This window comes from Amblyomma mixtum, chromosome 9 (assembly GCF_055824585.1).
Source record: "Amblyomma mixtum isolate Tamu chromosome 9, ASM5582458v1, whole genome shotgun sequence".
Lineage (NCBI taxonomy): Eukaryota > Metazoa > Arthropoda > Arachnida > Ixodida > Ixodidae > Amblyomma > Amblyomma mixtum.
Window position 1 is genome coordinate 30,445,304 of NC_143020.1, and position 72,089 is coordinate 30,517,392.

Consider the following 72,089-nt stretch of genomic DNA (forward strand, 5'->3'; position numbering starts at 1 on the left):
TAACCAAGAGCGAATAGTATGCTTTTCAAACTAAACTCCCTTCCGCCTTTTTTTTAATATTTCCACCGTCTGGATTAACACTGAAATATGGTGCGACATTTTGAGACAATGATGCGTGCAGGACGTAAACTTGAGCGCTCCCCTTCAGGTTTTTTGCAGAAAAGGCTACTGCGGAGTTTTTTTTAACGGTCTCGTTGAGAGATGGCATTTCACGTTTGTGTATAGCAAAGCTAGGAAGGAAACGCAATGAACTGATTTACAGCAATCACAATACAACAAGCTTTTGAACTCGTAGCTTCTATTTGTGATCGTCTGGTATAAGTGGCTAAGCTGAAACTGAAATGTTATCACTAAGTACTCTAAGTTTTTTTTATCCCCATTACGTTGCAGACCTCAGGTGGTCGGGAAAGAGTACCTTATTTTCCGCGTAAAGTCAAATGCGCATTTGAAAATTTTACAACCTAGACCAAGAGGGCATGCCATATTTTCACCCTTGCTTAGATATCTATACTCTGTGGGCTTACGCGCTGCTGAGAACTATGTGGTACATTTTTGCTTATTACGAGCTGTGCTAATATCCGTGGACGAGGCCCTACTAATCCTTCCTTATAAAAATGGTCTATAGCCTTTCTATAGACTTTTTAGACTCTATAGCCATTCTTTAGACTTTTACTTTTGTCTATAGACAGCCTATAAAAAATCTATAGACTGACGTCTATAGCTGCCTCAATTTCCTTTTGTCTATAGACGGCCTATAGTCACTCTATAGACTAAGGTCTACAGCTGTCTCAATTTCCTTTCGTCTATAGACAGTCGACGGACTCTGTACAGACTAAGGTCTATGGCTGCCTCAATTTCCTTTCGTCTTAGGCTGTGTATAGACTCTCTATAGACTAAAGTCTATAACTACCTCAATTTCGTTTTTTTCTATAGACGGTCTATAGACTCGCTATAGACTAAGGTTTATAGCTGCCTCAATATTCTTTTGTCCATAGACTCGCTATAGACTAAGGTCTATAGCTGCCTCAATTTCTTTTTGACCATAGACTCTCTATAGACTAAAGTCTATAGCAGCTTCAATTTCCTTTCGTCTATAGGTGGTCTAGACTCCTTATAGCTGCCACAATTTCCTTTCGTCTAAAGACGGTCTGTAGACTCTCTATAAACCAAGGTCTATAGCTGCCTCAATTTCGTTTCGTCTATAGACGTTCTAGAGACTAAAGTCTATAGCTGGCTCAATTTTCTTTCGTCTATAGATGGCCTATAGACTGTCTATTGACTACAGTCTACAACTACCTCAATTTCCTTTCTTCTCTAGAGTGTACACTATAGATAGTCTACGGTCAACAGACCAGACTATAACAATCCTAATTATATCTAACAATGTTCTATACACTGACTTTCGACTAAGTCCAGAACAATGTCAATTTCTTTGTGCACTGCATGCTGAGGGGACCTGCATCTGGTGACCGCAACTATGTCGGGAGTCCTCCACCTCCTTCGCTATTACGGAAATTTAAAAGTATTGCGTGAGGACATTACAACATCCTCCTGTATATTGTTTTCAGGAGCCTTGATAAGCTCCTTTTCGTTATACCGTGACGTATATTGTCAATACAATTAAATATTTAATTCTAGCAAGTAAGCCGAGGAAAGGCAGCCGTTCTTGAAGTAAGGGCGCCCGCAAACTGTACTACATCGAGCGAATACGCTCTCCCTTAAAGGAATCGCTCGAGACAATTCCGTTCCAACGTTCGATCGTTACTGTCCAACAAGCTGAAATCAGAAGTATTTCATCAACGGTTCTACGTTTCTCTTTAAAACGTCCTGAAAGTAAAGGGGGAAAGACGGGTGTGAGAATTCAAGGAAGCGCCTATCCCTTAGAAACACCTTAGAATAGTCTCAAAGAGCCTGGTCCTCTGTGTGAATAACATCTGCCATTTATACATTTGCTGTTTGCATTCACGTGAATAAGTGCTGCGACGCAACAATCACAAAGCCAGTATTTAATCGTTCCTACCCTTGCACCTGTTGCTTCGGAGCCGATGACACGCTGATGTCCCGCATATCAGTTTTCTAAACACGAACACACGCAAAAAAGGCATTATGCTATGCAACATTATAATTATTATTTGAGGATTGTATCACATACTATTTGGTGGCAGATGCAGCGCGTATACGGAGAAGCAGTTAGATTTCGGTTCTGTTTTCACGAAAACAATAAGGTTTTAAGAGGGTAAGCGAAGAATTTAAGCTTATAAACCAATTGCCTTCTGTGGTCTTGGATATCAGATCTAGCTGCACACGGCAAGAGTGCGAGCGATAAAGGTACGACCGTGAAATGGGTTTCTGTTTCACGTTTTACCCGTTTTACCGCAAGACGGCGGAAAATCATTCGGGCTGTAAACAACCCTGTGCGTGGATGCATTGGTGGCGTTGGCGTGTTTTCTCGAGGATTACGTTTTCTTCAAAATCCAACTTGATCTTCCGCTTACGGTAAGTGTACACGTTTATATTTTATTCATTTGGTCTCCTAAACCACTCTAAGCAGAGCTGTGTGTGCAGAACAGGTTATGTGCGCAGCGAAAAACGCCCTATCTTCGTTTCTAAGGCGGAAGCCATCGGGTTCTCGACTAATGCCGCTTATCTTTGTGCCGCTGTCTGTACTAACGCACGGACAGGCAGTCTGTGCGATGTCCTTGATGATAAGCCGCTCCTCGCGAGCTGTCTACTAGATTTTTTGTGTGTCAAGGTAGATGCGCGGAAAGAAATGTCGTTTAGCCTGTGAATGACGGCCGAAATGGAACTGTGCGGTAGTTAGCGCCGTGTGAGCTCAATTTACTTTGCACCTCCGAAAACGTACTTACATACACTCTCGTTCTGTGGTGGATTATATTTGTTTTCTAATATTTGGGCTATCGCCTCTCTGGACCATGGAGTGCTGTTCTTTTTGAGGTGTGCATTTCTTGCTACGTGTGGACGCTCGCTCGGTGCGCGTCGTGGACGCCGACGATTCAGCAAAGGTGTCTTGTAACGCTGTAGAGTGGAGCGCGAGACGTTTCTTAAAGTTTTAGTGAAGTGGCGCTGGAGGAATGCTTATAGTGTGATGGGTGAATAAGATTCGTTGCCGGTGTGCTCAAACACCTCGAAGAACCCAGGAGCTGCATCCCGTCTCCCCTTCGTTGTACGCGTATGGATTCATCCATGTCTGTCATCAGAGCCGTTGGCCGCCGCCGCTGGCCGGCGGGCACTTCATTTTGAAAGCTGGGCAAAGGTCGCCTCGAAAAGAGGTGACTTACATTTCCTTCCGAGTTGTTCGTTTATGAATCCCGCTCACGCGTGCACAGATTTCTCGAATACTATTTGCCGAGAGGCAAAGTATGTGTTTCTGATTTCAGACTGCTACATTACGAAAGCACCGATGTAACTCGCCGCTTATTTGCGCCTAAAATGCAATCCAACTCGGGTTTTTGTAGGTGGGCCTGTTAAGGCGTTAATTGTTTCATTGAAATACTTCCTACTTTGAGCGCGTTCAATGCATTCGCTGATTTTTATTTTAGGCTACTTTAGACAATTTTAGAGCGTTATTTTAGGCTACCTCCATGCGAGAAACACACCATTTTACTGCGCTGTTGGGGCTGCACTTGAAGGAAAAACTAAGTGAATTTCAGGCGGTATTTCATCGCGACAGTAATATGTTGTCTCAACCTCGCGACTGCTTTTGAAACGGCGCAGCTGCAGTCTGTGTGCTGTATGAGTTTTCTGAATAATGAGCGCGGCATGGAAGCGCTGCAACCCGCTTTTTTCTGAGAGTGTGCGCTGTTGTATGAGTATGCTGTTCCGTCTTCGTGCTTTAAGTTATAGGCGCAGATCTGTGGTGAACTGGTTGCTTCTGCCTGCTGGTTTTGAATAGATTGTGCCCGTCTGAGTATCGGCTTACGTACTGTTAAGAAAGGGCCACAATCCCACCGCTGGAACCAGTGTTAAAGATGGGGCTTCTATCCCACCGCTGGAACCAGAGTTGAAGACGGAGGGGTCCTGGAGATGACTAACTCGTTCAGCCCCGCAGGTACCGGCTCCGAATGACGATGTCGGACTGCGTTACCGAGGAAACTGTACCGAAGGGTTTATTCTACATATTTACAGAAGAGAATCGAATCGAATCGAATGCTCCGATCACACAACAACATCCCGTTAAATACGGTTCGCGTTCCCCAGATCCATGACTGGGGAACTTAGTTCGAATAACGTTGTCCAATCGGATGGGCCATTGATGACGCTGGCGGTACCACCCACGGCACGGGGCGGTGCTGAAGCTCTCTTGCTCTCTCACAGCTCGGGGGATGAGAAGGGGAACACCAACAAACACTGAGGTGTCGCCTTGTCCACTGGGGCTAGTCTTCTGTGCGTTGCCGCCGCGGGAAAGGAGAATCCCGCAGTCTCCCCGCAGGTGAATGACCTCCTCGAACTCCCCCGCCGGATGGCCGAAGCACGAGACCTCTTCGAGTACACAGCATCTTTCAATTAGCAGCCTCGCTCGGCGTGACCTTGTGTAGCATCACCTCGTCCGGTGACCCGAAGACCGACTCGACCAACGTATACCGCTGCTGCCGCCGTGCTTCCTGTGCATTTCTGCTTCCACCGTTGCTACTGCTGTCGCAAGCTCTCACCGCATCTTTGCCTAACGACGACACTCGTCTGACAGTAATTTCTCCCAGGCCCGTGGGACACAGCGTCCTTCGATCGGTTCGGAGGTTCGGTGATTTGGAGTGCAACAACCCCGTCCGTCGTCGTCTATGCTTCTGCCGCCGGCGCCAGGCCTCGTCATATCCCTTGCTTTGCGATGAGTCACACCCGGCTCCCAGGACCACGTTGTCCACTCTTAACAGTACACACGGCCAAATCTTCAACTGGGTCTGGTGTTGCATTGCTAAATGCACTTTGTAAAAAGGTGCCTTTCGGCTACATTGCTGGCATATTCATGCTGTAATTTGACGCGTGAGATGGCATTTCATGGTTTACTTTTTGATAATATAATGTTTGAGTGGAGTACTTGCATGTTTAGATCAAACTTATCAGAAATATTCATCGTCTGCCGCTACGAAGAGCCGAAACAGGCGGAATATGCATCAATCGTTCTGGTGGCGCAATTACACTTACTCTGGGTAAATGACTTGTCCGCCATGAAAGGAGTGGTAGTTTACGCAGAGGATGAGTCCGTATGGACCAGATCCGTTGCTGCGTATGCCGCTTGTTTCAGCTGTTCGTAGTTGCAGACGAATAGTTCTGACAACGTTGATCTAAACATGCAAGTACTCCACTCAAACATTATATGAAGAAAAAGGAACCACGAAATGACATTTCACTCGTCAAATTAGAGCATGAATATACCAGCAGTGTTGCCGAAAGGCACCTTTTTTACTAGGTGCATTTAGCGATGCAACACCCGAGCCAGTTAAAAACTTGGCCGGGTGCACCAGGCTTCACGCAGGGTATTTTGAAGCGCTTCGTCTACAGCGGTTATAAGAATAAATGCTCCAATATTCTCCTTTTTGGATCCCTGAGTAAGGTGCGCTGAATCTGTATTTTATTGAGGTGACATTCTCAACAGCTCCTCGCGAGTCAAAGCAGATATGTTGCACAATTGTTCGAAGCCTTCGGTTACATGTCATGGAAAAGGATTGCCATACAGAGATTAGTATTGGCTGTAACAGTATTGCCATACAGAACTCAGTATCAGTACTGGATTCAGAGTAGAGTGCTCCAGTAGAGTGCTGTTTGTTACAATGTTTTATCTGTCGTGTATTTACTGAAACATATAATCTATAGATAATGGTCTACAAATAGTTTAGTAGACAGAGGTCTATAGACTGTCTATAGAGAAAGGTCTATAGCACTGTCAGGCCACACACCTATGGAATGTTTATAGACAGTCTATAGACATGTCTATTGAACCAGCAGGCTTGTCTGCAGACTGTCTATATACAGCAATCTACAGGAAGTCTATGGCCATAAGTCTATAGGTCGTCTATAGACTGTCTATAGACCTGTCTATAGACTTTCTATAGACCTATAGACTTTCTGTAGACAGTAGTTTGTAGACTGTCTAGAGACAAAAGTCTACTGGAAGTGTATGGCCATAAAGCTATAGACTGTCTATAGACCAGTCTAGAGGATTTGTCTATAGACAGTCTATAGACATCATAGAATAAACTCTATAGACAGTCTATGGACTGTCTATAGAAATTTTTATAAGGGTTTTTTCAGAGCTAAGGCAGTAATAAAATACTGCGCACAGCAGATGAACCAATAAGTCGGTTATTTCTGAATCAACACTGGTCCCCCCCAAAAAAGCTTTAAATTATGCCTGTGTCTCTTGTTATCAACTCTTGAAACTGTGTTTAGATCGTGAAAGCGCTCAGAAGGCAGGCACACAGAAAGATACGAACAGTGCGCTTTTTTCAGCTGATATGATTTCATACAAGAAGCGGAAATTCATACTCTTGGTTTTTCACCTGCACAAGCTTACAAGGCTTCAAGCACAGACTGATGAACTGTGACTTCTAACAAAAACCCCGGAACCGGGCGATCACCAACATCTTTTTTCCCTTCAGCACAACTGAGAGAGCACTTACGCATTCATCCTTCATCCCCAAATTGCGCTATTTCGAAAGCTTCATCAATTTCTGATGTGATTTTGCAATTGCCCTTTAAAAGAACTTCACATTTGTGAAATGCATTACGGCCACCGCTTTTACTTTTTAACTTGAGACAATGATTATTCATGCGGCCTCCTTTTCTCTTGCACCTATTTTAGCCATGTTCACCTATCCTTTCGTTTAAACATCTTCCTTTCATACCTATTAAAACTTACCAGAAGCCAAAGGCACTTTGTCGACAACCCCTTCTACGTATCTTAAAAAAGGTTTGTGGTCTATAATTGTGGAACCGACCTTCCTCGTAAGGCCAGAAGAGGTGGTAAACAATGTAATTACGTTCACCCTGTTGCCAATTTTTATCAGGTTCTGTGGAAGCGTGTGCCTAACTGAGACTTTACTTTTGTATTTTTGGGCTCTCGCTAAAACTTGGGGGCCCTTTTCATTTTTAACAACTCCCTCGGCTGCTGAAACCAACATGTGGAGCATACAACGAGGGTCCTGCAAACTTTTTCACTGAAAACTCAGACTTTCTTCGGTTACATTTGGGCATGCCTTTTTTGCAACCTTTAAGAACCCTAAAGAAGCTATGTTTAATTTCATGAGTTTTGAGCGCGCAGAACAAAAAGGTAAAGCAACTTTTTCTATCTCTGGAATTAATAGTGCTAGCACGTGTGGTCTACTGAACACTTTTACTTGGTGTCAAAAAACATATGCTGCTCTTTACAGGAAGCACATGTCAAAAAACATATGCTGCTCTTTACAGGAAGCACATGGGTGGTGGCAAATGGCGATCTCCTGTGAGAAAACTTATTTTAAACTCTTTCCGCAGCCTGATTAGGGTGACGAATGTGGTGTCTAAAAATATGTTTAAAGGAAAGATTACGTGAAGTGAAGTCTTTATTTCGTAGCAAAGTGTACAAAAAGAAGTACTAGTCAATCTAAGCACATAGTGCTTGATAGAAGACCAGGCAGCCAGTGTTGCATCCTTATACATTCACAATATTCACATAACGGGAAAAATAATAATAGAAGGTAAATACAAGTAATACAATCCTATGCGAACAAAATATAAAAACGAGAAAATATAAAAAAATGAAAAAAAGAAACCCGTCAAGTTTCCCACTTGGCAAAAAAAAAATCACACATTACAACACACAGTTAACACCATTTCCTTACTTCTCTCAGCATTACAGCTCGTGGTTTTAAATCGTACAGCATCTCACTTAGTTCATTGAATACCTGAGGTACATAATTTCTGGCTTTCTTTCCATAGGTTGTAAAGACTCGTGGTTTAACATATTTCTCAGTTTTTCGTTGTAATACATCTTTCTTTACTAATAGCTTAAAATTTTTAGAATAATAGTGGCGGGTTAACACAGAACACAGTATACTTAAATAGCTCATGCATGGAAATATTCCTAGTATGCGGAATTTCTCATGTGTCTCTATGTGTTCCCATTCCGTTCCATAGGCTATGCTATTGACAATTCTTTTAATTATTCGGTTAATATTTTGTTTCTTGTGGTCAGAACACGTACCATACAAGGTGATACCGTATGTGATAACTGTTTCGGCTAATGACTTATATACAGTTCTTCGAATATTGACAGGGCTTTTCCCTCGAAGGATACATCATGGCTGCGACAGGCCTCAGTTTTCTGCAAACGTAAAAGACATGGTCACTCCAGGATAGGTGCTGGTCAAAAAAAATTCCTAAATATTTGACCACTGGCTCGAACTGTAATGGTTGGCAGATGCATGAATTACAATTAGAAGAATGCAAATATATGTCCTTATTTATCGAAAGCGCCTTATGAGGATTTCTGAAGCACATTAATACTGCGGACATCCGAAGAGGGGGCATATGAGTGTTCTTTGTATCAAAGGCAAAAGTAAGAGTGGTTACCCGTCCTATTTTTCACAGTTGTACAGTTCTTTTTTCAGAGCAAATGCAAAATCACCCGACGCATTGTTGAAGCTTCGGAACTGGAGCAAACTGGGCATGACTGCGTAAGTGCTCCTCAAATTTTGTTGTCGGATAAAAGGATGTTTTTTCTTTCATCGGGTTCCGAGATTTTCGTTCAGAATTCGCCGTTCAACACTCTTTAGCGGAAGCCTTGTCAGCATGCGCAGGTGAGAAACCAACAGTATAAATTTCCGCTTCTCGGATGAAATAAAATCAATACGAAGTAAGCGCACTTCGTGCACGTCTCTCTATGTGTCCCTGTCATCTGAGCGCTTTCATGATTTGAACATGGCTAACCACCTAGCCCACGCTGCCGTTCTCAAAACTGTGTGATTCCTTCCTAAATGTTAATTTTCGTCACTTTCTCCTTAAGCTTACTTCTCTTCTGATGATTTCTTAAACTATCCTCTTAAGCTGAAGTTGAAAAAAATGACCACTCCAGGATAATTTACCGTGCCATCCTTTTATGTTCCCTCGATCTTAGTTCTTATTTATAATTTTAACGACTCATTTAACGAGAAAAATTTTTTCTGGTTGGAAGGGACGTATAGTCTTCGAGCTTTCGATGTGTGAGATTCCGGAGCTAAATTATGCTCATTACTCCCTTTTCCTTACCTTCCATCGAAATATTGACCCGTACGCTTCTATCGTGCTGCGCTACCAGCTGCACCTCCAAATACAGTCGAAGGCAGAAGTAGCTGGAAGTAATGAACGGCGTCCGTCAGCCATAAATCATTCGCACTGATCACTGTTCCAAAAGGCTCATAGGGAAAAGGCGCCTTCTAGAGCATTCTAACGTTGCTAGCTACTTGGAGTCGGAATCCCGCTAGAGACTCACGCTCAGGACTTCCTGAAGAGATTTAATTTTTTGAAGAAAGCAACACTCGGTGGAACGTCTCCATGGCTTACTTTCAGGCACCATTAATGAAGGCAACAGCCAAGCAGTTCGAAATAATTGTCGCCGCTAGAAATACTACAGGAGCCCACATCTTCTATTCGGTAAGGATTGGCACCAAGGGCTATTAACTGCCTTGGGATGTCTTTTAAAAAATTTACATTTAACACACGTAGGCGTGGTTGAATAGAAGTTTTTGCTGATTTAAATGTCGCATGTTTTAGACTATTGAATGTTTTGAATCTGACTCTCCTGACCCTTCGACGTTATAATAGGTTTCTAATGATGTATCTGTGACTGTTATGACGACAGTAAGAACTCATTGCTCGAGGTTATTTACGCTTTATAGTGGTATGGTGGCCTCATTGTTTCGGCCATGAACCATGTGTGTCAACCCCGAGGCGGTAACTATTCAAAGAGTGTACTTTTTACCACGCTTTTCTCTATTCAAGAGTGTTTTGGCCGGCACAAAACTGTCGCCTAGGCTCTCAAGGCGCTTGATTCTTAGTACTTTGTTGCGCGGCGACAAAGAGCAAGATGCTCCGTTGGAGGTTCCTTTCACTGAAGATCAGGTTCTGTCTGATCTCTTCGTCTTCCAGGTTCATCTTCTTCGCCTTGTAACTCTTAACTGCTCGAGCGCCTCGACTGAGACATCGAGCGCTAAAGCGTTCCATTTGCTGCACCGAAATTCGGAACACAATCTTCCCACATCGGATAAAGGCCAAAGTCGCAAGCACAGTTTTGTAGCGATATCTATTGTAACGATAGCTACACTACGCCAGTGGCTTCGCAAGGCCAGCTGGTTGCGCGCTGAGCCGTGGCACCACCGCTCCGCCAGCTGTGCGCATGCGGGGAGTGACGTCATAGCCCACAGCTGGTGTGCGCGCCGCGCACCTCGCCGCTGCGCCGACGGCAGATCAGACGCCGCCCGCCTCTTCAGTTGTGCGGATGCACGGAGTGACGTCATAACACGCAGCTGGTGTGTGCGCCGCGCACCTACATTATGCTAGCATATCGAGCCTTCAGCGTAATGGCACCGTGGCTGATCACGTGGGGGTCACGTGGTGCGGAGCAGCTGCCAGGGCACGGCGCGCCGGCGAAACCAAGTGAAGAAGGAGTGGAGAGCGGGAGAAGGTGAATCCACGTCCAGGTGGGACGAAGATGATGAAGGAACGCTCAGCGAAACAGAGCGGCAAAAGACTGACTTTGCAATTCGACTCAGCGAGTTACACTCGGCTAGCTGCAGCTATCGCGTCACTCCAGCTTTAACCACAGCTAAACCACCGCCAATCTTTTTTTCATATCTTACTTTTACACCTCTATTGAGAAAACACTTCGAGCTATTGATCAATTCGCTCTAGTCCTACCATAAGCTTGCCGTCCCGGTTAGTTAAATTGGTAGAGTGACTGCTTCGGTGAAGCGGTGATCCCGGGTTCGAACCCCGGACAAGGACGAGTTTTTCCTTAACTACGAAGTTTCTGAGAAAGCTGTATAGCTTTCCTTTGTAGCCGTATGGCTGCGCTCGGGTGGATGTCAATGAGTAATTACTCCCTTATTACAAATCTACTCCAACTTGTCGGGATTCCCCTAAACATTTGACCGAAACAAAAGAGGGGATAATTATAAAGTCCAGGCATGCGCAAAACTGAAGAAATCAGGGCTCAGGAGGCTGGAGCTGCTGCGGGGCCGCACCGCGACTCTGCTATCTCGAGCCGCGTGATTGTTACAACAGTTCCCCGCGTAACTATCAAATTCGCCCTAGCTCTCGCATCCCTACTTGCCAAGGTTGATAGATTTCTAGTGCGGGTTTCCGCTGCACTGCCTCGCAAAGAAGGGGAGCATGCATCACAATGTGTCCAGAAAATGGCGCTGTCACCCAGTTGCGGATCAAGCGGGCGGAAACGCGGCGTCAAACTGTTACGCTGCGGAACGGTAAAGTTTAATTCGGCTTATGGGATTTAACGTCCCAAAGTGACACAGGCTATGAGAGACGCCGTAGTGGAATGCTACGGAAATTTTGATCACCTGGGGTTCTTTGACGTGCACTGATATCTCACAATACACGGCCGTCTAGAATTTCTCCTCCAAAGAAATTCAACCGCCGCGGCCGGGATCCAACCCGCGTCTTTCCGGTCAGCAGCCGAGCACTCTAACCACTGAGCCACTGCGGCGAGGAGCAGTAAACGCTGGATCGATTTTAGTTGAATATACTTCTCTTATTTTCTGCACATTCAAGAAAGAGTTCCCTGCTGAAAAAAAGTTATATGATGCAATAACCTCATAGACCATTCATCATAGAATATCATACAATCTGTATGACATATCATACAATCTGTATGATATGTCATACAATTTGTATGATATAGCATAGAGATTCTATGATATGTCCTACAGATTTTATTATATTCTATGATGAATGATCTATGAGGTTATTGCATCATATAACTTTTTTTCACAGGGTTGTTTGCTTTTTCTTGTGTTGCGAACTCGTCTGTACAATTTTTTCTCCCTCTAATGCATCTACAGCGTATTCCAATGGGCGATCTGGAATAAGGTTGCTTGTTCCATGAACCGGAAAGCGCGCTTCGAAGGGGGATTTCGATTGACATCACCCATTCGGACTGGCTACCGCATAGTCACGACTTAATTTGTGATCCTTCGTTTTCGTTCCCTTCGTCGCAACCGCCTGCAGCAGAATAGCCAAACGCCACTCTAGAAACTTATAAAGCTTGATGAACACCCGCGCGAGTACGAGGGCGAAGTTTACTGACACTCGGGGAATTGCAGCTGGCGACCGACGTAGGTAGGATCCCCGCGGTGCTGCCCACGGCGGTCGCTACAGTTACAGGAACAGTGGTCAATACGCATTCGCTCACGCCTTAAACTGACCGAAGCCAACAATCACCGAATCCAAAGAACATAGGGAACGTTACTTTTATCTTCAGTAAAACGGCGAGTTGAGCGAGTTGGTACCTCTTCAGAAAAAAAGAGCGCAGGAACACGGACACAAGAAAAGAAGATGACGGGACAGGCGCTGTACAGGGTTCCCTTCACGTGCGGCAAGAGCTATATAGGCCAGACGGGAAGATGCCTAAATTCCCGCCTGCGTGAATATAAAACCTCTTTGAAAGGGGCCCCTTCCTCGAACCTAGCCTTGCACTACAAAGAATGTAATAGTAACACCTCCACGCCTGCTGCCCAACAATGTTTTCCACTTTTGAACGACACAAAGGTCTTGTACAATAACAAAGATAGATTAACTAGGGAAATTAGCGAAGCATTTCATATTCAGAAAAACCACGACAAATGCGTAAGCACTCCATCCGTCCTCGTTCATGACTTTGAGATATCGTTTCTTGAAGATCATGGCTGATTGTAAGATCTAATCAGTGTTGTTGGCGTCGATCATGCGTGCTCCTGGTTGTTTGTAGAGTATATTTTTTCGTGTTCCGTGCAATAAACCTTCAGGTGCTAGTACAGCGCCTGTCCCGTCGTCTTCTTTTCTTGTGTCCCTGTTCCTGCGATGTTTTTTTCTCAAGTTACTTTTATCATTTTTTTTAAATTGTGGTATTGATCAAGAGAAGATTAATAGCCTGTATAGGTTATCGTTTAATGATAGTTGTTTAGAAAGCAGAAGAAAAGCAACCATATGCCGCCAGTGGGATCCGAACCAGCCACCTCCGAGTTTTCCTTCCGGTGCACTACCAACTGAGAAATGAAGACAGCTGTTCTTCCCTCTTTTTGCGGGGTGTTTATGATTCGTGTAACCTAGCCTTAAGAGTGTTCACCAGCGCCACCCTTCTCCATAGCGGCGGACGTAGTAAGTTCTGTATTACGGAGAGTGCCACGTGAAATGTGATTGCTATGCACGTAGGTGGCGCACGTGAACACACTCGAGGTTACGTGATGCGCGTCATACATACCCCCGTAAGCAAAAGGTAGGACGGTCGTCACTGTAGCTCAATTAGCACCAGGCGGGAAATACGGAGGTCGGAGCATGTATACCGCAGGCATAATGTGGTTGTTTTTTCTTCTGCCTTCTAATCATTCATCATTATGCAATAAAATAATTATACTATTAATCTCCCATTGATCATAAAAAGAATAAAAAAGTATCATCGTCCTATGCTCTTTGGTTTCGGTGATTGTTTGCTTCATTGATCTCCGTCAGAACGAGCCCGTCTTTTCCCTTGCGAGCTTAATAGCTTAACTTGGCCCTCGGTTCTGGCGGTCGTGATGCCAGAGTTAGCATAAGAGAGTCTCCACATAGCTTCCGCTTTGACCCTTCGATTACGCCCCATGTTACACTCGCAGTAATGCTGGACCTACTACGACCGCCGCTATGGATGAGGGTTGCGCGTATTAATACTCATAAGGTTGTTACACGCATTATAAATACCCCACAAGCAGAAGATTAAGCAGCCGTCGCCGTTGCTCAGTTGTTCGACTACCGTACGCAAAATTTGCAAGTCGTGGTTTTGAATCCCCACCGCTGGCTGTGCTTATTTTTGTTCTTCTTTTTAATTAATCATCTTGAAGCCCCAAAATGACTGCTGTATCACTTTCCCACTGTTCAACACCACGACAATTCAAAAGGGGTAAAATTATCATATGCTTTTTGGTTTCGGTGAGTGTTGTCTGCATTCGTGCGTGACACTACTAAGTGGTTACACTTCCTCGCGCGTCATCATTAAAGTGTAACGCTGAAGACTGTTTTCTTAAGGCACTTTCTCATGGCTGCTTACAGGGTGGCTACCACACGGACAAAAAACAGCTTCAGTTAGAGCTGCCATCACCCCTGGGATATAGATTCAATTTCACAACTTTCTTTGAATACAAAGGAGACGCCAGTGGGTAAGATAATTTGTCCGCACAGGTGGGCAGAGTACCGCAGTGCTAATTGCGATAAATCAGGCACTCCTGATGCCATTTTATGCACAATAAATTTACCGATATGCTTAAGGGCGAAAATTACATGGAAGCAGAAGTTTTTCACTGAAACCGAAGTGGCTGTTTAGGCCGTAATATATAACAGAGATATTGATTTGTACCAAGTGAATGTTGCGAAGAAGACCACATGCATGATATTACTCCATCTCAAGTTCTTTCTCAGGACAAGGGAAGGCACATATTCCTTGTTCAATCAGAAACGCCCCAACACAGCAAATAACTCATCAAATATTTAAAGTTTGTAGAACTTTTTAAAACAAATATTTCAGCACATAGGAAGGTATTCTGTCTTTTTTCTAAAGTACAGCGAGCATTGCATTCAGTGGTGAAATTAACAGAAAAAAATCCTCATGAACGTAGCACTACAGAGGCATGCTACAAAGCTGTACTCTGGTAGTCTTTACTTCTGAGAGATAGAGCCACCGGTCGCGGAGTGAAGAGGAAGTAGGACATATTTGTGAATCGCACGCCATTCTCATAGGCTGAGGTCATCGTGGAATCCCCAGTGCTGCAAATTATTTTGTGAAATATGTATAGTTCCATATTTCTGGAGGTTCGCCTGAGCTCCTAGCTAAGCGCAGCCTTCTACGTGTTGTTATTAGACGACCATTGAGAGCAGCAGAGTGGTTCTGAATTCGGCATATGGAGTGGCAGTCTTCTAGCCAACTTGTTTTGACCAATCAGAGCTGTAAAGTTTGACACTTGGGCAATACAGAGATGTTCGCACCAGTTATGACTACGAGCACTGCCTCTAAACCCCGCAAAATTTCAGGGATATTTCAATAGAGAAAAAAGAGTAATTTACAGTGCATGAGCATGTGTAAGGTACAATATAAATAGGTAAGTGCCAATAATGAACAGATAAAAAAGCAGAAACGCGATTCAGAGGCTTCACCAAATTATGCTAGCGGCTGAATACAGAAAAGCGAATGTTAGAACGTTAAGACTACCGCGGCATGTTTTACACTGGCTATTTTCGTTCATTGCATGTCGCGAATGGTGCTCATAGGCCTGAAACTGAGTTCCAACTGCGCAATAGTTGCGCAGGAGGGTTACGAAGTTGATAGCTGTTCAAACAGCTGTGAATGAGAAGAACGGGAGCAAACAGGCACAGAAGCGCAAGTCTCAGGGAAACTAATGTGAAAAGCCTAGTCTGTTGATAAGCCGTCTCTTCCTTGCAGCCGAGGAATTTATGGTTATAGAGCACTTCATCTTTTTGTATATTTTTATTTTTATTTATTTTGAACATACTGCAGGCTGAGTGCCCAAGCAGGAGTGGTATACATTGACTTAAAATTCAAAAAAGCATGAAAGCACAAGTTGCAAAACACATCAGCATATGGACTAGACCAGTATTTGTATTGTATTTAAAGTCGCTGAACATCTACCGAGCCTAGACCGTACAGCCAGCTATGAAACGGTTTCAAACAACATTTGATAAACAGTGTTTCATATATTTTCCTTCTTTCAGTCTACTCATCCTATTGCAGCGTTTGCAAAAATTTGCTTCTCACTGTCTGATGCTCTTTAAATTATGTTTTGGTGCGCATTCCACCTCTGTGCCATCTTTAATTAAACTTCGCAGGCTGGCCCTGATAAGATGTTTTTCCTAGGTCTGATTTAATGGCTTAATCTAAACATACTATATCAGAATGCAGAACATACTACTAAGAGAGCCATCGTCACTCTGACACGAAAGCTTAAAGCAGTTTATAATTTTTATTAAAGATACGTTTCGTTTGGTGTGTAATAAAGGAAATATAACAGTACACGCTATGTTCTGCAATCAGATTGGATTAATAAATGTAAAAAAAAAACAGAAGCGCTTAGCAACCCCATCCGCTTACTCATCTGTACACTCAGGATGTAACACTTCATCGGATGTCATTTTCTCATATTCGCGTAAGGGTTGTTTGTATCTTCACAAACGCTTCATGGCGGTAAGTAAAGGCATCAGTAAAAATAAAGAAAATCTCTATCACCAAAATCTTAAAAACGACATAACCAGTGCGCGGAGAACAGAAAAATTTAATCCAAAACTCCTAAATTGTACTCCCACTGAAAAAAATTCTAAACATAATTAAGCCCACTCAGGACGTTCTACGTCCGCCGCTTATGAACTAGGGTGGCGCTGATGAACACTCTCAAGGTTAGGTTACTTGTAAACATAAATACCCCCGAAAGCAGATCTGACAGCCGTCGGCGTAGCTCAGAGGTAGAGCACCGGACGCGTAATTCGGAGGTCGTGGGTTCGGATCCCACCGGCGGCATGTGGTTGTTTTTTCTTCTGCTTTTCTAATCAATTAGCTTTAAGCGACAGCATATACAGTAATATTTTAGAGTGATCAACACCACAAAATAAATAAATAAACTAAAAATCCCCTGTGCCCCTTGGTTTCTGTGCCTGTTGGCTTCTGTCATAAGCCCACTATAGTACGTTTTTAGACTATTCGCAATACACTTTGAGAGCAATTATTTCGTTACTGAAAGGACATCAGCTTGTGTTAAATAAGAATTAGGCGAGAAAATGGAAACAGCAGAATGTTGTGCGTTGTAGTCGACTACATAACAGACCAATATTGCAAGCAGCGGTGCAGTCGTTCTCAGGCTGTTTGTAAGCATGACGCCGCAGCATAGGAAGCGTGTTGATGCTGTGAAAATGCAGAAGATAGGTCGTGTAAAACATAGTCACCTAAGATCGAATCTTTCTCAGACAATATTGACGAAAGTCAGAGGCAGAAGATCAAAAATTGTTGTTCCTCTTGGTAGTCTACTTAACTGCCTCCTCTCTACTTATCTCTCTAGTCTACTTATCTGCCCAGACGAAGACAAGTCCCCTTGTCGAAACGTTGGCTCTAGCAACCTGAGGTTTTCCCCTCCCTTGTTCATTTTGTGATCGCCAAGGACCATCTACCGCACCCTCTCTCTACCATATCCTCTCTCACCTGCCAGCCCTGGTAGACTTTTTCGACAGGCCTAAGGTTCAGCCTATGAAACCAATTCAACGCGACTGTGATCGTCAGCGGTGGTCAGTACGATTCCATGCGTACAGATATACATAGCATTCAAAACTACTAGCACTGAGGTTTTCTTTTTGTTTAACAAACGATGAACAGCGTGTGAAACTCGTTAAGCGTACAGTTTATGCGAGCAGGCGGACTCAGTCAGACGCTATTGCGACCAGTAAACTCTTAATTAACTGAAATAAACTATTTACTTTGCAGTCACTGTACGTAGTGTGTGTTTTGCATACGTAATGTTTGCGGAAAAAGTTAAAAAATTGCGAAGTACGGCATTCAAAATCGTACGCCACCCTTTCGCGATTATGCTGACGGCGTTCGTTGGCGTCAAAAAGCAGACTCAAGCTACTACTCAATAAGCTTACTAAAATTTGCTAGACATTTTAATCATAGCGATTAGTCATTTGGTTTCATTAAAGAGTAGTAAATTTTCTTGGTGCTACTTCGCTATAGTAGTATATAACTCAAGGTAGCAGCGGCAGATGCCCCTGAGGTGAGGTTCTGTACCTAACAGTGTATAACGATTTGTTTCGACGTCGAAATTGATCCCTCTGCACGTGCTAGTGTGGCATTGCAAGGCGCTTTAACGTGAAACGGAACTAAGCTCAACTTCACGACAATCGGTCTGCGTCATTGGCTTTAGAGAAAATCGGGTATCGAAGTAGTATATCGAATCGCATCCGACTATTGAAATTTGGGCTCTCTGTTCGTGATGCCGCTTGGTGACTTATGAAGGCCGCACAGCTACCCCCATGATTAGGCCTACTTAGGAGCCAATGCTTCACATCCTCTTTCACCACTGCCGTCCCGACCTTTACTTCCGGCTAAATCAGAGAGATGTGCCGCGCCGGAAAACTTGCATATAAAGAACACGGACGCAAAACTACAAGAGTTTTGCTGCTCTGTATTGTCTTTTCCCTGCACCTGAACAGCTGGACGTCGCAGCGACGACGACTCAAGGGCAATTACGTTTTTCTACAGGCAACTTTTCATATCGGTCACTGATAGACAGCCCGCTAGTGTTTCTTAAGAACGACTGAACGTTCAGCTAATACAAAGAATCACATGATTCTCAGTTTGCAGTTGTTGACTCCAAATATCACCTCATACGGCCTGTTTTTTGCAGTCCTCCTAGGCAAACACTATAGTCGTAAAGAAATATTTTATTTGATACAACTGATTTTTTTACACTTAGGTAGTCTTTTGGGGGACACCCTATTTTGATTACTTGACGTTCGTCGTAATTTATGATCACTGCATTGGTATAACTGTGTTTGCATGCGCAAGTAATGACTGCTGTGCGCTTGAGCAATGACCGAAACCAGCGGATTTACGTCATCAAGGTAAAGGAAATAGCCGCGAAACTCCTTCCCTGTGGATCGTAGCTGCTACTCATGTCGTTGCTTTCATTTCGTTAGTCAAAAGTTAAAGGGAAATTGTCCGCTTTAAAACTTGCTTTAGACGATTTTCAGACGAAACGCCGTGCCGGATAGCTTCGTCACGAAGGGACGTTTTCTGCAAAGATCATCACTACCATGCACGAGTAATCTTTCGGATATTGTCGAATACTTGGTGGACAATTTCACAGAAAACGCGTGTGCGAGGAAAGAAGGATTGGGCGAAATGAAGGAGCAGGGTGTCAAGATCGGTTGGTACAAACTAAGTAGAGCAGAAATGCATAGGCATTTAGGTTTCTAATGTTATTATCCAGGCCAACGGCAGTGTTAAAAGTTGAATTTATTTTAAGTAATTCGTGAGCTCATAACGACAATTATCTCTAAATTTGTCCTCGTGGTAGCATAACCCACATGCCAAAGCGGTTCGCTCGCCTTGTTAATCATTTCTGCCTAAAGAAAATAAAGTTTTTTTCTCTCTCTCTCTTCCTGAAAAGTTCCTAATTGTTTAATTTTTTTAAGCCTTGCCCAAACCAACCCCTTGAGCGAAGATTACAGAGAGCGAGGTGCCCACACCGCAGCCAATCCTATCAAAACAAATACTAAGCCCGACATCCCACAGATGCCGCCACTAAAAAGGAGCGCAGTACAGAGGATCCGTTTGCTGTGCCCAAATTCTTTTCATTTACCAGTGCATCTACTTTTACCGTTCCCCAACAAAACAGATGTAGGCGACGCTTCAAAGCAATCCATGTAATTCTAGTTGTCACGCGAACAAGATGCTCAACCAGAAATGATAACTTTACCAGTCTTGCAAAGTTCAAAATGACCTTTCTTGAAAAGCGGCGACTTGAAATTTCATGGAAATGGCAGCGCTCCCTACGCTCTCGAAGATGGAAAACGTGCCGCTGGAAAATCCGCCAAAGAGAGCAGCCTAAGGTTTCCAAGTTCGCTCCTCTGAACACAGGGGTGCTTGATCTTTTAATGTTTGATGCATGAATAAAACGCCGTCGAGAAAGAGGTTTCAACCACACTAAGAAATAAGGTAGCATCCAGACGCTGTCACATCTCAAAGGTTGTGTTCTTTTTGTGCCGCATCAGATTTGGTACCAAGTATCCTCATAAACACTTAAAAGAGAGCAGCTAACCATGCGCCGTCAGGCTGATTCCAATGAGCGGACATTAAAAAAAAAATCATGCGATCCAACTCTGCGTTTAGCGCCTTTTTGGCTGACGTATTGCGTCTGCCCAAAGAGAGTAAGCTATACCGTGGGACATAGTGCGAAGGCAATCACGATGGTGACATTTTGTAATCCAGTGGAGAGGATGAAAACCTTTGTGAACGCGAAGCACAGGTCAGAGGGAAGGAGAAATCGAATTATGGTGATCTAGGGAAGAGACCTGGCCGAGATGGCGGTGGGATATGAACATGCTGTTGCTTCAGGTTGCAGAACTTAAGGACGTGCGTTAGGGGACTCGAATGGACAACCACTCATGTTCACCTTGATGCCCAACCTTTTGAGTTTTTGGTAAATGAAGTTCCTAAAGGTTCTATAAATGTCAGTTCAAATCTCATTGGTACTTATATAGACAGTTTATTGTATTCATGTGTGATGAACTTTCATGTGGATTAAATCGCGCAAGATGACAGGTATGTCCACTGCACGAACTCTACCCTGGCGAGTTGAACGTATACTTAGGTACATACGCATTTGCCGAGGTAGCCTGCGATAGCTTAAGGCGCTGTAGTACATGTTCTTTAAAACGAATTAACTGGTGCCGCACTGCGGCCTGTACTATTTTCCCCGTGTTTAGAAGCGTTAGCACGTTATTTGATGATGTCTGGATGCCATTACTGATCAACGGATCATGATAATGAATTAACGCAAATTTCATTTTTTTTTTCAGTTTTTGAAGTTTCTTTCTTCCAAGGTACACGTAGCTTATAACTAACTCGCACGTTGGGTTTTGCAGCGGCCGAAGTCATATATTTTTCGCCAACAAAGTAAAGAAGTACGAGCATTATCTTCGATTCGAATTTGCTTCACAGTATGGCCTCTTGTACGTTTTGGATGGAAATTTGCAGCGTGTGAGACTGAAGAATGTCACGTCGCCTGTCAAAGGTCTCCATGTTCTCGAAATCAAGTCGGAAGTGGTAAGTATTTGCCTTCCAGTTCCACGTGAAAAAAAAAATTCAGCACATATTGAGGATCAAATTAAGCGAGTACCAAGAGATGTGGCTAAATCAGTTGCCCTGAACCTCCGACCTTTTTGCTGCACGGTCATCATTTGACTGCTACAATTAGCGTAGAATATCTAGAAAAAAATATACAACCTTAAATAGTGCGGTATCTTGTAGCGCCTCTTGTGAGTTTTAGAGACGTAGAGGTAAATTGACAAATTGCTGAAGTTTAACCGCAATCGAGGCTCTAAAATGAAAAACGCAGAATATATTTTTATTGCTAGTTCATGCTTTGATTAATAAGTGGTAAAAATTTCGCCTGACCATATTTTTTATATTGTAACCAGAAGAGGGCCATAAAAATACGACTCAGTTCTGCAGGCATAAATGGTCACAGCAACATGGGCCAAGTGGTCTGAGCATCCACCTAAGCATGACGGAGGTGCGGAATCCAATAACCTCAGCCGCCAGGTAATCACAGGGGCTACAACGGGTACTAGAGCTCTCCTATACTGGAGCTCGTCGTACCTTAGGCGAAACGCTAAGGAAATTGGCGCTTGGCCTCACCTTGTCTAAATAAATAATACCCCGTGCATTGGGCTCTTTGGCAGAAGGCTATCCTTGTGCCATAAAGCTCTTGACCGTCATCATCATCATCTACCACGATTGATATCTATGGCAATAGTTACGGGAGAGTGTCGTTCGTTACTTTATTATTTCTTGGATAGTTATTGCGCTAAAAAGATTAAACATTTCGGTTCTCTATATCCATACAACAGTCGTCTGCCCTCAATAAGAATGGTTAGCAGCACCGTATTAATCTATATCTCTTGATCAAGAATTCTCATCCTTTTCCACAAGCCTTAACTGATTTAAAATCAAGTCATTCTCTCTGAAAGAACGAGACATAGCGCTATAAGCCAATATAGCATGAGCACTAGTTCCCTGTGAATTGAGCTTTCAAAGTCACGCATTAATTTTGAAGACATTCTTCATTTGCAGCTCTTTGCACATCTCTGAATAATACGGAAATAGTTGCGCGGAGAAATCATCAACCCGATAGTCACCATGAGCCCGAGTACACCCCCAGCTGGGCAAAGGCATGTCACATATCCCTCAAATTAACCCTGCCCTGTGCCAGTTACGGCATCCGTTCCTACAAACTTCTAAATCACCTCCATTCAAAAAACTCTCTCCTGCCCCGTCATACGCTTAGTCTCTCTCGGAATCTAGTCTCTTACCGACCTGCGATGCGACGACGAGATAACGAAGATCGTTATCTTGTCTTCGCATAACATACGATGACAAAATTTCTTCCTCTTGATTTCAAATTTCGACTCGGGTGGCACTAACACTGGTCTCTTCTCTGACCCATTCTGCCCTCTTTGAGTATCCTAACGTAACAACTTTTTTCATTTGACATGACGGTACATTGTCCTTAACTTAAATTGAACCCTTTTAGTCAGCCTCCCCGTTTCTTCCCTATAGATGAGTACCAGTAAGATAGCGATGTTATATAGTTTGTTCCTCAGAAATATTCGCGAGCTGCCATTCATCACCTGAGCAAAAATTACCAAATGTGCTTCATGTATCCTTATAATTGTGGGTATTTCGCTCTCACGATCCGGAACTGCGGTCACTACCTGTCCTAAGTACGTGTATCCCGTTACCAATTCGAGCACCTCGCTAACAATTCTGAGCTGATGTTTATTGCTGACACTGCTGGACATTAGGTTTCTGTATATTAAGTTTAGACTCACAGCTCTGCTCTACCTGTCTAAGTCATTTACAATATTTGTAATTCCTCCTCTGAGTGACTCAGCAAGGCAATGTCATCAGCGAATTCCAGAATACTAAGTTATTGTTCCGTTGCCTCCTCGTCTCGTTTTGTGTCGTGAAAGTCATTTGTGCCTAGGTGAGTTTTTTCCCAAGTTTCAAGATGAATAACCAACTAGCCCGTCAACATGCCTTACTAAGTTATTGTTCATTATTTGCTATCCACAACTGTTCCCAGTCCAGGCCGCTGAATACCTCCTCTAAAAGGGCGCTGAAAGGTACCGGGTAGATCGTGTCTCTGTGCCTGACATCCTCCCTTATTGTAACTTGATTGATAACTTTGTACAACACTACGGTGGCTGTGCAGCTGTTAACGACATCCTTTTTATCTTTTTCCCTATATATCTTTAAGCCAAATGCCTTCTTATAATCCATGAAGGCTATGTAAATGTGTTGTTCATATTTTGTCCATTTCGCCTTCACATTATTGATAGTCCGAACATGGTCTGTTGACGAGAGTACTCTGCGAAAGCCTTACAGATGTCGGCCTCAGCGTTATGACCGAAATATCATGGGAATGGCTGTGGTAGGCAGTCGGCAGAGAGCAACTTAGGAGGCAGGTTGGCCCCCTAGTGATCTGACGTTGCGGTGTCATCATAAACTGCCCACTGGATAGTTTGCAAACTGGCAACCATGGATGGTGACACCAAAATTAAGGATTGGTCGTTCGCAAAGAGCGACCAGGGCTACACAAGGCCCACCACTGGGAGCATCTGCGATCGCATGGGCACTGGGGCATTGCTAGCCCCTGCGCCATTGCGCCAGGAGTGCTATGAGGACTACCAGAGATCTATGAATGTCAAGCAGGGAACGACATCTCGCATATATGGGAAGGAGGAGAAGGAGGAAAGGCGGAGAGGTTAACCGGTAGATGAAACCAGTTTGCTACCCTGCACTAGGGAAAGAGATGAGGGGATATAAAGGTGAGAGAAAAAGAAAGAGATTACAAAATCTATAAGGCGGAAAGGCTTAGGCAAGCTCAGAACCTGTCGTGCAGGCCTGAGACTCGCAAGAACCGCAGGAGGGCCTGTCGGGCCTCACCACCGATGATCTCAGCGGTCATTGTCCCAGAATCTCGAACTCCGTTAGCTGGCGTGAGGTGTTCGGTTCCAGCGCAAGGCGGAGAGAATGACTTGGAGAACTGTACGTTGGACATTCAAAAAGAACATGAGATATGGTGTCATCACTGCCGGAGATGTCACAGGCAGAGTTATCAGCTATGCTGATCACAATAGAGAACTTAGGAGGGTAGATGTGTAGGCCAGTTGGTGAGACATGAAGGAGCTAGACACCGCAGCGGACACGGGACAGAGAAAGAAGACGACACAGGCAGACCGCCCTGTGTCGTCTTCTTTCTCTGTCCCGTGTCCGCTGCGGCGTTTAGCTCCTTCACAGTAGAGAAGTGGTTTGTGAAAGTGACTTTAGGCCGCTGGCGACAGAGAAAAGTTGCCTCACGTCGTGGTATGCCGTATAGAAGCCGTAACTTCAGGTCAGAACCCAGGGATAATACACATTGATTCGAAAACTGGCCGGAAGACCACAAGGCAAGAGTGATCTCTCAGGCCAGTGTTCGAAGCTTACCCTCTGCGTCGGCTTTCGAGATTAGGATGGGCACAAAATCTTCCTCTTGGTGAGCAGTTTGCGCGGCTTCGTCCACCCGGTGGTTGCCGGCGATACCACTGTGTCCTGGCAGCCATTGGTAGATAATACCGTGCCATTTTTTGATGGCGGTGTGGTGTAGCTCTAGTATTTCCGCGACCAGTTTTTTCATGGTACCCATGACGAAGAGCAGATTGCAAGGTTTGAAGGGCTGCTTTTGAATCAGTGAAAACAGGCAATTGCTAGGGTATTTCTTCGATAATATGTTCAATGGCGACGCGAATAGCAGTAAGTTCCGCAGTAGTCGATGAAGTCTGGAGTGATGTTTTCTCTATCTTTACTATGATCCAGTTCCTCAAGCTCCCCCGAGGAACTTTTGAGTCACTAAGGGGAAGCTTTGGGCTGGTTGGTTTGACATGTTGGAGAGGAGGAATAACCGCGAACTTGGACGAGACTTAAGAACGGGAAGAAGACAGGACGAGCGGTCACTGAGCTGTTTTGAGTCACTGAGCAAACATATACGGGAAAAAAACCCAATATCCTACAGCGTCGTACCGTTAGAAAGGAGATAAAGAGGACATAAAAATTTTTAAAGTCCTTGACGTTTCCTTTCGTATGAATTAAGATGATATCAGCGTTCCACTAAGCTTCCTGAGGGCTCCATGTCATAAGCCATTGCGTATAGATGGCGGCTGGTTTTCCAAGCGCCGTCTCCTCACCGTGCTTCAAGAAGTGTGATTTTACCTTATCCTCGCCAGTTCCTTTACCCCTTTTCATTGATCCTAACGTTTTTTTTACATCCTTTTTGGTTCCTGCTGGGATGGACGTCCTTATGTTATGCGCTACTGTCTCCCTCATTTACATCGTAATTGCATAGGTTACTGTATTAATTTGTGCAAAACTCATTCGCTACTTTAACTATTTTATCTATAGTGCTAATTACATTGCTAATTACGCACACATCTCACTTTTTTCCATGCCTAGTATCTTTTTCACAGCGTTTAGGCTACTCGCTTCATTAGAGCATGTTCTATTCACTCTAATAATAAATTTTCCTATGTCGGTAACCTTGCGCTCATTGAGCAACTTTATAGCTCTGAAACTTGTATCCTTTCTTTGTGATTAGACGCTTTTATAATTTGAGTTTGTTAATAAGATCTTTCATCCTCTGAAATAGCTTTCCAGTATCTGATCTAGTCGTCCCAGCGCCTACTTCAGATAGTTAATTCCTCTACTTTCCCTCTTATCGCTGACACTTAATGGGCTTCGGTCAACTAGTTTCTTCCGTTCCCTCTTCGCGTCTAGGCTATTTCTACAGCTTACCATCCTATCGTCGCTATACGACACATTTCCCAGGACCATCGCATCCTGCACGATGCTAGAGTGAGCGCTCAGTAAGAAGTCTATTTGTTCTTTGTCCGCATCAGGCCGAATTGGCTGATGCTTCCGTGCGTTGCTGAAGCCGCATCGGACTCACATAGGCTGGCCACGGCAGGGACCACCTCAAGGCCCATTTCGCATTACATGGACGCGTGCCGTCGCACTGCATAAGTAAAATAATCTATAATGCACATCAGCGCTTGTTGCAGGCAGGGAACGAAATTGGAAATAGTAAGCCTTGCTCAGATGCTCAAAATGTACGCAGGCAGATTTGTGTGGATATCCGCAATAGTGTTTGACGGCACTGTGTTATCATCACTGAACTTCACTGCAGCTTTCAGCAGTGACATGTGATGGCCAGGACGTTTGACTTGCGGAAAATATCAGTTTCTGCACGCACTGGCAAGGAAAGAGCACTGAGAGGTATTTTTCATGAAAAAAGCCTCAAAATTATCACTGCTGCTTCAACTTTAGTACGAACGAAATGTGCTGACCTTTATGCCGATACGTTTATATTCCCAGTTTAGAATTAAATATTTGGTACGCGATGTGTCTTTTAAGGCTTCGGAAGTTCGTTCTCTAAAAACTATTCCCACTTTTACGCTACTATCCGGCGTTTCGGTTGCGCGTATGTTTTGTTAGAGCACGAAGAACCCGGAAACTGAGTTTAAATACCGCTTGAACAGTATTTGCAGGTTCGACTTGATGATGATTTCTTCTTCAATCCGGAGGACGTGAATGATAGACTAGACGAACTGCTTCTATTTTATTCGGCGCTCAAGAGCCCTGACAGTAATGCAGACTATATTTTGGGAGACCCACTTCACGCAGGACTACCCCACTGTCAAATTTCAGGTATTTATGCACTCTTCAGTTTAACGCATACACAGTACCATAATGTAAAATTGCCTTGTGAATCACGGCGACAAGTACATCTGAACCCACGTGCTTTCGTAGACTCACTGGTGGCCTTGGTTCTCTCAACATAAACATGTATAGTGGCATTAATTTCTTCGTTTCAGAAAAAGATAATTATAAACGTTCATATTCGATATATAAAGCAACAGATCAAACATTTAATGCACCGAATATATGTAACATAATAAATGAGATTCAAATTAAGAATGCATCTATGCGTCTTTTGAATTGATTAATTGATTGTTTTTTTATTTTGAGAGGAAGGCACAAAGCTACTTTGAGTGAAACGGGAATCCTGAATGGAACAATAAAATACAATGATTAATGTTCCGAATAAAGTATTTAATCTCGCAGATGCAACTTGTACCTTCGGTTTTATTTAGGGCATTTGAGGTTTAGGCACGTTTACTGTTTTGCCTATATTGATGTGCAGTTAGCATTTCTGCTCAGTCCAGATGATATTCCTGCTGTCAGTATTTTATTTAGCGGCCTTAACTTTAAAACTGGACACTAGCTGCTTATTCGCCGTTAGAGCTTCTCATCTTTCACGGATACAGGAGCCCTTTCGAACAATGCCAAAATGTGTTGATATATTTATTTATTGGGAATGTAAGACAGAATGTTACTTCCTCACTTCATTAAAACAAACAACGCGACAATTTTTTATGGTTTTCAGTGCACTGCGAATTACTTTTTCTTGGAATAAATCACTGCGTCAAACAGATTGTAGTTGTTGCCGAAATCAAGCAAATAATAATTTTTGGTCGCAATTGGTTGCTGCATTGTACCTTCCTTTAAACTCTTCTAACAGGACAAATTTACTTTCAAGCACGAGAGCCTGAGCATTAGAAATGGGGGATATGCCTTGTTCCACGGAGCATGGCGGCAGGGAATAGAGTAAGTTGGTTCCTGTTTAGCTTCAACTGTTTTTGTGACATTCCAAAACTTATTTCGGTTCTCACAATGCAAGGAAGATACAACTAGAAACATTTCATGCCGGAAATAATTCAACATTCAGAGCCTCATACTTTACGAAGCCGAACTTTTTCTCTACTATCTTTTCCTTCATATGTGTGATGATAATCATGTAACTCCAGAGTTACTACCGGAAGCCAGAGTGCTATACATATCTCTGGCAACCACGTAACGTAGCGTAAATTCGATCAAGTGATGCGTAAATGCATCACGTGTAAATGCAACCACGTCACGAAGCGGACTAGTAAAACGGTTAGAACCCAACGCAGCGTGCGCCATCTGGGGAAGTTTCCGCGAATCTGCGTCGGCACCACTCGTGCCTTCTTGCTGATTGTTCCTGGGTTGCTGCTGCAGTCAGTCCATTTTACTGCTTCAACAGTTAGAACACTGTTTCGCAAAATTTTGGCTTCGGCATCTGATCGTGCCCGAGGCCTCAGAAAAACAGTGTTAGAAGTAATGCATGCAGGTGAGCAGAAACCACGTCAACTCGATGCACTTCTCCATAACTGTTCTGCTGATCGCGCAACCTAATCACACGCGTGCTGTGACATTCCATCGCAGGCGAGCATTGGCGCGTTAGAGGGTCGTTAGCGAGTAGAACTTATAGTTAAAAAGCTGAGATGACGCATCAGAAGGCAACGAGAAATCCTGATGATTTAAGACGACAACAGTGGACTCTAGCGATTGTTGCTAAAATGTAATGGCCCGGCGGATATGTCTATCGGTACACCAAGCGCATAGCCCAGCGGCGAACGCTGACTTCTCTGCACTCGTGCTGCAAAAATACATCTCCAACCAACCAGCCCACATACCCCGAGTAAAGCAGTGTGTTCGGGCACCTTTACAGAGAAAATTAAAAGCGCAGCTCTGGCGTGCAATCCTTAGCACCTCCGGTACATCCGAGAAGCATCCGACAAAGAACGAATGCTGTAATCACAAACCACTGCTTCGATGCTATAGCCAGCTAACGCAGCGCTATTCGCGTTATAGTTTCTTATTATATTTCCTTTTGTTTTTTTTCTCAAACATTTTCAGAATTCCACCTGTAGAAGTTCTAGAAGTGCGCAGCCGTTATTGCATGAAGTGATAGGCGAACGCGCTTTTCTGATTTCAGAGACGGATTTAACTTAGCAAAACCTGAGTTCACGTTCTGTGTCCTACAGACACGATGACTTGTTTAGGGCGTAAATTCCTCTGGGTCCTAGTACAGTCGTAGCGGAAAAGAAACAAAGTTTTTTGGGGGGCTGCGACCACCAAACACTGACACATACCCCCTCCGTGGGTATGTGCCATCACTTCAGAGGCAACAACAAAAACTTGTTTCTGAAAGCAGCCTGCAGTTTTTATTTTTTTGCGCATGAACAGCGCTAGGAGTAAAAATTTTGAGAATGATTCTCACCGTGCTATAGACTGGTAGAACAGGCTTCATTGCTTCCTATGAATTTTGTGAGATTAGAATTTTTTTTTCTGCATGCTTACTCTTTCTTGTCGCATACTGTGCCGCGGTATGTTGCGCGTTTTGGCCATTACTCCGCGCGGTATACGTCGGGTATTTTAGATTTACAGCATGGCCGTGTAGTTTTAATGTCACAGATTAACCATCCAGTGCAACGCCCGCACACTGTTTTTCCAATGCCGCGTGAGACCACGACACAAGACAGAAATAAAATGTATTAGATTCCTAGCTTCCAAAGCGTCCTAATGTTTGCTAGTGGAGGAAGGTGACCACAGTGGAGATGCTAACGCTGGAAGCGGCGCCTGAACTTGAGACCACTTGCGGCACCTAGGACGAGAGGAGCGAAACTAAGGGAATCATTGGTCCGCCTCTCTATAGTTGCCACGAGGGAGTTCATAAGACTTCTGCTAGGCGGCAGCTTCATTTTTACATTTCAAACCGTTTCCTTGGACACATAGTGCAAAGCTCGCCTTCCTTAGCATTTAGTTAATGGTTTATTATTTATGGGGCTTCACCGTCCCAAAGCTACTCAGGCTATGAGGGACGCCTTAGTGAAGGGCTCCGGAAATTTCGACAACTTTGGGTTCTTTGCCGTGCACTGACATCACAGAGTACGAGGGCCTCTAGAATTTAGCCTCCATCGAAATTCGACCGCCGCGGCCGGGATTGAACTCGCGTGTTTCGACTGCCGAGCGCAATTACAACTGAGCCAAGGCAGCTGTTAAACGCTAGCGAAGATTCCAGGTTTATACGCGAGGCTTTGCCAGCAATCAATAAATGCAGTAATAAAGGCCGAATCTGTCCTTTTTTTTCGTTTCGGGCAGTTGAATTTTGCGGGATAGGTGTCCGCCGTTTTCGGCATGCGCTGGAGGGAAGAATTCCCTTCGTAGAATTTTAAGGTCATTTCACTTCTGAAATTTCATAGCCGCAGCATTGCTTTTATTATCTCTTTCACCAGTCTTGCATGCATCGCCCTGGAATGACCTTTCTCAAAAATTTTTGTTTATCGTGGTAAGGGCGGTTCCGGAATTCTCACTAGCCACTGTAAAGGCTCAGAACCAAATGCTTGCCATGAGAAGTACTATGAAGTAAGAAAACCCTCATTTTCGAAACCCGCACCATTATTACCTGATCATTTGCGAACGGCTTGTTCTACACGTTGATTACAGGCTGGAGCTGACTACAGGTACCGCTGCGAACCCAATAAAGCGGACGCTGCAGTCGACGGGAGAAACTGCATGCCTCCTTAAGGTCTACAGCGAAAGTTTCTCGTTCGCGTATGCCAACGAAAGGAGTGGGGTGACGCTGGAGGTCACCCGTGATGGCGCTCCTCTGGACGTGCTGTTCATGAAACCCATGCCGGACAGAATCATTGAACTAACAATTGTAAGTAATAGATCACAACTGTCCATACATTCAAGCAACCGCGTCTCTTGGTCTTGGCAAAGTGTGCGACAAGTAGCTCTGACCTCAGAGGGAAGGTTCCTTCGAAAGTCGGGTTGAAATAGTTGCTTGTGCACTTCGAGCGTTTCTTCAGTGAACTTTTAAACAACTTGGCGATTACAAGAAAAAAATTTTTGGAGAGTTTTCTTTTCCCATGTAAAAAACCAAATTTTATGCATTTCTCGACTAATATATTTTTACCATGCCTTTGAAGTAACATTTTGCACTTTTACCGATTTCTGAGCATAAAGAAATATTCTCACTTCAGTTTTATTTATTCAGTCACCCTTCAATATTCTGTGTTCTAGCAGCTGCAACTTTATTCTGGGGTATTATTTAAAATTTAAACTAAAAGTGAACGAAATAGCGCTGACGGCATATTTACAGCCTAAATAGTACCCGAAATTATTTCGTATGCTCGTTAGTTTTCAAGCTTTCTAGCCAGCAATGCACGGTCTAAAAGACACCGCAGAAAAGAACAGCCGCACTACTTCACCCTCCGCGGGTTTACGACAGTGTAGTGTTGGCATCAAAATAGTACTTTTGACAATAAAAAGGAAAACAAACTGCCAAAGGCTAAAGAGTGAGAGAGGAGGCACAGCCTGCCAGGCTAGTGAACTCAGACGCCCTCCCCCCTCATTCTGCAGCACCTCAAACCTTACAATTTTTTCATTAGATAGTGATGAAGCCCCTTGGGGCCAAATGCATAGAGGGGAGTGGGGTATCTAGATCTTAGCATTCCTTTTGGTGGGAAGGAAGCGGCATCACTGAAGAAAACATTTGCACTGACTGGAGGCAAGTGATTACACCAAACTGGAAGTGACATTCCTTCAGATCTGGTCACTTCCGGGCGTCACTTCCGGTATAGGCATCAGCGGCTTGTATTGCTATCGCATTGCCTACAGGCAAATAAATGTGTACCCGTGTGAACTTTTGTTGTGGGCTTCCATCATCTAGCTCTTTTTAACCTGTACCAATAAGGTGCGTTTTGAATTTGTCGAATAAAAAAGCCTTGTGAAATATTGCGACGCTCTGGTGTGAGCAGATTAATTGTTTGCTACGGCAAACAATGTGTCCCCAGGAGGATGTAGTTGTCACAATAATAGTTTATAATATTTCACTAAAACTTTTTATTTTTTGGCTTCAAGGCAAAATGCGTTATAGTGGAATCGGAAGGATTTGCCATTGTCCGTGCCATTGTCTGTTTTTTCAAATTTAAAAATCGGTATTGTGGTTGTAGATATCCAGCGTGGAATTATGCGTACTAAATCAGCCAAATACTGATGACGTTCGCTGAAGGTAGAATAGCGGCAATTCACGACAGGGACTACGAGTTTAAAGACAAAAAAGAAGGAACTGATGAAAAAATTGTTCCCTAGGGTTAAGGATGAATGTCATCTCTCCCCTCTCCCTTTGTGCTGCCAGAGAAACACTGTCAACCTAAGGATGGAGGTGTCTCTCCGAACTCGGAGTAACAATGCGAAATACACCCAGACGTTTTTTGTTTTAAACTGCGAGACACAAGCAGTCTTCAGCGTGGCAGTACAGCAGAGAACTCATCGGCGCAGCCCGTTCGGTGAAGCTGCGAGAGAGATTAGCAGCCGTTACTACATTCTGACATCGCCGTGACCGAAGCAGAAGCCCCGTGTAGCTTGCGTCTGCATGACTACGCGGTGTCAAGTAAGTGACTTAGGAGCACCTAACCAGGAATGACAACAGTCAGGTGTGCTGCGCCTCAAAGTTTAGAATGTGGACGTATTCACCTAGAGTCTCCCGGCATGAGGGTGTTGTAGCATTTCCGGAATATGTTGCGCATTCTTTTTCGGTATCGTGACGTTACACGCGGAACGTTCGCCGTTCGATATAGAAAACCACAAGGACGATTCCGAAACTCAGAAAACTTTGCCTAGATACGAAGATCTATTCGTTTCATTCCGCGATTTATTACTGTGCCCTATGAATACAAATAACACCGAATTATTTATAATACCTATTTGTTCATACCGTAACTACTACTACCGCGGACATCGTGTCCGCCGTGGGGTAGAATACACCTGCATATGCTGCATTTCCTTATATTTCACGGCTTCAAAAATGAGCTGTGTAAATCTTTAGAAGAAAACACTTCGTTTAGCATTACACGGAAATCTTTTACTCCCACCGCCGTATTAGGACTTAAAACATGAACCTTTGCTTAACACGAAAAAACACCACTACTCACCAAGAACAACTGAACTGAACGATTAGAGAAAATGTCAAAATTCCGAAACTTTTTCATTCAGTTCGCGTCTTCATTAATGCAAACGTACATGTTATGCGGTTTTGAATAAAACATTGAAGTGCTTATAAGAGAACGAAGCCCAAATTTACTCTGCTACTGCTGATAGCAGAAAAAACTGTGAGAGGAAACGTTTATTTCTTTTATTTATTTATTTCAATACCCTAAAGGCCAATGCCAGCATTACATAGGGGAGATTCAGCAAATAAAGTTGAACAAATATACAACACAAAGTGTAAAGAATTGAAAACAAAAATAATCAAGTTAAGAAGCCAGGTACAAATTATTAAGAAAAAGAGAAAACAAATGGCTATGAAAATGTGCCTGAAAAATTGCACATATAGCAAATCCCAGAAAACAAAACAACAAAAATCCCACCTTCTGAACTTACAAAGCATGGCATTAACATTTCGCGCACCGTAACTGCCGACACACTGAAACGCGAGCAAACTGAATAATAAAATAGTGAGCCACACAGCCATAAAAACGCACATCATCCTATGTTGAAATTTCCAAATATGACAAACAGCTGTTTGAAATGATGGTGTTTCAGCGATGGCCGCAATGCCAGCAGGCATTGCGGCTGTCACGTGGAAAAAGTATTTTCTTATAGAAGGTCCAAGAAAAGGTGCCCACTTCTTTCGTCATCTATTGACAGTGCCCCGACAACGTGTTGGAGCACTTGCCCTTTTCACAACTTTTTTTTTACTACTGTTTTACTTTTATCGCCGTATTATAAGCAGAACTCTAGAAATTCGTGCCGCGGTACGAGCAGTTTACTGCGCTTCCTTGAAACAACATCGCATCTAGAAAATTTTGTTACAACACTCACTGAATTGATTCTTCTAAGTAAGCAGATTTTTTGCAGGATCACTGTAGGACGTAGTATTCGCAACCACGCGCACGCTTAGGAGACAACATAGTAACCATTCAGACAAGTTAACCGCTACGAAACGAAAGAACAACAAAATCAAAGTTAACCGGTTTGAGATAGTACATTTTGTGGAGTAAATAGCAAGTAAATAGTAAATAGAAATAAACAAGTTTAGGCAGGTCAATGAGAGTGTTACGTCATAAAATATTTTTCCTTTGCTCCCTGCAGGTCAGTCACCTCTGAATTTATGTAAATTTAGCTCTGAAACTAAAGCGGAAGGAGCAAAGTATACTTACGAGCGAGACAATAAAAATCTTAAATTATATTACAGTCGAAACTGGCGGTCAGGAAACTGACATTGGATGCACATCAAGGTCGCACGCGACTTCGAGGTTTGTCATGAGGCAGTCTGCGAGGCCTCTGTTATTCTTAGAGGATTCCAAATCATGATGGAACAGCATGGCTAATACTTGTTTCAGAAGGGAGCATATGTTATCAAAAACTAAGCTATCAGTTCAAGTTAGGTTGTACTCATGGAGCCAGAGCAAAAAGTCGTCGTAGAATAGGAATAATTTTTTCGCTGATAAAGTGAAATTGGGAGGATGATAGGAGTGATCGAAATGCAGCTGCTAAGGACAACCATTGATAATCTGATCAAAATGTACATTCATTTTAAATAATGATTTTCATTCGGTGCTCCGAAATATGAGATCGATGGTGGAGTCGGCAGTTCTGGGGACGATTGAAAGGTGCGCTGAGGAGTAACATGGCCTGCGCCGATGCATTACCGCATTCGAGCGAAAAAAAAACTTTTCGGAGATTTCGTAGTTCTATTACGGTTGAAAAGGGAGAAGACAATAAGCTGACAAAGTGGGGTACGTAAACACAGTGTTTTGAGCCCAGGTCCAAGAATATAGGCTTCACCGCCATTCAGTTTGAAAAGACGACCATGGCAGTCGTTTTCGGTATGAATTTTACGCGATTGAACCGTGTAGAGGCAAAATTCTAAGTTTTGTGAGCAAATATTCCTTTGCTTTCTTCCAGGAAAACATCAGAATTCCCAGGAAGTGCCTTAGAATTATTTCTGCCCAGAACTAAACTTGTTGACCGCTTTCTTGAATTGCTCTCTAAATGAAACGAAGGGAGACTGGCTCGTATAACTTGGAATATAGCATCGGCACCTCTTAATAACGAACAAAGTTGAAGACATTTTGAATTTGACAGGCGACTTCTTTTTCAGACTGTTGGCTTTAACTTCTGATAGAATGTTTAATCGTTTACTTCTTTTTGCAGGTTACAGGAGAAATTCTGTGAAAAGAAAGCTAAGATCCACAACGCTCCACGCCTGAATAAATTCTCTGACGTCAAACCGAGTGTTGAATCTTACATACTCTGTTCAGCACATCAAATGCATTTAGTTCGTGTCTGTTTCAACCACTTAACCGACCATTTAACCACATTCTAACTGCTTTCCACTCTGCCTAGCCGTTCTCTGCTGTCACAAAATGTGGATTGCTGTAAATGAGGACGAGAGAAACTGAGACACGCACCTCTTGAATCTTTCGGCTCTTCGTCGTCAGCCAGATCTTTGGGCTTTTCGCCATAACGACGATACCATCCCCTTTTACTGCTGTTAATCGGGCTACCGCCTTTTCGTAACGCTGCGCAAAGCGACTTGGCTGGCACAGGCAGCCTGCTTGTTCTTACGCCCAGCGATCGACTTCTTTGGGTAGTGTTTCACGTCATGAAGCGCCACTCTCAAGTGTCTCATTCAACAGAAAACCTTTGTCTCGCTCTGAATCTGCATTATGATTCATATACAGACGACGCCTGCCACCCGTCTTACAGCGGCAGCTATTAATTAAGCATTCTTTTTTCACATACCCAGATATTCTGAAAATCTGCTTTTTTTCAGCGATAAGATTTTATGAACGTGATTTTTTCATGTATTTTAAGATTCTGCTACATCAATCAATATACTTGACAATCTCCCTCGAGCAGGCTTTCATCTTTGTATTAAGAATGGTATTGCTATTGGCAAAAACGATCCTCATTAGTTTTTCATGCCAGCCGTAACTACTACATGCGAGCGATGGTCAAAGTGTAACCTAAAAATTTTGCTACGCATCCTAAGGTGAGGCCATTACTCTATATATTTCTATAACAGCACCTTACAATACTACGCTGTTACTTCACTATTAAAATTTATTTTCAAGAATACCGGACTTCGCTTGGCGTCGGTGTAGTAGTAGTGGTAGTGGTGGTAGTGGTAGTAGTGGCAGCAGCTTTAGCATTAGCGTAACGGGAGGGTGGTTACCATGAAAGAAAGAAGGTATTATGCTAGCGGAGGGTTGTGTAACGAGAGGATGATCACTACCAGAATCACAAGGAGAGGGATTACAGTGAAAAGAGGATAGTATAAAGGGAGAGTAAACATAAACAGCAATTATGAAAAAAACCGTGAGTCGCCTTGGGGCATTAAACCTCATAAGCCTAGAAAAACCAAACAAATGGACCGCCCACGTGTCCGGCATGGCCACCGACCCCATCCCGGAGGCTTGCCTCCTCCTGGACACTAGATTGAACCTTTGGGGGTGATATATGGAAACCGGGCCCTGCCCACTGAAATCGCGCTCCGCTTCTTGCCTTCCCTGCCGCCCATCAACCACGATTCAACGTTTACTGCGACGAGCGAGAGAACTAGGGCGGGGGAGGGGGGGGGGATATTTATGGTGAGCGGGCGTGTCGGCAGAACGCTCGACACCTGAACCTAGCAATTTTTCACGTTAGATTACCTTTGGGTATTCTGCACTCCGACATGCGGGAATAACAATTTGTTTTTTTCACGATTCCCTAAAGGCTTCAACTTTGTGCTTGGGCAGTTGAATGGCCATCAAGATATGAAGAGCCATATTTGAACTCTTCAAAGTGTGAATGTTATTTGAAAAAGGATTCTTAAGCATGGCTCATCGAAGTTTCTTTTTTTTTGATAAAATTTTGAGCTTAGTGGGATAGGCAAAGTAAAACCGTCGATTGATAGGAACGGATTCTTAGACAGAAGACGTTGTTAAATACTGGTTCCTTGATGTGGCAGTCATGATAGTAACCGGAAAAATTGAATCCGCGTTTCGCGTTTTTTGTACCATCGTTGTCGTTTTTTGCACCATGTAGCCGGGCTTAAATAACAACAAAAATCTATTTTACCCAATACTTATTCCTGCACACGTGAATTCAGTGCAACAGATACTGTCCTGTCAGCTGCAGCCTGCAAACAGGTAAACATGTTTTCGCCTTGCTTGCCTTGCTGTTCGAAGGTCGCAGCTGGCACTGCGTTATATTGAAACGAAGAGATAAAGTGCTAAGTTTTTTACGCTCTGCAGCTCCGGACACAACTTTTTTTTTTTAAAGAACATGGAAAGGTGATGTTAAGCAACAATGAGACATGCGACTGTGCAATACGGAGTGACCGCAGTGCTACCTTGTCAGAAAAACAACCGGTGACGCCTTTTGTCTTCACGGGCAAACCAAGGGCGAAGTACGCGGGCGAGCGTTCGACAAATGTTCAGATGACCATATGAAGCGCCTGCGCTGAGTTTTGTGTGTGAACAATGGGGATATCTGTAAAGAGGTGGCACACAATGCACAACGGCTTTGAAATTCATACGCCGCTTTTGTACACCACAAGACGACTGTTTATATCTGTGAAAAGAATTTTGGTACTCTTTCTTTTGTGCACTATCACGTGGATGAAACTTTCTTGTTCTCACTTAACGGCTATAAATACCACTTTTCACCTCACAACATTTCGCAAGCCGGAGCATGATCATGTGGAAAGTACTTTTCTTCGTTGGGCTGTTTTTGATATGTACGGCGTCCTATCCACAGAAATATGGTAAGCCACTTAATTCTTTCGCAGTAAGCCACTTAATTTTTTCGCAGTCAATCTCTAATTGCTTTTTTCCTTACACCATCTTCATTCCTAGCAGCAACATACATATTCTAGATGAGATTCGTCGGCTTTTCACTTACTTTATATGCTAAAAATGTGAGGTTCTTGATGACAGAAACTGTGGCAGGGGCCTTTTCGAATTTCAATTTAAAATTTCCGCGCAGGTGAGCGGCGCGATGCATGTTTCGGCTGCAGAAATGTACCTTGATAGAGCTAGAGCAATTGTTTACCGGCAGCTGCAGCCGATTAGGCTTTCAGAACTGCAGCTTCATCCAACCAGCTCGCTGTTACTTTGTGCAAATTATGAGCTATTCTTCTCAAAATTCACAAGTGAAATGATTAGCTTGTGAAAGATCAATAATTAGGGCATAGAGTACACAGGACTACACTCATATTGGTAACACTGATCAGTTACTTTCTTACCCCGCTGCTTTTTCAACCGGTTGAGATAACCTCAGGGTTCCAACTAACCAAGGAGCTCATGTGCCTGAAACCCAAAAATCTTGAAATCAAGCTTACACATTACCTCCATTGCTAGAAGCAGTTTTGACCTCATGATGCAAAAAAACTGCTCTAAGACTTCGTGACTAGATGTTTGGGCCTTCTCCAAAAGACGGAAGCTTAGTGGCAGGCTGAACTAGACAGAAGTTGGTAAGATCATTTCTCGACACCTGCAGCGCTGGACCTGCACTTGAAGCAGCGCTTCAGTTAATTACGATTGTGTCGGACTACTCAAAATAAGAGCGTGATAAACAGCACCTTAATATCAGAAATGATAATTCACGGATGAATTTTTGTCTTGCTGCTATTTTTTTTTTGAATGAGTGCTGTGCACCTCATGTTTATTTCCTGATATGAATCTTTTCTGTTTTCAAAGAGGTATATCAACAACTTTTAGGTCGCCTAGGTTGCTAGAGGGGAGCCCAGAAATTGCCAAAAAATAAAAATTTTAGTTGCTATGCAGAGTTTTGAAATACTGCTCGCATTTTCACCGACTTTGTTTTCATTAACTTGGATTAAAGATGCTGAGAAGAGACTGCTAACTGGGTTAACTTTTTGTTGCGACCGCCCTTTTTTCACACCATGTAAAACCTTTAAAAACGAAAGGAAGAAGCACGCAGTGTGAGTTGAAAGCAGTAATAAGATATTTTAAAGCATCCATCCGAAAGAAATTTCCCTGACTCTATTCTAGAAAGTGACGTAAGTTTGGGTCGCGACACCATGGTTTAGCCTGCCCAGACCGAGATTGCAGCAACATGAAAGATGAAGATTTGTTGTTTTCAAAGGCATAAAAACTGTTCGTGTAGCACGGAAATATCGGCGCACAACGAATGATTGAAGTTGGTTTTCGTCCGGTGTAAGCAGCATTCAAGATTGCAAAGTTTAAGTTTTCTGTGAGAGAGTGTAATTTAGAAATTAAGCCTGTTCCTTCTTTCATTCTTGATTTTTCTCTCCGAAAAGTGCTCTTTGACGAACAAGTAAACACGCCGTGTTCGTACACATTCAGATGTAAAAGGAGTACTTACGCTTTCATCCTTTGCTTAAACTTATAGCAGACAAGAAGCGTCATTTCCATTCACCTACATTCGAACTGAAAAGTTTGCCTGTTTCGTAAATGTTGCGCTTCAATAGGACCACAGGAATTTAAGTTTCCCAAAGCGCACGTCATGTATATCAAGCCTGTCATTTGTGACAAGAAGACTTTGCTCACCTGTCGAGTGTTGAAGTTAGTGCAGATGAAGCTTGTAGCATTATATATATATATATATATATATATATATAAAGGGGTACTGTTTGATTGATGGCAATTATTTTCCGCAGCTTATAGATGAATTTCCTTGGATGTCCTTGTTAAGAGGTTTCATACTGGAAGAAAAACATTCAAGTTTCCCATTGCTGCTGGATTTATTTATTAAATATCCTTTTGGATAACGGGAGATATCCAGCTCAGTCCGAGAGTTTTGAAATATAAGGTAATAAAGCAGCTAGATAGGTAAAGGGGGTGGGGGTGCCTACTATCGGCAATAACCACACCTGCAAAGGCATAGCGAGCCCTGTATATATTTTCACACTAAATTAGGCATGCAGATATTGTGACAGCTGGTAAAAAATGGGGTATTGATGAGCGCGTACTGCCTACACTATCGTGAATACCGGTAGTTTAAATTAGATTCCTTTTTAACGCGGGAAAGCTTGCCTCGCCAAGGAGGCCAATTTAATAAACAAAGCTTTAGTGCAAACGCGCTGAGTATTACACTCATAACCTCAGACAAGCCAGACATGTAAATACCATGCCCTCTGCTGCTCTGAAAGAATAGACGTATTAAAAAAACTGGATAAATAAATAGGCCGGAATTTCTTTTCTGAATGGCAACTACTTGTTAATACAAAGAAATAGCAAATTTATTTACAGAACAAAACTCTCATGATCATTACAAAGGTCACGGACCTGTTAAACTTCCGCACCACTAACTAATCATTTGCGGTGAACACTTTGCAGAGCTAAAAGCTGAATAGGTTACGTAAAGGTACTTCACTACTCTTTTTTTTTTCTTGAGTGTGCACAAATAACGGCAGTATGTCATTAGGCTGTTTGTCATTTAAATGATGATAATTCTATGTTTTTTGTTACCTCGTTATTTCTTTTGATTGACCTTTTGTACAGTATCTTTGCTCTGTTCGCTCCCCCTTTATGTAATACCCTGACAGGGGCCCTTAAGGAATAATAAATGATGATGATAAATGATGATGGTTTGCCTAGATCAACGCTGCTTTTCAAGACATCCACCACTTGGAAATACAGCTTGCCGTTACCGAAGCGTCGTGTTTGACCCCCGAAGAAGACAATGCGTAAAAGTGTGTGGACGAGGTCCATTTATAAATAGACAAGAATGTGATGGCATCTGTCGAAGCAGTGAGTATTATTTTATTTTTTTTCCCTGTTTTGGTTTATATCTTAATTTAGCAGCGAAAATACGTTATAAGAGGCCTACCCTCTATGGATTTCGTAGGCCGTCACTGTCCGTAGCCGCTGCGCCTTAGTGTTCAGAGCGGAGGTCGGGCGGGGCTGGACTCGTAATGGTGCATTTTTTGGTCGAGCGTCGATGCCGTTGGTGGTGTTGCACCAAGTTCACGGAATTCGGCCATGCGCATCCCACGAGGCTGGAGCCTCTGCCCGCTTTGTTCTCGTTTTAGCTAAATGCGGAAGTCATGTGGTGATTGCCACTCCTTCGCCATGGGGTAGTGGGGACCATCTGTTCTGCCAGGGTCATCATGTGAGAAACAGTGCACTCACGTGCTGAAGAATAATTACCGGCTACGGCAAAACCCAGCAGTACGTAAGGGGGAAAGTAAACAAAATGGTATGGTGGTCAAATATAACATCCTGTCCAGATGAACGTGGGAATATTTTGGTACCATTGCAAGACAAAAACGGAGGCATCCGGACTAGATGCCCAGTGTTAAAGGTGGAGCGAGCGGATGAATAGCATTCACGATAAGTGAAGCAGCAGCCGGAACGCCGCCACTGAGACAACGTTTCGCTTGTTGTTCTTGTTAAACGGCTTTTAAGGAGTTTTAATAGTTTCTTTCTGTGTTGTCAGTGCTCGCTTGTGAACATACCTTCAGTAATAAAAGCTTTTAATTTTCTGAGCTTTGACCAAATTATGCAATGATATTTAAGGGACCTGCAATACAAATCGAGCTGATACTAGCCAGGAAATATTCCCGCGGAGGGACCTAAAAATTTGTTGATTTCTGTTTGCTTCATTGGCCGGGACTTTGTAACCGAACATTACATATACGCTTTTAAACGCGAATTGCCTATTCCTCGGCAGCGTTTGCCAGCGTTTGGCTAAACCCTCTCTGTTCTCGTGCAAGCTGTGCTCCTTTCTTTCTTTTTTGAATTTTTTTAAACATATCTAACTGGTGCTTCTTTCTCAACTTCGAGGATTCAGAAAGCGCTGTACACTCAAAAGATTTCCTGAACGAGCATTTATCGTTCACTAAATGCTTCCTATAAATTCATTCTTTTAAACAGGCCGAGTGAGAATATTTCAGCTTGGAACTCTCACACTGTAACAATACCGTCCTGAGCACCAATTCAAAATTGAGTTTGATATTCGCTTCGTAAGGCGGATGTAAGCGAAAAATAAAATCATAAAATTTATGATTTTCACATGGATCACAAAACCTTTCTGTTTTTACGACCCTCTGCCATCAATATTAATGTAGCTCGTGAAGAACTGTGATCACAAGTTTTTATTCACCCTAAAGTACATAGCCCGCTACTGAGGCAGCCTCAAGAAAAAATAACCGGAGCACATATGAAAGACACAGCCCTTGATGACATCACTTACAATAATAACCTGAGTGATTCTCATAGCACTGGCACCTTTTCTAAAGTTACGAGCATGCCAGCTAATTATAGCTGAAGAGTCTTGAACGTAAGCAGGGCACTGCCGCTTTATGTTCCAGAGCTCACAAAATGCCTACAGAGTGTGCGGTGACCTAGACAAAAAGCAACAGAAAAATCTGACGCAAGGTGCGTCAGAGCTTCACTAAGACGACATTGAGCGGAACATCGTTTGGCTCACAGCCAGTCAGTAAAATAAATAGATTCAAGTCCTTCCATCGCGAAACGTGTGAACCGATGAATTTACTGCCGATGAGTTTTCTGGTTTAATTTGTTTGTTTTGACGGAAAGTTGTTCTCAGCTTAAAAATGTAAGCAGTTCTCAATACGCGGGACGACACTGAGGAGGCACCTGAAGGCTTTACAGTCAGAAGGCTTCATAAGCAAAATTAAAAGGAACATGCTTTGCATTGCATCTTCAATAATCTAAACACTTTCATAACATGGCTTCTGTTTCTTGACCAATTGTGAGAAATTTACCTACCAATCTTATAATTTAAAGTGCTTCGAAGCATCAGAACCGAAACTGAAACGAAGGATTTATTGCAGCCCACATCCGCCCCAAAAATGTAGAATGGTTTGAAGGCGGCGATAGTGGAGAGTGTGCTCAGTGCACATGGGATTACGAATGATGGAACGACCCAACTAACATTCGCAGAAGGCCCACAAAATAATCAAGATCAGTAAGAAACATCATAGAAAGACCTGACCTAGGCTACAGTCATTTAGAAAAACCCTTGCTGCAAAACCTATTGCTCGACAAAGTGAAAGGACGAGGGCAATAAACCAGCTGAGGGCGTTAAAACAAGTATACAAGTAAGGAGAAAGGAAGAAGTTTGATGTCCCCCACAAAACAATGCAAACATCACCGTAAATCCATGAATGTTCTGTTCGTACACAATTAAAATTTGATACAACACATAGGTAGAGTGAAATAAGCCTTTCAGTTTTGTTGACAGGGCGCCTTACAGGGTACTGAGCTCCTCATGGTATTTGAGCATCATATGCGGTTTAGTGGACAATATTAACTAGAACACATTTGAAAATCATGCCGATTTGCGCTTGATAATGTAGCATAGAATGCTGATAACTCCGGAGGTACACTCCAGTAGCGAATTTTATACACGTTCACTGAATCTAGCACCGCTCTGGGAGGAGAACATGCATAGCACGGGCAGCCTCGATGAACCTTAAGGCAGGCTATCACAGCTCGCTCGATGAAGTGTATCTCGTACCTATGACCATATGTGTCATGGTACAGTGTCAAAGAAGTTTTTTAAATTGTGTGAATCTAAAAAGAACACTGGGCAGTTAAGGGGAGAAAGAAACAACGGCGCATCAAAAAATCACGCTCGCCGTCTTAGTGTGGGTGCTTGGCAGGTTAATGTCACATGAAAACGTGATCTCCAGCCTACAATTTGAGGATACAGAAATTAGTAAGACATATATATGGTATGAGTAATATAAATCAGATTCTAATATCCTGACAAATATTTAGTACTCCTTCTGTTGTGCATAAAGAAAATAATGTCCTCCTTATTTAACATAATCAAACTAGGGTTAAAAGTAGGCAGGTAAATATTACATAATATTTGAAACTTATAGTTCATTAAATATTGCTACTGCAGAATAAGGCAGCGCCAGCCGAGACAGTACGCAGATCCTACATCTCGGTAGTTGCCCTACTGCTTGGAGCAGAGGAACCGTCGAAGTTTAATGAAGAATTCATGTTAGTGCCTGCAAATTTCGAAAAGGGCGGTACCGTCCAGAATTTCTTGAACGTATCATGGACACGGTGAGCGAAACATAGACATAAACAGTTATGTGCTGATCACCATTCAAGAACATGGAGTGTATAATCGAGTTCAGCGATGGTTTGCTTTTGCGTCTTTTTATTGAAATCTGCGAAACATAGAGAGAGGGAGCTTTTTAACTGCTCTAGCTATTTTAACGACTACTGGCTCCCAGCTGCGGCGCCAAAAATCTGGGGCACTTAAAACATCCATGGTACGATTTCTTATTCTCGATAGCGGAATTTCCTTATAACAGGAAATATGAAGATACTGGTTATGTCTCACCAAAAACTGCATGAATGGGATGGCAGCAAGAGGGGCTGCTGGTTACCTAAAAGACTGCATTTCACCTTCATGCAAAAATAAGAGATGTATCGCAGTATTTGGGAATATCGAATGTTAGCATTCGGATAAAGGACTTCAGTGGTTCTGTTCCGAATGAAGTGGCGACGTTTATCGGTTCTGTTAGCAAGATAAGATGCTGTCAGCGGCGACATAAAATGTCAGGTTGTCAAGTGGAGATCCATAATGCCAAGAATCTCCTGCACACGCATCATTTTCTTGTTAGAAGTTTTGACCTTAAAAAAAATGTCGGATGATTTGAAATATAATACGAATTTAGAGGTGTTTTGCACTTTAGAACACAAATCATAGAAGGTAATGTTTGGATGAAGTTGTCTGACAATTCCATTTGTTTTATTTTCAGAAAGAGTCTGCTATGCTCCGCGCGCAGTTCCTTTTTGTGCAGGCTACACTTTTGACGTCTATTACTTCAGTAGCCGAAAGGGGCGTTGCGTAAAAACAAGAGGTTGCTCCTACACTGGAAACAACTTTCCCGACCTTCAAGAGTGCAAGCTCACTTGCATGAGATGTAAGTACTCTGACAACTTTCTAAGAAATATTTTGAACATGAAAGCATTGTCAATTACGATAATGAGCGACTGCTTTAATCCCTTTCATTAGGTTTAGGATAATTGCCTTCCAAATGATCATCTTACAAATACAAATTATTTTTGCAGTTGTTCTCTGTGCCTATTGCAAGAAAAGGGAAGAAAGATGCGCAAAATTTTTGCCTCCTCATTTCTCGAAACAAGATGGAGGATTAGAAAATAAGAGCGCGTTAGACTAGGTGACTGAGGGCTAATGCTACTTATAAAGACATTTCATTATTGAGAAATGTTTCACTTCAGTTTTTTTACATAGAGCTTTGCATTACTCACTCAGGCTCTGTTCTTGCTACACTAGAGCAGCATCTGAGAGATTGTTTTTTTGCTCTACTGAGAGGCATAGCAAAACTCTCTGTATGAATCTGCGTCATTTTTTAGCTCAGGTTGTAACAGTAGAAGTAACCAGTAAACTAAAAGAGTGAGAACAGCACTTCATCGACATTTGTTCAAGAAAGTAATCCGCACAGTGTTTACGCATGCTTGAAATTCATTTATTTGAAATGTGGTCATCTGCTTGTTTCTGTACTCTTTATGATGTTAAAAGGACCTTTATTAGGAGCAGCTTTCCCGAATGCTTATTTACATGAAACGTCAATGAGCAACGCTACAATGCAAGATGTTAGAACTTTTTGTTTTGTTTAAAGCCAACAACACGAAAATTGTCCACAAAAGTAAACCAAACACAAGACCAGCGCTGACTCACAATTGAAGTTTGTTCATAGATATACGAGCAATTCGCCAGTTTAGCTATACAGTTATCAGTCTAGGTGTGAAAAACAAATGGGCATCAAATTATCCACCAGCCGCTATTTGACACTAAGCGATTATCTTTGGAAGCAGCAATTCGGCAGTTTATTGACGTAACATAACAATGAGGATTCTAAACCTCAGTCTGAACTTTCCTCTTCTTCCACTTTTATCAAAGAGGTCCTCAAATATGATAAAAAGAGGCGTGAGCGCAACTTCGTACTCTTACTCTTGTCATATCTTGTAATTGTAGATGAAAGAAAAGCATGGATATATTCTACATATGCTACAGGGGAAATTTAACTTTTATTCTTCTTTTCTTTTTTTCCATTCACTCCCATGCCTCCTTCACAGCTGGAACAAGGCACTGTCTGGTTAATTTTCTATGATTCATTTCTGTTTGTCTCTAACAGCACAAATTGCAGGCAATGAAAGTAAACACACGCTTTTATTCTCCCTATGTGCAGCATTCTAGGACAAAAAATTAGAAAATTGCAAAATTGTAAGCTGCTGTTATTGAAATGTTGAAGTTTATGGTCCTTTCTTCCGATACGCTGCGGAATCTTTATTCTATGTTTTTCCATCGGGCGCATCGAGCAGTTAGGCTGCCGTAGACAAGTCATGGGGAACGTTTTTCACGATAACAAAAAGGTGATTAGCGAAAAATGCAAGCCTGCTCACGGGAGATATGCGGTTCTATTTATTAGTATCGTGATACCTTACAATGAAAAAAACTAAGTTCATACTCTTGCTCGTTTAAAGATGCTTTGGTCCAGAATTGCTGGGTGTGATTACACAGAATGAGATTCCAGGATTGGGAATACGAAAATGTTCAACTGAGTCCCTGGCGCTTATTCATTCAGAGACTTTCTCTTTTCCGTACAACAGACCTTCAGGAGTATACAACACAATTAAGTTGAAATATACATGAGTGGCATGCGATTTGTTCATGTGGTTTTCTATAAAACGTACTTACAGTCTTTCTGAGAACACTGCTGACCAAGCGGTTTATTTGAAAGCCCCCATAGCGATGTTCTTGCACCATTCGTGCAAGCCTTATACTTCGGAGGCTGCAAAACAAGTTTCTCTGAATTGGAGGACAGTAGGAACGATGTGTATGCATTATGTGACAACGAATTGGCTAGTTAGTATGGGCAATTACCTGTTGAGTATGTCTCATCATACACTTGAACCTGGCAAACTGTTCAAAGGGCAAACTGTAAGCGATCTTTTTCAAGCTACCGGATGTTGTTCAAAACATACAAATGCGTTCATCCGTAATCTACCTTGTGCCATCATTTGTAGGCAACGCAAAAGAATATATTTTGGCTTTATTTACATGTCTTTAACGAAGTTGTGGGTTGTCAGAAGAACCCAGGGGAAAAGTACTGTTAACATTATCAAGCAGTAAAATAACCAAAGTATACATCAGAAAACAGGTATGTTCAATTAGCTTGCACTAGCCTCTTCTAAAATTGCTAAACCTCGATGAGCACAGTTTTAGAGCGCCATCACTTTAAAGAACGCAGCGCCTAACTAGCTGTAAGTAGCGCTTCTGCGAAAATATGGCGCAATTATGGCATTGCAATTGCTTGAAAGCTGTGGACTACCGCAATGGAGGGCTCTGCAAAGCCTTAGGCAACCAGAGAATTTTTTAGCGTGCACAAAGTTTTCTACAAAAGACAATCTTTCCTTTCATTTTTTGCTTGCTGGGAACTGCGCTGGTGTGGGAATTTTGAAGAAAGCGTTTGTCTCCTGAGTAGCTAATAGTAATTCGCAGAGCGATTTTAACGTGTAACGATTTGTATAAAGCAGAACACTTGCTAGTCTTAAACACTCTCTGGAATGTTTTGCGCTCAGTGATGCCGCGTGCCACATAATTCCAGAGAAGACCTCGAATACATGTATCTCTTATCATAAGAGAATTGGCGAAGCGGATCTATGAATGCTGCACGATCAACTTAAGGCGTAGGGAAATCCACTGAATAAAGGCGAAAACTGACGCTTCTAAAATGTGTGGCACAATTCCGCCGTATAACTGATTTTGTTCAATGCCCCAGAATTTTCTTTTCATCCACGAGTTTAAAACAGTGACACCAAGGCATCGAAAATGTCCAATGAAATTTACGTGCTTCTCCTATTTTATTAATAAAAGCCCCTTCAGTGCAGAATATAAATAAATAACTGAGCGATTTAATGGTAGAAAGACCATAGAAACAAATTCAATTGCAATCGTTTTGATAACATAGAAATATCTCAGAACAACAAAATGACTACAGTAAAAAGCAGCTGCGTGCAGAAGTTTAAGAGCAAAATTGAAAAAGAAAGTCTCCATTACCAGTCCATCCAGCATTACAACAAAATGAATGGAAGCCGATCTTGTCATGGGGGATAACTTTTCCTTCTGTCTCTCATTTATGAAGGCTACTGCACCTTACGCAGCTTGCACTTTGACGTTTTTGTGATTAAGAACCTGTAAACGACAGTTCCTGCTGTCATATCAGCAATTCATTTAATTTTTCAACGACAAATTACTGATGTTGTTGAATGGCATAGTACAGGTAAACGTAGGCCATTACATGATTATTCACTACGGGGGCAAGGCATGTTTGCCGTGCATGAACTTCAGAAGCCTTAGCGTTGCCTACGGAGGCCCCAAGTTTGAGCGAATCAAAATTTAAAATTCTTTTTTAAGGAAGAGAAATGACGCAGTAACTGTCTCACATATCTCGGCAAACACCCGAGCCGCGCCCTAAGAGAAGGGATAAAGCAGAGAGTGAAAGAAGATAGAGAAGAAATTGGTGCAGAGACTTATGCTCCGCCTTAAGGATATGACGCAATAGGGTGTGGGTTAGGCTTTCCATTCTGAGCAGTTTGACACCTGTTGAACGCATTTTTCGTTTTTTTTTCATTCGTGCAGTTATAATTTCACCAATTAAAACAGTGTAAATTCTCGTTATTAACTTCATCAAGAACAGGCTTTTGATTCTGCTCATTTGGGCACCTTTCAACCCCACTTTTCTTTTTTTATTTTTCAGCTTAGTTATTTAATTATGAATTATTTACAATATTTTCAATAACTGGCCATCGCCTATCACACACCAGTCAACTATAGTTCATCACAACCAGCAATTACCATGATACGATCTTCTTTACGCAGCCTTGATTACTGTTCCCCGTTTGGAATCCTTGCCCGCGAGCTATGCTTGAACTAACCACTTTAAGCTGCGCGAAACGCTGAATCGCATGACGCCATCTGGAACACTCAGCAGCAAACGAATGGCATGATACGATTGATACCCACACAAGATACCCACACGACAGATACCCACCAAAGCCCTTTCTGTCATTGTACAATTTTTTTTAATACTTTATGCTGAGGCACTACGAGCTCATTATCCTGCGCCGCAAGTGAGGTAAAAACATTTGAAATGAGCGGATCCCGGCCTCAGCGATCGAATTTCGATAGGGGCGAAATTACAGAGGCCAGACTATTCTACGATGTCAGTATACGTTAAAGAACCCCAGGTGGTCGAAATTTTTCGGAGCCCTTCACTACGGCGTCTCTCACAGCCTCAGTCGCTTTGGGACGTTAAACAACCTTAAACAATTTGGAAATGAGCGAGAACCAGCGGCATGCGCCCATATGCGCGTGGCGAAGTGCTCTCCCCTGATGTCTTCGCATCTTGCACGCAAGCGGCACTCACATCTCAGATTGGCAGATCAGAAAAGAGGAACAGAGGTCTTGGTGCGGAAGACAGGCGTTGAATATTATAGTGGGCTATGCGCAATAGTAGTCGTCACGGCATCTGTTGCGCTGCTGGAATGACCTGCCGCAGGCACTCTCGCTCCTCGCGGTGCTCTAACGGCAACGGCAACCTACAGGTGGCGGTTTCAACAATAGAAACACGTATGAAACCCCACGAAATACGTGAACGAATAGAGCATTTCATGGGGTTAACGAAGAAGCTAACCACCGGCCCACTGGATTGTTCCTAGCAGTATCACGAAGTTCACGCTACGGGCTCCACCATCCATGGGCCAGCTGCACAGTACACTTAAGCGAGCTATAAGCCAACGCCAAAGGAGCACTGATTAGGAAAGTCAGATCAGCCTTATCCGTCTGCAGAGGAGCCTGAAACAGCATTAACTGTTTGCTAGGTGTATCGTGTTCATGCTCTGCATGAGCAAACACGTACTGGTCACTTCGAGCAGCGCTATCGGCCGCTACGTGCGGTATAGGTAAGAATTAAGGGTAAAGGTTGTTGACAATCATTTCGAGCACAGAGGCTATTCATTAGAGTGCTTTTGTTTATCAAGCAGGTCATGCCAGAGCAAGTGTTTATTCCGCCATCAAATATTTTGTCTTCATCGGTTAAAATTTTTCTCTGAATGGACGCACTCTGAAATTTTCGGTGGTTTGTTCATAAAAAAAGTTAGTTCATTACGCGAGTAAATCCGGTACTATTTTCTTAAAAGTTACGTTTATTCCCTTACGGTATTAGGTAGGTAAGCAGTGGTGGACAAAAGAAAAAGATGGCTAAAGACAAAAATTGTTGGCCGATCTGGCGAGGTCGAGGAGTGAGCGGGAATGCGGTCCCCATGCCCAAGCAGTATATGACCATGTATTGCTCTACTAGACACTCGCCGCGGCTAGGTACCGGATTCTCACTGACTTCAATGGCGGGCATACTTAGAGTAGATGTGGCTATGGACATTTATTGTTTGCGATGTCGCATACGTGATCAGCAGTTTCTTTCAGCTAGAGAAGATCGTGTAAATAACTATTCTGCTAGGGGGGACCCACTTCGGAGCTTTTATCTGTGATACCAACATAACGAAAGGGCTAAAATTAAGAAACATAGGATGCCGTAAATTGCTCCCAACTTGGCGCTTGGAATTATTGCTACAGCGGTAACTCTTTGCTGCTGATATTCCTGTACACTAAGCGAATGAATACAAGCACTATAATGCCTGAGCGGAGTATCAGCTTTGCGTGCACTGCACAGCCACGCAGCACGTCAATTCTTGCTTATGTCGCATGGTGTGTGAGCGGACGTTCTCGTCGCGCATCAAAGCCCTCTCCGGAATATTTTTCATAATTTGTATTGTTATTACATTCGCAGGGCAACCACGGCCTGTGCCTGTGATGGTTGGCGGCAATTATGTTGTTTCTCCTCGCGGTTAAAACAGTGTCCCACGGCATACAATGGTAAGCCTGGCTATAGTCTTATATGAACGCAACCCTATGGTTTCGCCATAGCAAAAACCCCAATATAAAATGTTCTTGGTATGACATGCAAATCTTCATGGGCAAGGTAATGAATTTTTCAAACTGAAGGCACAGCGCACGAAGGACAGGACTAAGGCAGAGACAAACACAGCTAATTTAAATCATGTTCTCATCAAATGCAATTTAGCTTCAGATGCGAGATCAGGAGGCTGAAAAAAATCTGGCTTTTTAGACCACATCCTTCTTGCTGTAGCGGAGAAGATTCTTGCCGAATTCAGGACAAAAACAACGAGTTCCCTTGTTGCAGAAAACCGAAACTTCGCGGTGATACCTTCTGTGCACAAGGTATCACAGCCTGAAACGGATTTCGGGAAAAGCCGGCGGCAGAGTCCTCTTTTCTGCCCCTAACAAATTGCAGCGCTTGTGTAAAACCGTCAACCGTGAAGGACCTCCACCTGCCGAATGTGAAAAAAATCACGAATCACCCTATGTGCAGTGCCGTAAAAATGTTGTCTATAAGATAGAGCTATCCTACGGTTGGTGTTATCTTGATCAAACAGGGCGTTGCCTCAATGATCGCCTAAGTGAGCATAAACGCTCCCTAAAACCACCCCCCAAAAGCAATTTGGCTCTACATTGGCTTTCTTGAAATTGCACTCCTTTTTTCAGCCGTACTACAATACAATATAAACATAAGGACCAACGTACGCGGGAATTCACTGGAGCTCTTTTAATTCACCGGGGACATGACAACTGCGTCAGCAACCCTTCCGTCGCGCTAACACAAAAAGAAATAGACTATCTTAACAGTTAAGTTGTGCGATTGTGTGCTTTTGTATGCTGTTTTTTTTGACAATCATCAGTGATACTGTTCTATCTGTTGATTGTGCTCCTTTTCGCCTATTTATTGCATTTCATTTCGAGCAATAAAGCCTTTTAGTCGCAAGTCAGCGCTGTGTTTGTCTCTGCCTTAGTCCCATCCTTCGGGCGCTGTGCCTTCAGTTTGAACCATGTACCGACTAGCCCAGACAAATGTCTTACTGCGATGAATTTTGTTCGCCGGGTGTGTTTTTGAAGCGATGTACTGTCAGCATGGGATGAAACGCAAACAAGGCAGTTGAGCCAGCAGCAGCAAAATAAGATGCTCGTACCCAGAGGACGCTAAATGATAGTGGAGAGTAATTTCAGTTTGAATGCGTAAGAACTCTTCTGCAGAAATGTTATTCAACCTCTCTCGCAATTTTTTCTCCCTAAAGCTAGCTTACTAGGTGTTTCTATGTTACCACACCTCAGTTTTTTTGCTCACATTTCATTTGTTGCTCATGGTACATTTTGGTTCAAAATGGTCAAATGCACACTTCTGAACTCAAGTTTCGACATATTTTACCTTGCGAGCACACGTGATAGAGCGAAACGCGTCGTGCTTATGTGTTACTCCATGATAACTGCATCGAACTTACTAACTTAATAGAACAGTGTTATACTGTATTCTATTAAGAAATTTTGATAGCTGGAATGTATTCCTGAGATAGGTATGTGTCATTAGCCGTTTGCCTGTCCTTATAGCTCTGCGTCGGAGTGCTGCATGCACTGAGCAAAAAACCGTGCAAAGAAGTTGGAGGTATACTAAATGAACCAGGGGTCAAGAAAATGGCGGAACTTCCGATGAACTCATTGCGTGGTGATAACGGGTACCATGAATGCGGCAGCTCTAAAGCTCTTTTTGTTGCAGAAATGCGCTTTGTTTTAGAATTCCATTCAGAGTTAGCAGCATGCTAGATAAGAAATGTTTTTCAAAATTTTATATTCTTTCTTAATCTGTACATTGCTAAATATTTTTATTATTATAAGATAAAATAATAATTGAGCTTCGAATTTTACTCCTAGAAAGTGAGCGTCGATAACTCTGTCGCTAAAGTACAAGAAGATGCATTATCAATGAAATCCTTTTGGGCATTCAAAATTAATATTTAGACCCATTCTTTTTGACCTAAACAAGAAAACAAACAGGAAGTTTCGGGCTAGCGCTTTGTTATTATTTTTCGAAAAACCCGGAGTCGCTGCGCTGTATTAGCAGCTCTTGAGTAACGAGGCTTTCTACTGCGCCGCAAACCAAAAGCAAAAACGGGGACGCAAAGTTCATTATTTGGCTCTTGATGTAAGGTAAACTTGCGTGCTTTTGAAGAAAACTTCTCTGCTCCTATTATGTTTCTCTATTGAAAATGGGCGCCGGGATAACGTTTGCTCTCGTGCCGTGTTTTCAAACGCTGGTATTTGTAATGTATTGGTAGTAACGCAACGATGGCAGTAGTAATAGTTGGTACGTCCAAATCAGAGTGAAAAGTCGAACTAAGCTGCGCCATGTGTTTACAAATTTCCTCGACACGATTTCTTCAGAATGCTTTACGTATTTTTGGTATCAGTGCTATTTTTGTTCAAGGAATAAAGTCTAAAACACGTATGTTACAAAAAAGTAACTATAAGCCCATAGTGAATTTGCTGGTGCAAAAGCTAATATCGTGATTGTAATAAAAAAGGTTTTTAATGTGGTTACCTATGAGGTCTGAGTGAATTTCAGTGTAATATGGCCCGTGCCCTTTTCCTGAAAAATGTCAACAGTTTTATCTATTTGTCTTCAAAACTAGTTCTCTTCGATGTAATAAAGAACATTTTACCTTAAAATCTGAAGAACAACTGACAAACAAGCATGCATCTCGAGCAGTCACATCTTGAGATTAAGTCACCGCGGTGGCTCAGTGGTTATGGGGCTGGGCTGTTGACCCGAAGGACATGGATGCGACACCGGCGGCGGCGGTCGAATTTCATTGGAGGAGAAATTCTAGAGGACTCGTGTACTGTGCGATGTCAGTGCACGTTAAAGAACCCTAGGTGGCCGAAATTTCCGGAGCCCTTCACTACGGCGTCCCTCATGGGTTGAGTCGCTTTGGGACGGTAAAACCCCCACGGAATAAAACTAACATTTTGGGATTATTTCTAGTCTCTCGCTTATGGCTTTTTTTCTATTGTAAGCAAAATTACTTCACTAATCCAAACCCCCAAAATATATATCTGGCAACATTGTGATTGGTAGATAGCACTGAGACAAATTTTCAAATCCTGTACTGAATTTTACAAAAATGGCGGGATTCCCGTAAAAATTTACATAAACGTTTAATTTTTTGAAATGAAAGTACATTTACATACGACTTCACTGTCATGCTTCAGTCAAGGAATATCACATGTACATATTACGAATAATAGGTACATTATATTGATTCCTCGGGTAGCCTAACGTATTGCTATTTAGAAGAAAGAGACATCGTACTGAGGCAAATATTTTCTGGCTCTTGCATGGTATGTGAACACAACTCGTGTGCTACTGTGCAAACGCCCAGTGAGCATTTGGATTTGCATGATATCTGATGAAATGAATTTTCAATTTGCGCTACGAGAAGCCGTATACGAATGAGCAAAATTATATAGCTGGAAGCGTCAAGCAGAAACCATATAAAAGGTACATGATGCTGTGGTAGAGAACAAGCACATAAAGTCGGCGGAAGAATTAAAACAAGCGGCAATTATCAAAAATTTTCAGTAACAGTGATTTAGATTACAGGACTTCACACTGTGTATGACATGTATGACAACGGATCGATTCATACTTTCCAATTAGTTTAGCAGATGGAAATAGCTAAGTGCGTTTATCACATGCAGTGCATTTGGATGAAGTGTCACTGGCACGTAAGATGATGTAGCATGTACTGAAAATCAAAGCATTCTACGTGTTTCAAAATTCGTGCATATTCTTCGTAGGATTTGCTAAAATACGTCCTTCTGAGAGCTGTCTAAACAAGAAGCGGATAATTGTGGGCAAGTAAGCTTAGTTTCTTTGTATATTACTGCCGAATAGAGCCCTAAAACAGTACTGAAACCTATTAACTTAAAAAAAAATACATTGCTTTCTTACGAATAGTCATGCCCAAAATTACTACTGTATGTTCAAGGCTAGGCCTAAAACATAATGTTAATTATGATGGTACGCATTTTTTGGGGGGGGAAGAAACACGTAATTTTTTTTACAGTATGCCACCAAGGAAAAAGTAGACATTTTCGATGTGCGGAGAGTGGTGAACGCTAGACAAGGCCGTCGATAAAAGGAGCAGTGTCGCACCAAAGCGAAGGGAGAGGAAAACTCTTCGATGCTCAGCGAGAAGAAATTTTGGTGAGAGGTTAGTCGATCAACACAGTAACTCTTTGTGCCCTTGTCGACGCATATGGGTTTGTCAACATTGGTGCAGATGTTGAGATGTACACATTTTTTAACAGTATTAAATTACTGTTATGGCTGAAAAATTTTCTTCTGACAGTTGCTTTTGTTCCCTTGCAGCACGGAAAAACTGCACCAGGATCTTTTTTTCTGCCAGGGCTACCTTCCTATCAAAACAAAACAAAATAAAAATGAAAATAAATTTTTTGAATTCTGAAAATTTCGAAGCAAACTTCACATTTTGGGATGGTGCTGCTTCCACCGTTTCATTAGTTTATTAAAACCACAATTATGTTCTAACGGCAAATAGTTTTGCAGAAGTTGGAATAAACTTAATCAAGCCTTTCTCTGGAATGAGTTACCAGTCATGAAACACATCAACGAGGAGTGCTCCACTTTATGCTTTCCTTGATAGTTGCCACAGTTTTGCGCAACTCCTGCAACTCCCCTGGAGCTGCGAGAAAGAAGCTTGCCTCCGTGCCATCTTTAATGTGTGACCATCTTCCCGCGTCCCGCTTCCGCTTTGTTCCACCATGTCTGCAGTCTCCATTTGTCGAGGAACTCTAGGAGAGTACCGGTAGTATGAACCCGGGCCGTGTTACAACTACTGCAGCGGTAGTGGGCTGGAGAGCTGAAGTAGAGTTAAGAGGGGCCGCGCTCGGTTTAGTTGTGAGGTAGTGTAAGGTGAGGTAGTGTAGAACGGCAAGTGCAGAAACGCCGCGATTAGTATATGAGGGTAGGCGTGTACTCCACAAAGCCAACATTTTCAAATCGCTTAATGGCGAAAGTACGGCTACGTTTTTGATGGGCGCTTGTGGTACGCTCTCAGGTCTCTGACTCTTATGCGCCCAATTACGCGACTACAGTGCGTTTTAGGCAGAAGAAAACCAAAGTATGAATGCGCTTTGCCATTGCGTAAGTGCCATTCTATTATGGCGCGAGCGAATCAGCAAACCACTTCGCTGCATCGCTGAGCAAGTGGTAGCGGCGGAGCACTTCCTCGCCGAAGGCGTACTACGGCCTTGCCCTTGTTGTATTTGTTGCAGCGTTCCTGGCGAACGAGACCCAAGTTCTCTCTGGGCTCTTTAAGGGTTCCTGCAAGCGGGCAGAATGGTTCTTAGTCCACCTAAAATAATTTCTGGCTTTTAATTCAGAACAATATCAGAACGAATGCTCAATAGTAAACAGCAGCTCCCTATCAAGAAGGGTAGCTGCCAGGGCAAAACCAGTCGAAGCCAAGCAGTCGAGACAAGTTAATTCTAGACACCGATGCAGACAATATCGTCACTTGGGAAAGCGGTGGGCCGTGCCAGACTGCTGACAACAGAGCAAAGGAGTTTATAGTTCGGGTCAGCGTTTGGCGAGAAAGTGCATGCTATGTTGGCGCTGTTGCATTTGGCTCTAATTGGCTAAAATCGCTTATACATTATGTAACAGAAGAGACGCCAGTTTATTCTTACGAATGAATTAAAATTCACACACTGCCTAGTATTTCATGGCACGTGGGATCAACTGTTCAGTGCTTGCCAGGTAAACACATATGTGTGTACGCAAGAAGTCAGAGAGCAAAAGAAGCACAAGGAGAAGAAGATCGAGAGCGTGGAGCTTCCCGATCGCTACCCTGGGTGATTCATTGCTGAATAGCGTTGATTTTCAACATTTAAAGTTCCCATGAAATGTCCGATCGTCGAAGGCAAGGCTGTGTGAAGCGTCCATGATGCGTTTGCGATGCAGAATCCCCTACCTCAATCTGTATTTATGCAGAAGCGGGTTCGCTACGACAAACCTTTGTAAATATGTGGAGAAGTTCAAACAATAGACCATTTTGTCGTCTCTTGCCAGCGGTTCGCATTTCAGAGAAACCATTACTTGGACCTCCCTCCTTCCAAGTTAGGACTCCCTTTGTCTCTACCAGTTCTTCTCTCGTTTGGTGCGAGGGCCACGGGATTCTCGTGAAGCACTAATTGCGGTTACCTTCATGATTACATTGTTGCAACTGCTCGCTTACCCTTTTAACTCGTTATAAAATTCCATCACATTCCCCCCAAAAAAACCGCATTTTATTTTATTCCTGGTATTTCTAATTTGTTTAATTTTTTAAAAAATTTCTTTAAAAAAAGTCATTCCACTCTTCTACTTCAATTCTTTATGTTTTTTTGCGCCCACACATATACTTTTTTTTATTCGAGCTGTTTGCCATCAGGCATAATAAAAAGGAAAGAAAGTTATAAAAAGGAGTGCAAACAAGCCTCGCTTAAAAAGCTGCAAAAGTTCGTGATATAGCGATTATATATAGTCCACTTGGTATAGTCGTCTGCAACGTCCCATCGCAGGCCAACCTTTCTTAGGAAACGTTGTCTCACGGAAGCTGTAGCCGGGCAAGTCCACAGCAAGTGTTTTTCATCACACTGGTCGGGCGCAGCACCACAATGGGAACACTTGTCACTGGCACTTCGTAACGTTTGTCACGCCACCGATGACGCACAGAAGGAGTCAGAGCCGCTCCTGCCCGAATACGGCGCACAGATACCTCCTCCTCCCGAGTGAGACTCCGGGGGAGAGGGTACGAACACGGAGGAATTAGAGCGCGTGTTCGCTGACGCAAAGACTGTTTCTCGGAAACATGGGACAGGAACACTTCTTTGGCATTCACAACCGTACCTTGGCCAATCCCCCCGCATGGGTATGTGCCATGTTTATAGAGAAGAAGAAAAAGAAGCTCACCCCCGGAAAACAGCATGTTTACCATGTTTCAATATTTACTATGGGGAAGAAGAAGAAGAGAACACCACTGGTGATGCATCCACTCCGTAAAACAGCGTAAGGAAAAGGAAAAGAGAGTGGAACCAAGGATCTGGGCTGTTACAAACTAGCGCTGCACGCCTGAGTGAGGTGAGCCAAGAAACTGAGCCGGCACAATCTGCCATGCACGTAAGTTTCGCGAGAACAGCGGAATGATGACTGATTGCTGCTGGCCTGTCAAGGGCAGAAAGAGGCAAGGCTGTTATTTTTGGTGCAGATAAGGTGCTTTATCACAGAGACCGCGTACAAGGAGAGCGAAGAAAGGGAACCAGCGAAAACAGGCGCAAGACAAGAACAAAGAAGGCACACACCACAACGCTGGTGTGGTGTGTGCCTTCTTTGTTCTTGTCTTGCATCTGTTTTCGTTGGTTCCCTTTCTTTGCAATATGAACCAACGAGCCCAGCAGTTTGCACTACCGAAGGAGAGCGAGTGCAGCAGTTACTTCTACCGAATTTTCGTCGCATCGATGTGTTTAGTATCTTTCAAGAGTCTTACTGGGGAGGCCACCTTGGTTCCCGCAGTAGTAAGGCGCGTCATGCACATCTTTTGCTGATCAGCCCTAGAGAAAGACATTAGCTGCCAGGCTGGAGATGTCGCTGCTCTCAGATTCGATCAAGAAGAGGCACTCGGACCGACTGCCGATGATGCCACTGACGAGACCGAAACTGCCATTTCGAAAAGTGAGAATTGGTGTGATCGGCACTCTCGCACCCTCTTGCGAGCGGACATCGGCATTCACTCTGCGTAATTTAGTTGTGCACGCACTGGTCCGGACTGGTTTGTCTGCGGTCCTTGTCAGGCAAAGCCACTTGCGAAGCCCTGTTGACAGTGTTCAACTGTACAGGAGTGCGAGAGCTGCTGTCTCATGATTGCGACCCGAAATTTACCGCTTAACTGACGAGATAATTTCTCGTGAGATTGGGTTACTGTCCACAGTTCTCTATTCCTGACCACGCAGAAAATAACGGACCAGAGCAAAGTGGTCACGAAGCGAACGAAACATTCTCTTTCATGCACTTGAGAAGAACGCCAGAGAGCGGGACAGGTTCCTACCCTTGTTACTCTGGACGTAACACGGTGTACCCCTCACGCAACGGCATGACGCTTTTCCGGCTGCTATATGTACAGTAAGAACACCTCCGAGAAGGCAATCTGAGAATGCGATACGGTAATAACACTTTAATAGCCAACATTAATGATCAATCACGGAAATTGTAACCAAAGCGGTTCGGACCGTTTAATTTAATAAGGAAGTGACACGAGCACTCATATTACGTGCGGATGTTTGACGGCTGTCAGAGAGTAGAACACGTGAGCACAATGCGTCCCTACATGAGCAAGGTAGCGTCAATGTGTACGTTGTTTTATGATGACAATGCCTTGTGGGTGGTGGGATACACCGCTTGCCATCGAAGCGGAAAGGTGATGCATATATAGATGTAGAGGAAGCTCCACTAATACGCGCTGTGTTCGACCGCCGTAAGTCTGCGTTTTCGGCGAAACTGAGCATTACGTCTATCACCTCAATTAAAGACGCCATCCAAGCAGAGGAATTTGTCTTCCTTTTGAAACACTAATGAATGTTCCTACGACTGCTCACAGAAAGCTTGTCGAGGGAGCCAAGCCGAAACGCAACCTTCCGTACAGAATGCCCGACACTCTAAAAGGAGAACTTCGCAAGGCGAATAAGAAACTGCTTGAGATGGCTATAAGATGCATTGCTAGAGCCCATTCGCGCATCCTATTGTTTGTGTGCCCGAGAAAAACGGGTTTATCCGTTTGTGCATCGATTACATGCATGGTACACAACACAGATTCTTAACACAGTGGGTCTGGCAGCGGCATGGCGAACGGTTCTTGCAAACACGTGTGCTTCATTTTGCAGATAGCCGCAAGCATCGCTGGACCATACTTCCTGAGCAATGCTTCTTCTTCAGGCTTCCTTCATGGAAAATGCACGCTCACGGGCCCTCCATTCAGTTCCTGCTGTCAACCGATAGATGGCAATGCAACCATAACCTCATCTTCCGTCGATCTCGCTTGTCTCGACCACACATGGCACAACCCCGGAACGTCATCGACACGGACCCGACGGGATATAAAAGCAACACACCGGCCAATCCTCTTCAGTGGGTCTGGCAGCGGCATGGCGAACGGTTCTTGCAAACACGTGTGCTTCATTTTGCAGGTAGGCCACAAATACGCTTTCAAATGTTATAGGAGCGATGATCGTTTCTTATTGCTGCTGCCAGACCCTCAGCACTTTGTGTGTATTTTTTCTTGCCTACTGCATTCGTTAAGAATTTTGTTGCAACTGTCCGGCGATGTCGAGACAAATCCAGGCCCAAAGTCAGAGGAAATGCTAACGGAGCTGCTAGCTGGACAAGCACGAATCAGCGCAGAGCTTTCCGCGCTCAACTCTAGAATGGCTCCCTTTGAACAGCGTATTACGCACATAGAGGCGTTGGCTTCAACTGCTAACGACGCTCTTCAGCGTGTTCATGATCTTGAGATAACTGTTGAGAATCTTAAGGATGTCATTACCAAACTTGACCGCAAAAATGATGACCTGGAAAACCGATCCCGTAGGAATAACTTAATCATCTATGGCTTGAAGGAACCATCAAATGAAACTTCTGAGGGGCTATTGGCTTCTGTATCGGAGTTACCGTATTCCAAACTTGGAATCCAATGTGAAGGTATTGAACGCTGTCACAGGCTTGGCAAGCAAACAACTGAAAAGACGAGACCTGTCATTTTTAAACTGCTAGACTTTAGAACCAAGCTTTCCATCCTTAAAAACGCCAGAAAACTAAAAGGATCTGATACGCACATTAGCGAAGACTTTTCTGCGCGTGTACGGCACATTAGGAAGGCTCTCTGGGACAACTCGGTTGATATCCGCAAAGAAGCAGATAAGTATAGGTTGCAATACGATTCCCTGATAGTCGACAGTGTTCGTTACACTTGGGACGATGTTTCCAAAAGGCTTGTCAAGGCTGCACGTGCTGCAGTGCCTAGGGACACAGAGTGACTCGTTAATGAGCAGAAAGGTAGAAATAAGCAGAAAGAAAAGCAGAAACTGACTCTTTTGAACTTAAATGCTAGAAGCTTGCTTAATAAGATTGAAGATTTCAATTGGCTTGTAGAATGTTACACTCCGTCAGTTATTTGCGTAACAGAAACATGGTTGGACAACTCCATATCAGATGTAGAATTTTTGCCTCCAGATTACTCGGTGATCAGAAACGACAGGCAGTTTGCTAGAGGAGGGGGCGTAGCTCTGTTCATTAGAAAAGGCATTGAAATTTTTGTATTGCCAGAACTTCCGAATACTGAGTCTGTTTGGTGCCGGCTAAACATTTCTGGTTTCGTGACAGTCGTGGGTGCTGTGTACCGTCCGCCCGGTTCGGAAAATATTTTCTCGCACATTACAGAATACATAGCGGAAGACAGGCTCCACAAGTATAAAATGACCATTACAAGTGATTTCAATGCTCCTTGTATCGATTGGAAGTTGTTAATTTCAACAGGTCGTGACAAGGTTGTTTGTGAATCCCTAATTAATATGGCTATATCATATGATTTAACACAAGTCGTTGAATGTCCAACTCGAGAAAACTCTGTTCTTGACCTTGTTTTTGTTAATGAACAGTTGCTGCAATACGGATTTCAGTGTGATGTAGTCGACGGACTGTCAGATCACAAGTGTGTTTTCATGCAATTTAATGTGGTTTGTGAGCCCCATAAGCCGAATTTCAATATTGTTAAAGATTTTACCCGTGCCAACGACCGTGCTATTAGTGAACTGCTAGCGTCGTCTTTCGGAGATTTCGTGAGAGACAGTGAAACGTGTGGTGTTTATGCTTTGTTAGAGCAGTTTTATAATTTAGTACATAGCTGTGTGCTTCATTTTGTCCCCACAAAATGTGTGAAACATAACCCGAAGCATCCGTGGTACACACGAGACATAATTCATCTCATAAGACGCATCAAGCGCTTGCGCAAGCGCAGCCGGCCAGGAAACGAAAGCCGCGATTCATTACTACTTTCACTCAAGTCGGAGCTAAAGACAAAAGTGACACAAGCTAAACACTTTTACTTCAACACAACACTGTTAACATTCATGAAAGAGAACCCATCGAAATTTTGGAAAACAATATTACCCTCTTCCCATGACTCTGTATCTTTCATTATCAACGAGCAGCCTTGCACTGATCCCGTAACCATTTCTGAAGCCTTCAATAGCTACTTTCACTCTGTCTTTCATCTTGATGATGGTACCAATCCTCCCTTCATTCATAGCTCGGAACACCAGTTACCCAACCTCGAAGTAAGTTACCCTGGGGTTCACAATCTGTTAGTAAAAATTGACACAACTAAAAGTGCGGGACCAGACACCATACCTAACATGTTTTTAAAGAGGTACTCGGAATGGAGTGCCCGTTACCTTACAGTGATTTTCAACAAATCACTGGACACATCCTCCGTTCCCCGGGCTTGGAAAATTGCCCATGTCATCCCGGTGTTTAAATCTGGCGATAAACAACGAATTAGTAATTACCGACCGATCTCCCTAATTTCCACTTGCTGCAAGCTTCTTGAGCACATTATTCACAAGCACCTTGTTCAGTTCTTAACTTGTCATAATCTACTGTCACACTGTCAGCACGGTTTTCGATCTGGTTTTTCCACTGTCACTCAGCTCATTGAATTTACTCACGACATCGCTTCCGCTTTAAATAACCGTGATCAAATCGATGCAATATTTATAGATTACTCCAAAGCATTTGACATGGTCTGCCATAATAAGCTTCTTCGTAAACTACGCACCATGTTTAACGGCAATAAGTTACTGGACTGGATAACCGACTACTTACACTTAAGATCCCAGTTCGTCACTTTTAACCATGCACAGTCATCGTCAGTCACTGTAACTTCAGGTGTGCCCCAAGGGTCGGTGCTTGGGCCTCTACTCTTTATAATTTTTATTAATGATGTAGCTAATGTTACTAACGACACCGCAGTGAAGTTACGCCTATATGCCGATGACTGTGGGCTTTACCGCAACGTTGCTAACGCCGATGATCAACAGGAACTAAACAAAGTGTTTTCATTGTTCTGTGAATGGAGTAATGCATGGCAAATGAAAATTAATTTCACTAAAACAGTTGCAATGACCTTTGGTAACAAAAAGAATCCGCTGCATTTCTCTTACAGTAACAACGGTAACTGCTTGACCCACGTCAGCGAGTTCAGATACCTGGGCGTTATATTTTCGCATAACTTAAAATGGAATGCTCACATAAATAACATATCTGGGAAAGCACTTCGCAAACTTGGTTATCTCAAACGAACCTTAAAAAATGCCACGAAGGAATGTAAATTAACTGCTTACAAGTTCGACCCATCCTGGAGTACGCCTCAATTGTCTGGTCCCCTCATTACGCGCGCGACATTGACCGTTTAGAATCAGTTCAAAAAAAAGCAATAAGATTCATCTTCAGCCGGTATGATCGCAAGTTTTCACCTTCTTCCCATATGCACAGTTTATCTTTACAAACATTAGAACATAGGCGCACACGTGAACGCATCATTATGCTGCACAAGATCGTTCACACATCATCTGGCATTCAGGCACCCTTCACATTTGTGTCATCAAGCGCACGTGCAACCCGACGGAACCACCCATTAAACATTGTTCCCTTCAAATCACATATAGATTGTTTTAAATTTTTTTTTCCCTCTAACCGTTGAAATTTGGAATGGATTGGACGGCTCACTTCGTTCATTGCCAATTGAAGAGTTTGTTGTTCAGTTGCCTGACAATTTGGCCCGTTGATCTGTTTTTAATATTTCTGTGTTATCTATTTCTATGCTACCCATGTTATTTGTTTTTACTCATGTATTCACCCACTCCTGCTATGTCTCTCCTCAGAGACAGCAGTATTTATAAATAAAATAAATAAATAAATAAAAACTGACGCCTACACTATGGGTCGCACACAGGATCCCCCCCTCCCGTTGTTGGCTGCAGCGAAGTTCATTATTCCCGTCATTCTCAAAGCGGGGGCAGCCTTCTTTTCACATTGCTCTCACCTCGAATGGCGAGTGATGTCCGTCTGCCTTAAGGACGCAGCTGCCACTTTCCAGACAGATATGAACGATATGTTTGCTTCGCATGAAGAAATGTGTGCGCGTAAGAGACGATACAGCGGTGTTCACTAAGTCGCTTGAGCGGCACGTTGAGAATTTGCACAAAGTGTTCAGTATTCTCAATGATGTAAGCTTCCGCGTAAATCTAGAAGAAATTTAGGTAGCGCAGGATTCATTTCTATATTTGGGGCATGCCCTAAGATCAAGCAAGCAGGGCCCACATCATCAAAGTTGGGAGACATTGCAAAGCTTTCGGTCCCCAGTACCAAGAAAGAGGGGATGAGTGCGTTAGGTCTCGGTGGCTGGTACCGCAGCTACATGCTATATTTCGCGTACGTGGCTCGGCCACTAACACAGCAAACGGGAAAGAGGGCATTGACGGAATTGTCGTGGTCAATGGAGGAAAACAAAGCTTTGGAGGCAGCAGCCATACATGCTCTAAACACATATGCCTCAGCTGTGCCTGCTGGAGTTTGCTTATAGCAAACTTTGGATGAAGGTTACGAAGTGCCGATCACCTTCACTTGTCATTCTTTCACCTCGACGCAGATGCGGTGGACAACGATCGAAAGGGAAGCGCTCAGGGTTATTTACGCGCTAAACAAAGGTTGAGTGGAGGGCATTTGGCGCCCAGGTAACTGCTGCGACCGACCTCAACGCGCTTTCATACCTGACGAGGGGTGCGTCCCGGGATGGGAATATCACCCGCTGGACTTTGGCACGGCAGCGCTCTAACATGACCATTCAGTACGAAACAAAGAAACTTGCCGAGGGTTTAACTCCTGCTTAAACCGATACGTGACGTGCATAAGTGTGGTGACCTAAACGGCTACGCCACAAACGATACCATAGCAACGGTATGGCTCGAATGTCAAAGCTGTGAACAAATTTTTATGGAGTGGCCCCGAATAAATTTTGGGGTCACCGTCGTGTAGTGCACCGTGAATTATGTTTTGATATCAATTGTTGGTCCAAATCGGCTACAGTCATTTTTTTGGGGGGGAGGGGGGGGGTTGGGGTAAGTCGGACAAAACTTTGGCAATGGCCTAGGCGAGATTTGGAGCTCGCCATCGGGCCGGGCACGCTCAATAACGGTTGGACATCGATTTTGGTCCAAATTGGCCGATGTCAAATTTTGGGGGCGGGCCCTGCGAAATTTTGGCGATGGCGCGGGCCAAATTTATAGGTAATAATCCTCTCGGGCATACTCAAGTAAGGTTGGACATCAATTTTGGTTGAAATCGGCCAAAGTTGAACTGCTGGGATGCTCCGGGCAAATTTTAAGGGCCGCTATCATGTTGGACATGCTCAGTTATGATTGGGCATCGATTTTGCTCCAAATCATCCAAGGTCTGATTTCGGCGGCGGCCCAAGATAAATTTTGCAAATGACCCGGGTCAAATTTTCAGGTCGCCATTGTATTGGGCACGCTAAATTATGTTTGGACCTGGATTTTGGCACAAGTCGGCCAAGGCAGAAATTTCCGGCGTGGCCCGGGTCAAATGCTTGCCGCTTGGCGTCACAGTTGTTACGGCAACGAAGGTTGCACAAGCACGATGCAGAAGCAAGATGCGCAAGCAAGATTTTTGCTCGCTCTGATGATCATAGGAGTGCTTCGCACTAAAATTCACACAAGTGCAGACGTACTGTCATGCCTCCCGAAGGACCGTTAGGAGGCTGAGCGATTGGAACATCATGGCTTCCACTCGGGATGAAAAAATCGGGCGCCAGTGTTTGTCATTCCTTTCCACTGCGGAAGGTAAAGCCAGTGTTCAAGTTGGACGATGACCAGCTCGCTCTTTGCATGCCATTGTTTTAAACCCATGATGCTTATGTTATTCTAACGCGATTCTTCAAACGCAAGCTTGCTTTTCAGTAGGCGGCATTAACACGTGACGTCTCCTTTCTGTAATTCAGTGATTCTTGGAATTGAATCTTGGAAGAGAGGTGCAACGTCTGGCGCTTTTTATTTTATATTAACCGTCTTCTATAGTAACCACTCGAACCGCCGTACGGCGCGGTGGGCTGAACGCAGTGAAAGTATCAGGTTCCTTCGTTTGGGCGGCATGCATCTGGGCAGCTTGGAGCGGAACCGCTACCGGCGGCCCGGTCGGTATTTGCGCGCGGTTTGTAAAACTCTGACATTGTGCATTAGCTGGATCTAAAAAAACAATAACAGAAATTTGGTTGAATGGAAAGCGTCGAACCCGAGGCCAAAGTCGGGTTATGGCAAACATTCGTTTTTATGTATTTAGTTTTTATGCGAAGCATACTACTTTAGCTACCACTTCAGCCCTTCACCGTGGTTACGCGCCTCCAAATCACGTGATACATGACGTCACACCACGCGACACGATGACGTCACGACAGTAGAGAAACGGGGGCCCACCTCGCGCCGACGCTGTGGTTGTGCGCCTCCAAATCAAGTGATACATGACGTCACACCACGTGACACGATGACGTCACGACAGTAGAGAAACGGGGGCCCACCTCGCGCCGTCACTGCGGTAGTGCGCCACCAAATCACGTGATACATGACGTCACACCACGTGACACGATGACGTCACGACAGTGCAGAAACGGGGGCCCAAATCGCGCCGTCGCTGTGGTTGTGCGCCTCCAAATCACGTGACACGATGATGCCACACCACGTGACATGATTACGTCATGGCAGTGGAGAAACGGAGGCCCACCTCGCGCCGTCCCTGTGGTTGTGCGCCTCCAAATCACGTGATACATGACGTCACACCACGTGACACGACGACGTCACGGCAGTGGAGAAACGGGGGCCCACCTCGCGCCGTCGCTGTGGTTGTGCGCCTCCAAATTACGCGACAAGATGATGCTTCGCATTCTCCAGGCTTAACCAAGTTAAGCCTCAGCCATTTTTAATTTTCGAAAGGGTACACGAGACCGGCGGTGCTAGACCACGATCGCGAAGCATTGGATCTGGTCTCGGCTGGAACAAGGCACGCAAACCTTGTCTTCGAGAAGCATTGAAGAGGTTTCTCGAGGTTTCCAGAGAGGCCCAGTGCTGTCAACTTGTTGCTGTACATATTTCTGTGTATACGAAAAGTATATAGCCAGCGAACGAAAACCGAATCTTTGTCTCAACTGCATGACCTCGAAGAGGCACAGAACTTCGGAGGAAGACGAAAACAAGGGAATTTCTGCAGGAGGTCTTGTAGGAAGAGTTTAGAGCAATCTTCCCGCTTTTATTGGCTGCTTTGGTGTGCAGAGATCTGGAATAAAGTTCATTTTGCTTTGTATATCTTATGTGTGCTCGAAGGGTTTTGTTATATCCCTGTTGGCGTGTGTTTTTGGAGGCGCCAATCGACGGACCTGCTCAGTTCAGATCACACACCGCATCCTCCAAACAAAATGGTTTGAAATTTTTCGTTGGTATGTTTGCCTTTTCGAGGTGTATTCATTGCGATTGACTATGTTATTTCGGTATTACAACAGGCTACTATTTCAGGAGGGAACTTTTATGAATTTTGTTTATGTTTTCATGGTTGTTTGCATACTGTAAAATTAACTAACCTAGGCCTGAAGGACTAAAGACACACCACTGCTTGGTAGAAAGCTGTGATATACTCTCTGTGTAGTACTTCTTCTTAGCACAATGTTGTGAAAAATATTATTACAAAATGCAATTCCTTGCCCCCGGCCCCTTAATTCTGCAATTGTTTCAAGCGAAAAGGTTCAGATGTCTGGCAGTTTGTTGTTAAGGAATTAGAATAAATTCAGAAGATGGTAGCATGAGAACGATTGTGTGAATCTTAAAATCGTCATTTGAAACCTTTTAGAGCGACGGCAGAATCTCGCCGAACTAACAGAACCAGCGATTACAAACTGTTATATTTTTTGCTTTGTTTGTTTTTAGACTCCTTGTTTAGGGCCAGAGCGGTGGCCCAGTGGCTGAGCATCCGCCTAGCTTGCGGGATGTGCGGGGTTCGATCCCCAGTGCCGCCCGGTACTGTTGTGCTTTTGCCCACATTCCGCTGGCCTCTCTGGAAACCAGCGCTGCGCGCCCGCCGTCGCCCGCAGGGACAGCCCGCCATCGGTACATGGGAGGAATGGGAGGCCCTCCTTGCGTCGCAGGACCCGGACACGCAACTTCGCTGTGTGAACCGGGGTGCCAGTGCCATGGCCCTACGTGGCCTGGACACACGCGCGTAATGTGAGGGCTGTGCGGTGGCCATGAGACCGTGCACGGTCCAAACTCGCTTGCGTCATAAAGTTTTACATCCATCCGTCGCGCAAAGCAAGCCCACGCTCTCATCGGACATGTCGCGGCTTGCAGCGTGAATCATTCTGCCTCGCCGGCGCGGACCCTTCCTCCTCCTCCTCCTCCTCCTCCTCCTCCCCCTCCTCTCCGTCGGTTTGAACTCCTATGACGCTTCGCTTGCCGCCTTTCAAGTCTGCAAGCCTTCAACGGCCGGGTCCCTCCCGACCATTCATCAAATTTGAACGGTGGCCAGTGCCGTGACCTGATTGGAGGATTTGAACTGCTGGCTGCCGCATCGGACACCGGCGGCTATAAAAACGGAGCCCCGCTGAACCCGAGCAGCAGAAGAGCCATCACGCCGGAGCTACGCTCGCCGCCGGGCGCTGCCCTTCTTCTTTGTGCTATCCCGTGTTGCTCTTGGCCCTTGTATGTACCATGTAAAAGCCCTTGTACATATTGTACATAAACGTCCTTTGACTCACCGTCACCTCGACCGTTTTTTGGCTCGGATACCCAGTCCCAACAGTGGTGGCAGTGATGGTGTGAAGGACTGTGTACGGGAGGCCTAGGCATGGCCCAAAAGAACTCTCCACTGACTAGCACCAGAGACACTGTGTCTGGCTTCAAAATTATCGCCCTGCCCGTCAGCGAAGGCGGTTGTGTGGAATGCGGCGGGCGCAACAGAAAGACGTGCGAAGTAGCCAGAGGGCAAAAGAGGAGAGGCCGCGTGAGGAGCCCAGCGCGACCATACACATCCCTGCGGCCCATTTTGCAGCGCGTCCCCCCCCCCCCCTTTTGGCGCAGAGACAGGCACGTTTGTGTGTTTGTGTGTGCGCGCATGCACGCCTGCAGACTACCTTGTTGCGAGGTACGGGCTATGGACTCGGAGAAGGCTGGGAGTTGGGTCTTTATTAAGGGAAGTTAACCAAAAAGAAAAGAGGGCCCAAGGCCCTTGGAAAGTACCGACTGGCTCCCCGAGCAGCTGCTCTCTTCCGCGGCTAGAGGAGGACTCTCTTTGTCCGTTGACGGCCGAGTTTTCGAATGCCGTGGTCGCGTGACCAAGCCGCGGTTCTTGGAAGAGACCACCCCGGGTTCCGATGCGAGAAGAGAGAGGACAGCCGTGACCCTCATAAATATGTCAAGTTCGAGAGGAGTGCGTCTTCGGCTGAACATGAGCCCCGCGTTCGTGAAGAGGCCGGCACCCTGCGGCGCCGAGGGTAGGCCGGAACGCTCGCGGCACAAACAGTTTCCCGGAGTTCGCGGGCCCACAGGCCAGCAGTGTCTTGAAACGCAAAGGCCTTACTAATGGCTCGAGGTGGCGAGAGAGGCCGGCAAGTTAGCACCAGGAGGGCTCCCAGCAGAGGAGGCGAGGCGCTGGTTTAGGGGAACCGTCGCCCTCCGAGGGACACCTGAACCCCTTCGCCCCATCACCAACGGGGCCGCCGGCCTTCGCGGCTTCGTGGAAAAATCGGCGGGCGCCCTTGGTGAGCTGCATGAGCAGCGACGGCGAAAAACCGTTGGGTGAGGAGGTCACCGAAGGAAAGAAAGAGAGTCCTCAGAGAGACGCGTTGGACAGATGAGACAAAGGAGAGAACGAGCAGAGACGGCGAGGTGAACGGAAGCAGATCGCGCTGGTCTGTAGTCGGCGAGGCCGGTCCCGAGGGCATCCGCAGCAAACTGACCGCCAGCCGAGACTCCCAAGAACCCTGACGCCACAGCCCGTCATAGGACCGCCAGCGGACACGCCAAGAAGCCTGACGCCACAACCCGTCATAGTCACCGAAACGAGGGACCGCCACCCGGCTGAGCGCCACCCCGCCAGAGCAGCCGAGAGTTAGGCGCCTGTTGGCCGGACTGCACCGACGCCTAATACAAGAGAGCGGTGAGTGGAACTCCCAGTTTCACCTTCAGGCAGAGAGTGTGAATAAATTAGGTTGACTCGGAGGCGTGTGTGTTGGCTCAATTCTCCTCGCTTCAGTTGAACCCGTAGATAGCAACAACAATTGTGTTGCATTGTGACTGACCCCCGACAGGCGGGAACGTCACAAGTGGTGGCAGCGGTGGAATGTTGCTGAAGTTTTGGTGCGAGACCATTAACCCTCGTACCCGAGGGGAAAGGGCCCAACATGTCGCTACCGCAATCGCAGAATTCTCACGACGGAACGTTGGGAACTAGTGCGCTAATGTTGGGCGGTATGATTCCGACGTTCACAGGGGACGACACGGGTCCCAAAATCAGGGACTTCTTGCAAATTTTAAAACAGGTGGCCAACATGGGAGGATGGCAGGAAAAACAAACGATTGGGATGGCACGGTGCAAAATGGTCGCGGCGGCTCAGGATTTCGCATGGAGGGATGAAGAGGTGGCTAGCGCTGCCACATACAAATCTTTCAAAGCGCTCGCATTAAAGCATTTCGACAACGAACCGGTGAGCGCAAAAGTTGAAAAGTTCTTAAATGCGCGCCAAAACGTTAGTGAGTATGTACGCTCTTTCGCGAGCCGTTTGAAGAGACTCGGGGCGGAGATCTTGAGGGACATTGATGGCGAGGACACGTCGAAGAAAAGTGTAAGGAATGAGATACTAAATGAGCAGCTTCTTTCCCAATTTCTTAATGGCCTTCGTGACCCAGTCCGGCGGTTTCCTTTGTCGCGGGACCCCAAAACCTTTTCCGACGCTGTGGAAGTGGCAGCCAGGGAGGAGGAAATGGAGAACACTTTGCGTACATGCGCTGCGACTGTCAGGCAGCTTTCGCAGCGAGCATCAAGCCTGGCCCGGGCCCGCGCAGATATACCTTGTGGTAGCACGTGATGTCACTGCGGACATCAACCGAGACTTCAACCATGACAGAGTGGGTGTATGGATTGAGGTTTCACATACTATGCCAGGGCGATCGCTAGGTTTCCCGATCGCTGCGAAAACCGTGAAAGGATGGCTGCAGCGTGTGCGAGTACTGCTGGAGTAAGAGCCGAAGTACCGAACGAGTGCTGCGAAATATCCGTCTTCTTAGTACTATGGGATGGTCGGGGGGGGGGGGGGGGCGGAACCTGGCTTGGGGGAGGGGATCCTGGTCGAGCCCCTGTAGGATTTTCCCTGTCTCGGACGGTCGGAGATCGCCGGCAAAACGTACTCTGTGGTGTGGGAGTGCGCTCGACGCCGGGGGCCCACTATTGGTGCACTGAGTGCTCGCCCTTCAAGGAGGCCTGAAAAGGAACTCAGGATCAAATCAAACCAAGTGTGGTCAAAATCCTGCTGTCCCCAATCCCACCTAATTCCCATAACCCAATCCAACTTCCAATTTCCCATCCATATATCCCATCCCTTCCGCTACTTCCCAGGGGAGATCAGGGGAGTCTCCCCGGGCCCGCTCCCCCGGTTGTGGGTCGCTACTGTAGCATTTTCCCTTTTATTTTATTTTTCCACCCATGGGTGGCGAAAATATATTTTGCCTACTGGCCTCATCTTTTATTTTCCAATTGGGTTAAGCCTGTTGTGTGTAAGCGCTGCAGGCAGGGGCATATTATTTTTATTTCCTTTTGGTTGCCCCAACCTAACAAATGTCAGGCAGCTTGAAAACTTGGAGGAGAAGGACGGACTCAGAATGCGCTTAGAACGCTTGGAGAGACTCCTAGAGGAAAGCCTCCGAATGCGCAACCAGACTGAACCGAATGGGGAGCCCCGCCAGCGCGGTAACTTGGGCGTTTGCTTTTCATGCGGCAGGCATG

General features: G+C 44.2%; 2 protein-coding genes across 2 annotated transcripts; both read left to right on the forward strand.

Moving 5' to 3' along the window:
* Nucleotides 1–9,525: 9,525 nt before the first annotated feature.
* On the forward strand, nt 9,526–34,069 carry LOC149328645 (uncharacterized). The gene is made up of 5 exons (XM_089559046.1): nt 9,526–9,624; nt 20,936–21,040; nt 27,612–27,697; nt 30,401–30,617; nt 34,055–34,069. Exons 1-5 carry the CDS (start codon nt 9,526–9,528, stop codon nt 34,067–34,069), a joined length of 522 nt encoding a protein of 173 aa, XP_089415172.1.
* Nucleotides 34,070–60,034: 25,965 nt separating this feature from the next.
* Nucleotides 60,035–61,012, forward strand: LOC149328646 (uncharacterized; the record flags this gene model as incomplete). The annotated part of the gene is made up of 1 exon (XM_089559047.1): nt 60,035–61,012. A coding segment is annotated over one exon (978 nt), but the record flags the coding sequence as incomplete, so codon positions are not given.
* Nucleotides 61,013–72,089: the final 11,077 nt, after the last annotated feature.

What these genes read in the sequence shown, in the direction of transcription:
- LOC149328645 (XM_089559046.1), top strand. Translation starts at nt 9,526, where the DNA reads ATGGCTTACTTTCAGGCACCATTAATGAAGGCAACAGCCAAGCAGTTC. An exon ending in TCGAAATCAAGTCGGAAGTG is followed by an intron (nt 21,041 to 27,611) that starts GTAAGTATTTGC and finishes CTCTTCTAACAG; the next exon opens with GACAAATTTACTTTCAAGCA. An exon ending in GCATGGCGGCAGGGAATAGA is followed by an intron (nt 27,698 to 30,400) that starts GTAAGTTGGTTC and finishes CGTTGATTACAG; the next exon opens with GCTGGAGCTGACTACAGGTA.